The sequence below is a fragment of the Diadema antillarum genome, unplaced genomic scaffold, assembly GCF_040938485.1.
Source record: "Diadema antillarum isolate AM-2024a unplaced genomic scaffold, OU_Dant_1.0 scf00000115, whole genome shotgun sequence".
Classification (NCBI taxonomy): domain Eukaryota; kingdom Metazoa; phylum Echinodermata; class Echinoidea; order Diadematoida; family Diadematidae; genus Diadema; species Diadema antillarum.
This window is the reverse complement of record NW_027271004.1, coordinates 2,896,487-2,966,177: the sequence shown is the minus strand read 5'-3', so window position 1 is coordinate 2,966,177 and position 69,691 is coordinate 2,896,487. Positions and strand designations below refer to the sequence as shown.

The window sequence follows — 69,691 nt, the reverse complement described above, 5'->3', positions numbered from 1 at the left end:
CCGCCAGGCGCGGTCCTGGCGGCTTCCCCGCAGTTTCGCTTATGTTAGTTCCTAAGTATTCTGTGCGCTTGTGCAAGTGATTGTGAATTCTGTGAACATCGGTGAGCTGCTTATAAGACATCATTTTGTGCATCACAGGCAATGAAATGCATCAAACAGTCGCCGATGATAGTCATTTAGGTTTCATCGACCCATGTAAGTATTCCTAGTAGTTTCTGTTGAAAAATTAAGGAAATATAGCGCCGCAAAGGCACCCGTTTGTTCAACATGAAGATCTTTTATGGGAGCACGGCGCAGCCGCCACACGCAGTGGCGGCTGTCGCAGTTAACACTACAGATGATACCACTCACGGCTGTGTCCGTGAATTTACATCGTGAAGAAAAGTATCCCGCAGAAATACGAGACAAACCAGAATCCGTGGAAAAGTTATTTATTTTGTAGATACATCCATTTAATAATTCTACATTTGCTGGAAAAGCGCATTCATTTTCTCTGCAAAATAGAATGTATCGCCGTGACAGACCAGGGGATGGGGACCCTGGACAGCTACAAAACACGCACACTTTGCCGATATACGGTGCGGCACGGCCACTGCACTGGCACCAGGGAGGTGTGGACCTCCCTGCTGGCACCGTACCTTCCGACACTGCACACACATGCACATAGTCACAATGACATGAAAATGTATACAAACTCGATACCGTACAATCCTCACAAGCATTTGTACAGTACAATTCATCCGCTTAAAATATCAGAAACGGGGAAAAATACGAACAACGCGCGAAATATGCGTGGAATAACAGCGATTGTTCGCAAAAATGTTGCCGCTATCGCGTTCACGACGTACCGAGTGCGCTGTACATCACAGCCCAGTATAGGCCGGCCCGCCGCGCCGCCCATCCAACTACAGTGCAGTTCGACTGCTTTGTGGGTCATTCCTTCTTGCCGATCGGCCGAGCTCGCAGTGTGAAGTGCATGCGTTATTACATACGCACTACACACAGAAGCTACAGCTGTACTATATACAGTCTACAGCTAAGTAGAGGACGCAAGGCGTAAAAATTAGAAATGAGACGTCACGATTGGTAGGTGAATTGTCGATCTTTTTTTTTTCGGCGGCAGAAAAAATAGTAAATATCAAAAAAGTCGATGCGGCAACTGAAAATCGATGCGGGCGGGGAGCGGGCTGGGACGAGAATTATGAATTTCTTGGTATTTTCAGCGCCATTTTGAAAATAGTAAATAGTAAAAAAATCGATGCGGCGGCCAAAATCGATGCGCGCGAGGACGAGAAACTGGTTTCTTTTTTTACTTGGCCTTACAGATACTAGAGTAATTTGTTGGAACTGTTCTCATGGGCAAAATACCCTGGTAATATTGTACATACACATGTACCATGGTAATTCACTTGGTACTGTTTCCATTTATGAAATACTGTGGTATTTCTGGTTTAACAAGTATTGCGCACGCACATACAATGTACATGTGTACCTCTAATGGGAAAAGACATGGAGAGTGTCAAGTCACAAAAGATATGTACATCACTGTATAATCTGTGGTATTTCATAACACGCTTCACACGAAAATCTTGCATACGTGTAATCTTCCCTGCATATTGTGCATTACCACCCTATACCAAGGTATTTCATAAATTAGGTGATCTGAGTATCCTCTCGTTCTATGTGCATAAGTTACTTCACCATCAATGTGCATGCACCTAGTAACATGTTACTATCAAATGGAAATCATGTAGGCCAAGGCGAGCGTTATTTCAGTTGTTCTGCATCCCCCTGCAAGCACTTTTTTTTACTCTTTGGTGGATGAATGGACAGCGATACTCCACTTATATTTGGAGTTATGTCGCTTCAGGTCCGGGATTGAAAACAAATTTAGCCTGAGCTAAAGTTAGCCCGCTCTCGGAAGTACTGTAAAAGTGGACATTTTTGCGTTGTTGACATTTTCGCGCATTTCGCGCAATCCGAAACCAGCGTGAAAATAAAAGCACACAAATATTTTTGCTTGCCAAATATTCCAGTAGTTGATGTCTGGATTCCGCGGAATTAAAAACATGCGAAACTCTGCTTACCCAGCCAAGCGCAAAAAAATTAGTCGCACGAAAATATCCACTTTCACAGTCGTTCAAGTCCCCTTCAGGCTAACAACAGTATAAATGGTGTCTCAATTTTAACTTGGACTAAAATTCAGTGACCCATGAACCAAATTTCACACAGAACTGAACTTGTAAGTAAAGTGTACATGCTTTTGCAGGAAGCACAGCTGAGGGGTGGGTGATAAGACAACTACTCTGATCTCACATGCGACTCAGGTGGTAAAAAAATAGTACAAAATTACTTATTTCATTTCAGAAGTGAGCAATTCAAAGTCACACACAGTATAAAAGGGGTATCGCACACACACACACACACAAACACATAATCTCTCTCTCTCTCTCTTCTTTTCCTTCACTACTCCCAACACTATTCTTGTAAAGGAGTGCTTAACATCATAACTTGCTCAGAAGAGAGAGAGCTGAGCAGGTTCTGAATTCATAATCCCAAGTCCCTCTGCCTCACTAATCACCGAGAGGCTCAAAAACTAATCACTGAGAGGTTCAAAAACTGTACAACTGTTTGGAAGAAAAACTGTCATCAGGCGTAAGTAACAAGATCTGCCATGGCATGCAAGATGACATAAAAGTAAAAAAAAAAAAAAATGTAACAAAAATGCATGCTGGGATTCTAGAAGATTTCCCCTGACTTGCTAGCTTGTAGAGGTCTCATCCAGTCTACGTCAAGCTAGCTTTACTCCCTGAAATCAGGGAGGTGAGGGGAGCTGAAATGAACAGTTGACGTTACACTTTTGTATGAGATCGCACAAATTGATTGTGCATTCTAAATTGCATAGAGGGGGTGATTTAGGGGTGACGATATGATCCAGGTACCTGAATACAAGCAAAAGGGCAAGGCCAGCTACTGGTGCTTCGGGAGCTGTAAGGTGAAATGAAGAAGAAATTGCAATCATTGCATTCGCAAGCTAATATGAATAATAACATCCACAGCCTTGTGTGCTAGGACTACAAGCCCAAGCAAAAGGGGGGCGGTGGATCTTTACCATAACCAAAACCTTTTCGGCCACAATTGACAAAATTTAAGCTTAGAGGCCACTGGGCAAAGAAGCTTTCTGAAGGAATATAAAAGGGAAAACATTTGTGGTTTGAGGTGTACCGAGCACCAGGATATGTACAGGATCGAGGATGATGTAGTGAAAATAGCTGATGTTATGTTCCAAATTTGAAGGGTACAGGGCTCTCCATGTGAGTGTCAACAAACTCAATCATTTCATCCCCCTGCCCCTCATTGTGATGGCAATCTTCAACTGTTACTTTGTGTTTCCCGTGCTTTGCAGGCATCTGGAATCAACTTCCATGGCAACCACAGCAATCAATTACACCGGAGTGTCGGGAGAGTCCTCCTTTTTCATTTTCTGGTACTCTACCTAACTGCAAACCTACGTAACACTGACCTAACATGCCAAGGTTGGCACACATCTTATTCTGGATCTTAATGCCAAGGTTGCTATTAGTGTTGAAGCAGATTGTGAGCTAGAAACACTCTAATATAATTTACAATATATTCTATAAACTTTCACAATGATTTGTTGGAAACATCATTCTAAAATGAAAACAAGGTTAAATTTAGGCACCATTTACAGAAAGACATGCCAACCATCTCTCTTATTTTAATTTGTTTTTTTTTTTTTTTTGCCTTTTTTTTGGGGGGGGGGGAAGGAAAGGGATAAAACAGTAGGAAACCAAAATAAAAATATGAAATTAGCTCTTTCAATATTAAGCCTCAAAGCAACATTTTATATTGTGTGTAATTTATATTATTAATCCAATTGCTTCAGCTACTCTAACTACACTGAGTAGATTTTGATACATTCTACAGATACAGATGCAGAGGATTCCCGTTATAACGAAGTCCTTGGGACCGGCAGTTTTCTTTCATTACAATGTATATCAAAATTTTATTACAAACAAACAAATACACAGCAAAAATACGAGTAGATAATGTTGCAGCCTGAATTTTCACTTCATTGTAACCAGAATTTTGTTATAACCGTGTTCATTTTAACGGGAGTGCACTGAACATGGAGAAAAAATATCCACACAAAGACAACTCATCTCACATCCTTTACAGTACTGCATTATGGGTTTGTTTGAATACATTCCTGATACCACAGCCTGGGTATGCACAATGGGAACTACATTGTATGGGTTGTATACCAAGTCATTAACATTTGATTACTAAATTGGACTTGTCTTGCACTCAAATGTCATTCCACAGGCTGTGACGATGACCTGTGTAATGAGCAATATACTTTCCCCCATTTATGTTTACTGCAAACAGACAGGGTTAGGGACACATTTATCACAAAATATATGGGCAATTTAATAATTAATTTGTTGTTTCTATCAGGACTGTCATTCCACATTCCTACATGTGTTATTTTCTCTGGAAATATGCTCAGACTATACCGATGTAGAAGACGCTCTTTATCACGGATCTTGCAATGGAAGGACTTCAATTGCAAAGGCTTTACAAGTATAAACAGCACCAACAATATAAAATTGGGAAGGGTTTGCTTGTTGTTGCTTTTTGTCCAATATCCTTTCTCATACGGTCCTTTCCTGTAAGCAATGTTCAGCATTTAATTATGCTCAACGTTGGATACAAGAAACCTTGGGTATTTGTACAGCCACAGTTGATTTAGTGCAGGCCTGTGTCAGCTAATGAAATGCTTATGGTTGCCACAGCAACCACGGGGCTGTGCGAAGGGGAATGAACAGGGGCTGATGAATAGGCCTGCCCAGCAATAGGCAGGTACTCACAACATCACATGCCATAGATTCAATAGTGGAGCCCTGTGTTTGCATTTCGTATGGAACCTCGATACGCACCACGGTAGAGTGGCAAAGGGCTAGTTCTGTTTATGTGTGCACAGCAAAAAAAAAGAAATCATTACCCCAGGGTACACGAAAGAATGTGAGATACATTGTACCTTAAAATTGATCAAATATACCATAATATCACAAAAAGCCTACAGAATTGATTGAGATTACATAATAATACAATTGCATGTAATCAAGACACATGAAATACTACATGTGTATGATTTAGAAAAAAAAAAACAAAATAGTTCATGCTAAAAATCTACAACTTTCTATTTGAGATAAATGATTCATTGAAAAACTCACTTGGTTGATAGCCTTTGGCCTTGCAATGTGCACTACCCAATGATTAAAAGAACAAATGCACAAGCTGCAGAAAATATTTGTACATAATTGTACATTTAAAAAGTTGCATAAACACTACAGTGTACATTGTATGTGTAAAAAAATGCATGCTTGGCTGTTTACTGTAAATTTCACAATGTACAAAAGTACACTGTGTAGATCAATATCATCTTGCAAAACATTCACAATGCATAATTTTCATTAGGCTACACTCTGTATTCAACATCAGCGTTGCATCAATGGTGTGTTTATCAAACTTGATCTCATGTGACAATACAATCTTCCTTTTTCCATGAAAGAGAGAAAAGTGAGAGAAATGGGATATGAAACATGTTTATTCTGCAACAGCACTTTGGCACTTGTGTATCAGGCAATGGATTGTGAACAGCACCAAACTTGTAGTTTAAATGTGAATCATTCATTTTTGTTGTCAAAGAAAGCAAGTTAAAGGGACATATCAGGGGAAAAAAATCCATCATGAATATTCTGCAATGTTTACAACTGACTTTTCAAATGTGGACAGAGAAATACAAGGAAAATAAGAGTGGAGAACTTGGTGTTTCTCAACAATTTCTGTTCACATTTCAGAAGTGATCTGTCTGCATGTTTATTGCCAGTGCAAACAGTAGTGCTGGAGAACATACAAAATTCAATCACAGGCTAATTTTATTCCCCAAACTCACTAAATTGTTATTAAAAAGGTAAAAATGATGAGTCATGTCAGAGTAAATAATGAAAAACAAAGTCAAACAAATGTTTCGAAAATTCAAATGATTAGAGATCAACTTGGTATTTCATGGATTTAGATCACTGAGACAATGCCATCAGTATGAATTAAAATCACCTCGAATAGGCCCCATACATTGTAAGATAACAATTATTATCATCTACATAGGACGTTTTTAGTCGCGCATTAACATGTGTATTCTTGTCCGCTCAATTTTCACTGCGCAATACGAGAGCATATTTGAGCAAAATGCAATGGGGGTAGGCCAATGTATTAATTCCCCATTACAAGCAGGGCTGCACACTAACTCATTTTTTTCAACTGGTGTGACCTGTCCCTGTTGGACCACTGTCCAGTAGGTACCCAATTTTTCAATTTTTTACTGGTCAGAACCTAAAATCTACAAATAAAAAAAAAAGGGGGGGGGAAGACTTGTCAGCTTGATGATGACACAACCATGGTCCTTACCATCTACATCTAGAGCAACGTACAAAATAATGTGTACATGAGTACATACACATGAATATGTCTCAATGAACAGTCGATATACACATGACATACAATGCATTGCAGAGTAATCCTTGTGCAGGCATTCGTGCTTGTCCCATGGTTTGTGTTACAACCTGGAATGGCTTCTACATGACTCCATGGGCTGCAAATTCAGATACGCCCCAAGTTGCACATCCATGGATGTGCCTGATGTCTTTACATGGTGATGATCGATGATACATGGATGTACAGATAGATATTGTGATAGATAGATGGGATAGATCAAGTTTAATTTTCTTTCCCTGAAGCTACGTGAAATGTACAGTATATCCCAATTTGCAGCATGAAAGTACATGTATGAAAGTGAAACACTCTCAGTGAAAAAGAGATCATATAGGGTAGAGCACAGCCAGTAGACTGTGTCTAAAAACACTGTTCTGATATATATCCTTGAACTATGGAAAGTATGCATTTTTTAAAAACAATGACAGTAATGGCTAAATGCTAATGATGGCTTTGGTTGTTTCTTAAGGCCCCCTCACACCTGAGCGAATTGCCTGAAATATGACTTGCGATGGCTGGCGAAAGGCATTTTTGGAAAAATCGTTTTCAATGGTAATTGATAGTAAGTCATCTTTACCCTTCGTGTTTGGGTTCGTACACCTTCTGAACTAACAGTTGCGATTATTCAAATTCGCACTGGATTTTTGAACATGTTTAAAATTTCCCGACGAATTGAAAAATCGTCTGTCATTCGCATCTCTTATTTAGTCTACGGTAATCATTCGTTTATCGTTCGTGTGCTATTGTCACGCATAGTCCCTTATCGCGCTTTTGCCAAGGTGGACCGATCTCGAAAGAACCCTAAACGAAGCAACACAATGACTAAATATGACTTGCGCATAGAAACGAAAATACTATGACAAACGTATTTTCGCTTGCCATCTTCTATGCGAAGGGAAACTAAGATTAACTTTTACTAAATTTGAAAGGCGATGCATAAACGAAGGCAAGTCTAAGAGATACTGTGACAAACTATGGATTGCGAAATGATACGAATACGAGCGAATGACCTGACGAAAAAATTGGCGAATGCTGAGCTGCTCTATGTGACCAGCCACTCACCACGCTACTCATGATATTTTTATAAACATTCCACCTGAAAGTTTCAAAGTTTCTTCAGAAAAATGGAAGATGCAGCCCGCCTCAGAGTCCAGTATTTACTGGCAATGGCTCAGAATGATATTATACATCAGCAGCTGAACCTACACCAGTTCATCAGAGGCCGCTTCAGATGGAGACGAGGCTTCAGACGACGTATCTGGAGAAGGACGTGGCTGAACCCTGCCAGAAGAAGGGCTTTTGGAATCTACGACCAGCTGTTGGTTGAGCTCCGAAGAGAAGACCCTTCGACCTTCAAAAAATTTCTCTGCATGCCCCCTGAACTCTACGATGAAATCCTGGAGAGGGTCAGAGGAAGAATCAGGAGGCAGTACACCTGGTACAGGGAGCCGCTGGAAGAAGGTCTCAAGTTGGCAGCTACTCTCCGTCATCTTGTGTCTGGCACCAAGTACTCCGACATGCAGTATGGGTGGAGGGTGCCTGAAAACGCCCTATCTGTAGTGGCCAGGGAAGTGTGTCAGGCCATATGTGACGAGTATGCAGATGAAGTCATGACAGCCCCTTTAACCACTGATGGATGGAGACAACTTGCTGGTGGATTCTACAAGCGGTGGAATTTTCCCCACTGTGTGGCAGCTATTGATGGCAAGCATGTGGCCATCAAAAAGCCTCCTCTGTCCGGCTCGCTATGCTGCAATGCTGCAACTACAAGGGCTTTTTTGTATAATCCTGTTGGCTATAGTGGACAGTGAGTACAAATTTATCTGGTGCGATGTTGATGGTAGGTATGATACAATAGGGGAAAGGGGGTAGGTCGAGTCAATTTAGGGGTACGTCAGATTTGTCATCACCTCACCTGCATTGTTACTGTTTCAATATTTATTTTTTTGCTAAAATGATAGCAATTGGGGCAATTCATTTCAGTTGTTGCTTGATACCCTTTTTCTTCTTCAAAAACGTGCTTTAAAAATGATTAATAATATTGGATATTTATTTCACACAAATGATCTTTTGTGTAGAAGCAAAAATCTGAAATGGATTGATTGATTTGTTTCATTATAATGTTGGTATTTTTATGTATAAATTTTCAATTGATGAGCTTCCTGACATTTTTGCCCTTATGTTCATAAGAAATAACTCCCTTCATATCTACCCAACTCGTCATCGTGATGACTATCACCTTCCACGTACTCGCACAATTTTTGCGAAAAAAAAAACACATTAATGTTTACAGTGCCAAAAATACTAAAATCTTCCGGCTGATTTTACTGTTTATCTTTGACGTCCTTTAAATGTAAATGTTGCGTAGATGATTTCTCTGGCCGCATTGAAATCTGGACTGACCTGGTCGCTTTCATACTCCCCGAGGAGCGCACACACACGGACGAGAACGCCTGATCTATATTCTTTCGTCTTCGTGTCCAATCGCACGCCATATCAAACCATTGCTCATTGTTCGTTCGTGTTATCGGGTCATATCAACCCTTCGCTTGCCTTCGGCCACAATTTACTCAAAGAAGTGAACCGATAAATCGTTATCTCTCGCATGTCATATTTATCCTTCGCTTACCGTTCGTTAATCATATTTGACTTTAGTTTATAATCGGATGATTTGAAGGCAATTTTATTTGAAATCGTTGAATTCGCGCGCATTTCGTGCGTTTTTCCCATTCGTCCCCCTTCATCCCCCTGCATTCGCTCAGGTGTGAGGGGGCTTTTAACATCACACTTTTTTTTTTCTTCCCGACTGTGATCAAACTTTCTTCATCGCTATACGGTGTATACTTCAATTAAACTGTACCAAAGTATTTATTTACCAGACAGACCTCTTCTTAGAAATCGCTCCCTGACATGACAATGTAATATTTCAAGGGCAACTGATTAGGAAGTTTCTGGATTCTTCCTGGCTACATAGAACGGAGGTTCCACAAATGAGGTCACGATGACATCATGGACAGGGTGCCTATCAGATTTATTAGATTAGATTCAACAATTCCCAAAAGGACCAGGAAAAAAAAAAGATCAAAGTTTTATCCATCAGTCATGTCAAACATATGTTGCTGGTGTGGAATTGTTGTTTCATAAAAATAATGAAGGTTATAAGGGAATATGCACTGACCTAATATAATGGACACTTCACACTGACTCTACAGACTAGTTTTATTAATGCCACACTGACACATTCTCATTTCCTCTCCTATAGTAAAGCACCAAGAATGTTGGTAGAGAAAGTGTACAGGGGCCCACAACCAAACTTCATATAATTAGATCCCAATTTTTTTTTTCCTTTTACATTCAATGCATTGCTTCCCTTTTCTTTTTCAGTTTTTCTGTATGATAATTAGGCTCTTTATCCACAATCATTTTGCATTTTAATTACTGGTCCTCTGTGCTTCAATACTTGAGGATAATGTATTTTCTTGCTCTCTCACATGTGCCACAGGCATTTCATCATGAGTGTCATGTTCCTATAATCACATGTGTCTTTGTCTTTCTATCCCTTCTTCTTCGTCCTTGCTTTCAAACCAGGAGTTAGAACATTGTACAACTATCACGCATTTCATTCAATGTTCTCTAACGGGTACTGTCACCGCAAGCAAGCTTTCAATCAATCTACTGTACGAGCTGAAATTTTCGCGGTGGTTTTATTTTCGCGAATTTCGCAAATCGCCTTTGAACCGCGAAAATAACAACACGTGAAAATAACAACGCGCGAATAACTAAGGTCAGTTTGACCCTCGCAACCGCGAAATAACAACACGCGAAAATGTCCTCGAAGTAGCAATTCGCAAAAATATCTGCACGCGAAAATTTCAGCTCGTACAGTATATGCATGTTCTTCTGTTGACCTCATTTGCATGCTTATTGTTTGATGGAATTACATCTCTAAAAATCTCTAACAGCTCCCCGCCATATCAATATGGATTTACAATAAATCACAAATTTATATTGGTTAAAATTGGACAGCCTGTTGTATTATCACTGAAAGACTGATCAGTAAAACTTGCACCCAGTTGCATAATTGCATAACCAAAGCAAATTTGTACAATTGCCATTTTGAACCTACAGATCGCATTCTGGTTTTAGTTCACATGGCAAGTGTAGTCTGTTTGCTTGTTTTTGTTGTTGTTGTTGTTTTTTTTTTCCCCTGACTAGCATTAACAATGTGGCTAATATATTAGGATGTACATAACTAATGGTCAAAATTAATTATGTTATCAATTGGTACATCATAATAGTTTCTGGGCAATAGCAATTATGTTTTGGACATTCAAAAGGGAAAAGAAGAAGAGGAACATGAAGTTGGAAAATGTGGTCATTTTTGTTGTGTACAGTACAATGAATATGTCGCAAGAGCCATCATTCCTCACTGGATTGGATAGTATACAGTTTGAGCCAAGGAGAACGGCAGCAGATCACTCATTTTTATAATCACGCCAGCAGTAGTGGGAAAGAAATCTGGGTCATGGGTCCCAGAAGGATCTGGCCTAAGGTACAGACTTCCTCTCGTCTAGGACAGGAGGAAGTGCATTTACGTGGGCCGTCTGTCAGATTTAGCCTGCATGAGAAGTGAGCCTGGGGAGGATGCGAATCCATTTTGTTCTCTTTCTTCAACTCCCTTCCAGCAAAAGGTTGAGAGCCCTTTGTTAGGTCAGGAGTAAATGCTCATCAAACTTTTGTGCAAAGGTGGCATTGGGAACGACAATTAAAAGCAGGTGCCAAAGCTTCAGTATGACTTACATTGTATCTATTCAGGAATTTAGCTGCCAAGACTGAATTTATCTTGTTCCTTTCATGATTTTATCTCCCAATGGATGTGTTACGTGAAATGTCATTCTTTATCAAAATTGGTTTTTCCAGATATGATATAACAACAGAGAATAAGTAGCAGTTACATCGAAATTAGGTTGAAATTAAAGAGAAAATATTATAGAAAATTACGTTTTCATGGTTACAGTTACAACATTGTTTTCAACCACATAATATGTGCACTTTAAATATATCATCAAATTGCCTTGAGGTATACAGGCAAGTTGCCTTCGGATATATATACCAGTATATAACTTTAGGCTTAATGAGGTTGATGTTTCATTGGCATTGTGTGTGGATCAATACTGTACTACACTACACATTACATTGTACCTCCACTATTTCTATACTGAAGTTACCTAATCTGAAATTTCAGACCACAATGAGCTTCAAAGATAAAATACACATTTAGCATCCCTGCCAGCTCCGGTTTTGAAGCCACCTGCTTCTTTTTTTTCTACAGGAAAAATGAAAAAAAAAATTAACAAAAATAAAGAAAAATTATGGCTTTTTCAAAACAAAAGAGAAATATTATTACTATTCTTTTTTTCTTTTCTTTCTTTCTTTCTTTTTTTTTTTTTTTTTGGGGGGGGGGGGGGGGGAGATTGACTTTATATACAGCATCAGAAATATCACACCATACATTTCCAATGCCTACATCAACTTTTTCATTTGTGTGGCCCACTCACAAACAGAAAAAAAAAACAAAAACAAAAACAAAAACAAGAACAAAAACAAACTAGCAGCAGGTTTTTTTTTTTAATGTGTCAGGCAGTCATTTTGAAGAAAAAAAAATTAAAAAGGGCCTAATCCTTCCTTCTTTCAGCAGATGCAGGACAGTCGCAGCGGACGACTATAATTACATATAACTCCCCCGAAACTCACGAAATGTTGTCCATGCAACTGTCACTATTTGTCCCTTTCCTGCTGCAATTATTTCTTGTGTATGATTCTTGTTTACATCAAGAGAAAAGTAAAAAGATACATCCTTCTGCCAAAGTGAAAAATCTATACATACCGTGGGCGGTAGTGTGCTCATGCCACAGGTTGAATCTCAAGTATGTAATCCCAATCGCGGTGATAGATATGTACAAATTTTCCTTTTTTTTGCCCGAGCTGTTAGAACCTGGAACCATCTAGTGTACAAGTTTTACTTGGACCTGTGGTCAAGATTGCCAACCCATTAACATTCAGATAGGCTGCTCTTTCAGTCATCCAAGTGATGCAGCCTCCTGTTGCATCACACATGCTCTAAGCAAAGAGGTATGGTTTTTTTTTACTTGTACTATGCACAGTCACTTTTATTGTCCATTAGTGACATTTAAAATCATCCTTTTCACTATGTCACCTCTCACTAATGCACAACACTCCTACCATCGCAGGATAGTTCAAAGGAGCTGCTGAAAAGGATTAATACTTTAAGGATCAAGGTTCAAGGTTCACATACACCTTGAACTTTGGCATGTACATGTACAGCATTGGGTTGAACCAAAATGACGGGTATGTGTTGAATTTTTTATATGAGAGAAAATAAGGGCGGCAGACCGGAAGGCACCTACTGGTGCTCAATCCAAAAATGGATACCTGCTGGTCCGACACAAAGGTCAGACCAGTAGGTATCCAGTTTTCCCATTTTTTACTAGTCCATTTCTGAAAAAGTTACTGCCCATTTTACTGGTCAGGGACCATAGGACCAGTGCAAGTGTGCAGCGTTGCCTAAGGCATGCATGCAAGGGGGTCTGAGGAAGGTGTATGATGAACACATGCAATTTCATGCTCAAGCTGCATGCTGGCGACTTGACGGTGGTACTCTCGTCGGGTCGCCAGATGAGATGGAAAATACCATGGCAAATGGCAAAACCATATGGTTTTTCCCTATGCATTTCTGAGTTGTTTCTATCACAAACTGCATGGAAGAAAAAGGTGAGAATTGTAATTTCTACAAGGCAAGATCATTAAAACTAAATAAAAGATGAATTACCAGTTTTATCTGTTAACTCTAATAATTAGAAAAAGTAGTGACTTCGTGGTAAGTAACATTGCCACTTTTCTTCCATAGAAGTGTAACATTACAGGATACCATACCATACGCTAAATTGCCCCGCCAGTACACGTGAACAGTTGGGTTTTAAAACTTAAGTTTTTATATCCCATCATTCAATGCACAAATCACAACAGCGAGGGCTCCGCGAAGAGGCGCACCACAACAAAAGCGTGCGAACCACATTGCTTGTGATGCGCAAAAAACAGTGGGTAAAGAGAAGTGCAGCGCGCAGGCAGTGAAACACGCTGTGTGACCCAGTTTGCAAGTTTGGCTGAATATCTCGATCGGCAATTAGCAGGTTATTTTTTTCTGAATATGTCTGAACAGTTGCAAAAAATATGAGCGGGTTACCAAGTGCGCTCAGAATCCAGCTAATTTTGAGCATCTGAATTCAAATGGTTGCAAAAAAGAGTTTCTGAGCGCACTCGGTTACCCGCTATTTTGTACGTGTGAATGCGGCTATTTATTCATCAGCCGAAATTGCTAGATAATCACATTTGTTGAGTTGGAAAATTATTCCCTGGAAAAGGTCTGATCTAACAAAGATAAGGGCAAAATCGTGAAATAGGCCCCACCGCAGTGCGCGTGCACCCGTGCGATGCTATGCTGTGGAAATCGGCCCCACCGCCGTATGCATCTCGCGTAAACGCCGTTTGGTGGGGCCGTATTCACGAGTATTATACTGTGGAAGAAAGCCCCACCGCCGTGCTTATCTACCGATGAACGCCACACGGTGGGGCTGAATTCACGAGTATAAACAGGCGAGCCGCCGTAGTATTTGTACGGATACGCAGTGGTGGGGCCTATTTCACGAGTATGCCAAGATAAGAAAGTTAGATTCTCACTCAGGAAACGTTTAACCGTACGTTAACAGTTAACATGCTAGACATTTTATTAGTGTAGATTTTACAACTAAAGTTTAACCTTAGGGTTTCTATAAAACATTTCTATGTTTAGATCATGATGATCAGTAGGGGTGCTGGTCCGAGAATGAGGATCGTATTTGTATACGAGGGTCGTCTTCGTATACGGTGACGACGTCGCAAGCTGCCGACCTCTCGGCGAACGGCGTCCCGATAAATGAGGACGCGTCCTTAAAAACCGATATAAGCTTAGAAAACTATGATTGTCCCCAAAAGTAAGGACGCAAAAGCGCGACTGTTGATTGCTTCTTGCTTTGACCCTCGTAAATAAGGACGATGTGCAATAAACAGAGATCACTGCTTTCCCCGTTTTCTGTGTGCCCATGCATAGAAGTCTATGTTTTGTTGTAAGTTGAAGCTGACATACATGTAATACATGTATGAGACTCTATAATACACTGTACAAACGTACAATGTACCTTGTACCGCTGCATGCTGCCCATTGCGATATCAACAAGTCGAGCAAATTTTGTGTTTCTAGGACCAATATGGATCGAGTGTTATAAGTGAAATGCTCTTCAACCTAAATGTGAGTATCGATGTCCTACTATCATTGTGATCTATGTAAAATTTAGAAGATCTCTAGATCTAGATGAGCTTGGATTCATGGACGTTTCAGTATGTAAATTGTGAATAATTCTTGCAAGCGGCCTATTGTAGCATGTTGACTTGTATGTGAAAGGCAGATGAGTTTCACGTCAGTTTACGTCTATCATTTAATTACTACAATTACAACTACGCATTTAGTATTTTCTGTTCAATGTTATTATTATTGACGAAACCTGCATGTATTAGAAGTCTTGTGTGGGTATGCATGTGTAAATGTGGGTGTTTGAGAGTAGTCTGTTTACCCAAATGCCAGGAAATTGTTATCATACATCAAGAACAAACAAACAAAACAAGCGCCAAGAAATCAGGTACCGGTACCAATTAATCACAAACACACACACACACACACACAAATCTTCACATTTTATTGCCAATTCTAAGGACAAAAAATCAGCTTTTAAACAAAAATAGGCACAGGTATCACAGTACACGATACATGCATGTATCCTTTCTGTGCTGACAATAATGCTATAGACTAGAATTATAATACACACAAAAAAAAAACTAAAAGCCTAATTACATTGTACGCCTAGAATAATGAAACATTCACACAGCAGTAAGATAACGTACTGGAAAGCAAAAAAAAAAAAAAAAAAAGAGAGAGAAACAAATAGATAAGTGACAATTTAAGCATAACAGACATAATAAACTTAGTAAATTGTTAAAGATTTTCGAGTATTGAACGTGAAATTGCACTTTAATTGTTATTAAACAGTTACCAAACGGTTTGGCACAGACAGAGCTTGACCTTGGAGTTGCCGAGGAGGGCACAAACAAAAGTATGACTTTATTGTAGGAGCTGATGTCAAGACTTTTTATCTTTTGTCCTCGGAAGAAGATAGTTTGGTGACTTTTTTTTTTTCAGTTACAAACAGAATGGGCAGATGCTAAGCACATAGCTGTTCATACACAGCAACATATCAGGAAGGAATGTCCCTTAACATTATAAACAGCACCGTTGGTCAAGCACACAATATTTTAACATTATGCGTACACTTTATGATCTTAATACTTTGATATCCCCGTTTTCCCCGTTTCGAAATAAAATGTCATTTTCTTTTTCTACAGAATTAATTCATGAGAAGTTAAGGTTACAGCATCATTCCCATCAAGAACAAGCAGAAGGAAAGTCATTGAGCAGTAATTCTGGATGTTAATTGCATGACAACAGGTGCAAGCTATTCTTCATGACGCCGTGACACTGGTACTGAGAGCCGCCGGGAAAGCCGACATTCGTGAGGAGCAAGCCGAACATGCGAACATGAATTGAGAGTAGCCCAACTTGCATGAACATGTGCCCTTCAACATCAATTTCTAGAACTGCTGTCGTGTTCTGTCCACCAAGATCATTCCCTATTAGAGAAGAACAAATACTATAATTAATGTGTACAACATACATATAAGTAACTCGGCAGTTTGGAGTGTAGTGGGCAGAATTATACATGAAATAAACACATCTGCACACTAAAAGGTATCTTGCCGAAGTACAGTGTACTGACGTTAGAACAAAGTCTTTGGGATCGGCAGTTTTGTTTCGTTGTATCAAAATTTTGTGAACAACAACACAAACAAAAAAACCAACACTCAAATATGTGATTATCGACTACTCATAATACGCTAAAAAGCAATATTAAATGCAATGCTATCACTTTAATTTCATTGATATTGTACATTTAATAGAGAAAGTTGTTTGTACTTCATGCTTAGTTTGAAATCACATCAAAGTAGTTGAGGATTCGAGTACTATTCTAAAGGTTCGTTGTTCCTAATGTCCGTTGTACTATAAAAGGTTTGCCGTTTCGACGGGTAGTCGGTTTTACGGCTCGCTATTCCCAAGGTTCGTAAGAGTTGTTCAAAAGGTTCTTTTTTAAATGAAAGGAAATTTATGGTTTGTTATTCTCAAAGCCCATTAATCCGAAATGAAGTATCATTCGATTTTTCCGAAGGTTTGTTCATCTTCAATGAAAGGTTCTTTTTATATGAAAAGGAAATTTAAGGTTTGCTATGCTGAAAGTCCATTAATCCGAAATGAAGTACCGGTATCATTCGTTTTTTCCGAAGGTTTGTTCATCCTTCAATGAGAAAATGTTAGTTATTTCATTTCGTTTATCATAAAATGGAAATAAGGTTAATTGTTCATAAAAAAGATCGTTCATCCTTAAATGAAAACGGTTCATTATCCGAAGACTTGTTGATCTAAAACGATGATGTATGTTTTTGTTAGCAGTCCTATAATCACCTCTTCATTTTCGGATTAACAAACGATTTTCATTTCCGATTAATGAACCTTGAAGCATAAAGATTCCAAACATTTTTAGGTTAATGAACATTCGTAATAGTGAACCTTATTTCATTTTCGGATTACTGAACGCAAGAAAAAATGAATCTTCGCAGTAACGTCATATGCCATACAAACAATGTCGCAATGACGGACAGTAGTTTATTTCGGATTTGCAACGAACATCTAGGTATACACTGCAAACAAAATTTGTGTGTTTTGGAATTACGAACCTTCGGAAAAAACGATCGTTATTTCATTTCGGATTATCTTATAATATGTCCTAATGCAAGTTCCCTGAAACGCAGAGCGATTTCTATTTAAACCCATGAATGTGATGCGTTCTTCAACAAAGAGACGCTCGCTAAATTTTTCTTATGCTGAAGTCATACTGTATATCGTAAGCGTCCCGCATTTTGTTATAGGGCCTTATAGAATAAATTTCGTTCATTTTTCTTTTTCAATGTCGCCCGGAAATTACTTCGTTCAATCGAAAATTTAGCTATAAAGTTTTACTTTTGAGCGACTCAATGATGATATTTTTAGATCTTAATTTTTGCATGTGCTTCGACGTTGTAACAATATGTCGTTCGTGGTAAACGCAAGTGCACCATACCAGCTCCTCTTGCCAACGCATGTACATGCAGAATCATTGTTGAGCGTTAATAATGATTCAGGGAAGAGTGGAGAGCCTATTTCAGGGCTACCATTATCCTACATATCGTACGATCTTACCTTGCTCAACTTCGACTGTGCTGTTGGGATCTGTGCCATAAGACAAGGAAAGAAAATATATCAAAAACTGTTAAGAAATGTTCCAGTTTCACAGAGAGAAATACAAATATGCAGTGTGATATTGATACTGAATCAGATTGGTAGCAATATAGCAATGTTACTTTTATGTGTAACGTTGCTTACCTTGTTCGTTTTGGCCTTCATTTCCTGAATGTGAACATCCATCAGTTCTTGGAGGTCATCTTTATGAAATTAACAGATGTAGTTTGGTTAGTATACTTGCATCTAGATTCAAACAGAATTGATGTGGCACACGTGTAACACTTCTAAAGAAGTACGCATGTAATCTGTTTCTGCTTATGATGCGCTTATGATGCAATAACCAATAAAACAAATGTGATATCATCATTCACCGACCAATTAATGAAGCATGCGTGTGGGCCATCATGTGAGAAGTTCTGGTAACTTTTCTTACCATAGCACTGGCCTCTCCCCTCACTTGACTCCACGATGACGGGCGTGCTACCGCCGGACCTACAGGTGAGAGCTCACCCTCATAGATACAATGATTCATAAAATCAAACACAGTTTGGTTAAACTATCAGCACTGCATACTCTATAACTGTAGCGAGACCAGTCTTTAAAATTGCTGCAGTACTCGCTTACGGGAGCCATTTTCAAGTTTATTTTATAAATCATTCGATTACAAGGATTTTAAAAATGGGAATATCATTTAGATGCGATCGAAAGAAGTATCTTTGATAATTTCGTTTCCACTGTTTCACAATAATTTTTTTCGTTTGTTTTTGTTTTGTTTTGTTTATAGAGTTTGTTGTTAGTTTTATTCAACCGTTCCTTGAATATTAAAGCACTTCCCGTTTTGTTTTTGAACATTTAAATGCCCATGTGCATGCATACATTATACATGGGAAACTAGCGTCGGCAGCTGCGCTGCGCACGTGCAGTCGGACATACATTTCACTAGTAAGTAGTTTTCAACACAACGATGTGTTCACAACGGGATTTGTAGGTACCGGCATGCAGTCGCTAAACCAGACAATCGGAAATCGGAATATTAGTTAACAATAATTAGAATTAATATTTTATCCATAAGAAATATTCATACCGTTCAAATTTGCCATAACTCCACTGCAAAGTGCATTGGTGACTTCGTAGGTGTGTTAAGTTGCTCCATGATGCGTGTACATATTGCCATTGACAGCACAGCGACTTTCACATTTCGCGCGATAAATCCACGGGAAGACGGACAACCCACAAAAGTAGACGGTGAACTAGGGGTATTTGTACACGAGGAATCCGTTTATCGCATGTAGAACGTGCGGTTCGGTACCCCTAAGCCCGCAAAGCCCCGAGGAAAAAGATCGTCCGCGAAAAAGCTACCGATCCCGATTTTCGCGGACGCAATTTGTCCGCGTTTACGAAGATACCCTCGTTTGTGCGGACGATCCGCATTCTCGGACCAGCACCCCTACTGATGATGATTGATGAGCAAGGCAAACTGACTTACACGCACAGCCACAGGCACAGGGCAGAGTTTCAATATCGGGCTCGGAACGGGCAGAAGTGTCCGTGTCGAAATCTAATAATTTTGTCACCTGCTATCGAACAGGTGCTCTGTGAAGTGGGCCGCTGATTGGGATCGACCTCGTAGTCGTACAGTACAGAAAGATGTGACGGATGCCTCTCCTCTGATAGTGATATCGTCTGTGCAGTGGTAGCGAAGCTGGATTCAGCAGACAGCAGCGGCGGCAGACGGGTGGTGGGATGGTGGGATCTGGCTTGCAGATAACATCTGAAGGGAGTGAATCTGAGCCCTAATTGACAGCTAGCTCCCAAGCTCCGCAAAAGACTCGTGACAAATTTAACGTTAGGTCGGTCGGCCTTGCCGAACTTTGCTTGTTTTTATGTCACTACCACAGGCTGCTTCAGACATATCTCCTCCGGCGGCGTCCCAGTGTACGTTCGTTTGAGTAGCACACGCACACAGTTGGTACATACAACACAGCGCAGCGCTGGCATCGCCACTCACGCTAATTATGTACAGTATAGGCAGTCTCCGAGCTCCGAGAACAAGCGTCAGGCGCGCGCGCTATGAATCTCCGCCACAGGTTGCTGTGTGTCTTGGCCGGTTGACCCACCGTGGATGTGTTTGCGAGTGCGTCGGACATCAGCTGGGTCAAAAGTCATGAAGAAACTGCACATGCGTGGAGTAATGGTCCTGACAACACTATCAACAACCGGCTATCTTCATCGTCTAAATACGAAGACGTGACACAAAGTGCAAAAAAAGTACTTTAATTTTTATATTTGATCCGTCGAAAGAACTCAGTTGAAGGGAAATGGAGTACACGGGTAGCAGTTACGATGGGGATTATACTAATGGACGGTAAGCAACGGGTAGAGTAGAATTATTCGGTTTTAGGCAGTCACGTACTACAGACTCCATCCATTGCTCAACGCAAAACGATAAAACCTAGTCCCATACGTACAACTTTGCGTTGCTCGTAGCTCGTAGAGGGAGGAAGAGAAAGAGAGAGATTAGTTGTGAGCTTATTTATAGCTAGCCCTTGGGCCTAACGGTTACTTGTCTTGGATGTACATGTGTTCATGCACAAATTCAATTTTCTCCTTATTCTGGCCATAGAATCTAGTGTCTAGTTCTACTTCTAGCTCAGTTCGGGAAACCCACTCACAAGGGGGGCCCCTCCTTATAAGTAACCCGTCCCCCTTATAAGTAACCCCGTCCCCCTTATAAGTAACCCCCGGGGCACCCCATATAAGGAGTCTCCACGCTTTTTTGCAATGCAACGCGAAAATGAAAGGACTGCGGTAATTCGCTTGATTATGTCCATAAAGCTTCACAAGTTTCCTAGTTACTCACGAAATTTGAGCAAAATCGGTTTGAGGCATCATATCTAAAATCATGGATTTAAATGCGATGTCAAACGACCCATGCGAATGCTGAAATGCGAGCGATTACTGGCGTGAGTGTCGCCAGGCGCGGCGGCGCAGCAATGCTTGAGTGCAGACGTGGCGACTGAGTACGAAAGTCTCCGTACTCATTTCGTACTCGGTCGCCACGTCTGCACTCAAGCATTGCCGCGCCGCCGCGCCTGGCGACACTCGCGCCAGTAATCGCTCGCATTTCAGCATTCGCATGGGTCATTTGACATCGCATTTAAATCCATGATTTTAGATATGATGCCTCAAACCGATTTTGCTCAAATTTCGTGAGTAACTAGGAAACTTGTGAAGCTTTATGGACATAATCAAGCGAATTACCGCAGTCCTTTCATTTTCGCGTTGCATTGCAAAAAAGCGTGGAGACTCCTTATAAGGGGTGCCCCGGGGGTTACTTATAAGGGGGACGGGGTTACTTATAAGGGGGACGGGTTACTTATAAGGAGGGGCCCCCCTTGTGAGTGGGTTTCCCGAACTGAGCTTCTAGACCTAAATTTTAACCAACGTCAGAGTAAAACCCGCCAGTTTTCGGCTGACCTCGGCTCTCCTAACTAGACTCCAGTCCAGAATCCATCCTGTCAATCCGGACACTGCACTACACAAGCCAGCAAGTCAGTACACGCATGTCAGTATTGTTTCACATACTGGCACACTTCTTCACCACAGGAAAGTGCCTGAGTTACCTCAAAAAATAAATCCCATATTTTGCGGTCAAAAACGCAGAATCGGCGCAACTTTTCCAAAGTGCGCACGAATTACACTCACAGCCAGGTCCTGAGCTGACTCCTGTGTTAAGAATCGAATCAGGGTCGCTGAAAAAGTGCTAGAGCTCAAAGAATTGAAAAATTTACGCCGTTGTGTTGCCACATTTTTCACTCATCGCAAGCTCAGTGTGATGGTATCCTCTAGAACACACAAAATCTTCATATGTGCCGATGCAGTGAATACATGTGATGTAAGTAAATGTACAGGAGCTGAGTGCAAGTGCCAAGTCACCAGAATTTGGACATGAATAGGTGCTGCAACATCCCTGATGAAACTTTGCGCCAACAAGGTATGACGCGCGCTCATTTTTCAGTGGCCTTGTATGGGTATTGACAATCTGTCTAAAATCCCAAGTTTCTCTGTCAAAAATGCAGAATCGGCACAACTTTTCCAAAGTGTGTGCGAATTTTGTCCCGTGTTAAGAATCGGGGTCACCGAAAAAAATGCTAATAATTGAGAAGTACGCCGATCTCTTGCAAGATTTTTCACTTATCGCAAGCTCAGAGTGTGATGGTATCCTGAAAAATAGAACCACAAAAGAAAAAAACATCTCTGTACGTGCTGATGCAGTGACTAAATGTACAATGTACAGGGGTTGAATGCAAGTGCTGACTTGACAGAATTCGGACACCAAGGGGCACCACAACTGATGTGCCCGATGCAACTTTGCGCCAGCAAGGTATGACGCGGCACATTTTTTAGTGGCCTTGTACAGGCGTTGACATTGAATACGCATAGCGCGCGTCCAAATTCTGGAGAGGCCAGCCAGCCAGATATTTGGGGATTTTGTGAATTATACAAATGTGTTTAATAAAAATCAACATTAAGAAAAAGTAGTTTGATATATGTAATATACATTGTGGTAGATATGATTTTGTACAAGTGTGTGTATTATTTGAGTTGAACAAATATTGCAGAAAAGCTTAAGTGTCCAAAAACTGGTGGTTTTTCAATACTAAACTTGGCAAAATTGCAAAATGGGCCCAACCATGCACCACCGCCACCGGCATCGCACTGGTCACTGCAGCAGTGCAGTGTGTGCATGTGAATCTGTGTGTGTTCAATGGTGTAGTAAGCAAGCAAGACCAAGGTTGAAATTTAGGGTAGTGTTGGGTTGTGTATATGCCGACTATGGTAAAATTAGCTAGTGGAGGAACATTAGAAAGTCTTTCCAAGAATGAAAAGAAGAAAGAAATTAAAGATCAATGGAAAGAAAAGAAAAAGAAGGAAGGAACAGAACAGAAGGAAGCAACAGATTTGAAGAAATCATGGACTAGAAATGTATTGTGGTACATCCACACTGCTGAGTATTCACAAACAATGTGTTTATACCCCAGGGCAATGCAGAGAAATGTAACGTAAAGCAAATGTTAGCTTTCATAAAATGTAGCTTTTATCGAATGTACTGAATCAGGAATATTTTGAGGTGTATAATTAGTTTGGAATGCACTGTTTTTGTGCAGTTTTGGTCACAAGCAAACAAGAACAAAAAATACTGACTCTTTGTTTAAGTTTGTTTTGGTGTTGATACCATCAAACCATTAAAAAATTCTATCCTTGTTCAGTAGCATCAATGAAAAGCATGGATTTACCGAGCAGTAAGTATGATATGTATCAAAATGCATTTATGCTATGTCAGTGGTAAAGGCAACAGGTTGATTGGCACTAGCTTCATGTCTGCAATATGTGTGCAATGTATCTTTATTTAACAATGTCAAGGGCCAACTGGCAACACGCAGTTTCAGGAAACCATTCCAGAATATCTTTTTAAAAAAACAGCAACAAACAAACCAAAGAACATCTGGCTGTACACTTTAACTTACATAATATGTGTCTTTAATTCTGTACCCTGTGAAGTCGTTGTTAATGTCGGCCAATATCTTCATTGTGAATCAGCAATGGAAATTTGAGTTCTTTCTGCCAGTGACCATCATCATATCTAGGTCTGTCTGTGGCATTGAGTTATTTCATCACATTATTTTTCACTCTCCGAAATTTAGTCTCATTTAATCCATTTAACACACCACCACCTCCATGCGTGTATTCAGAGACATGACGTCTGACAGGGGAGAGAGCTGCCATTCTCTTTATTTTTTTTTTCAGGGCTCTAATGTCACTCAAGTGCTCATAATTGTATCAATTGAGTGTTTTATAAGAATGCCACCCAAATTGTCTTTCCAGTATGTGGCAGCCCCACTGCTAGTGTTATGCTTGGTGATGTTGTACTGTACAGCACAAGCTCTTAGCCTTGTACCAAAGTTTGCTTCAGCAGCGCTTTGTGTGATATCTATATGGTAGCGCATGTCTTCCCTCCCCCTTCTTTTTCTTCAGACCTTCCATACTATCTGTCAAATTTCATTCATCACTGTAGCAACGTTTCTGACAATTGTAAATGCATTGATTTCTGAATCAATCTGCTCACTGGTTAGACAGTCTGAGATTTAAAAAAAAAGAAAATCCTTGGAACTGTGTTTATTTTCCTGTGTGTACGTTTGATGTTTAAGGCATGGTCATCTTCAACATGCTGTATTATCCCTTTTCTCTCCCTATTTTTCTTCTTTCCCTCCCTCATGTACATGGTAGACTGTAGAATGAGTTGTATACAATGTAGTTCCTTGGTAGGTCTGTATTCTGTACTGCAGTGACCAAATCACCAAAGGAACTGTCTGAGGCACTTTGTTAGTAACAAGTCCGCTTTTTATACACATCCCTTCCTTTTACTCAATGCACCCTTGTAAAATGATGAAAGATTGAGACAAATACAGAAATCAATAAGTGTGATTAAACCCTTAAACTTTCATATTTTCTTTGATTGAAAATTAAGCTTTAATGGCAGTGAAACCATATCCACTTCAAAAAAATTCTGCCACTGAGAGCAACTGTATTCAAGATCAAATGAACATTGTTGAATAAATCAGTCAGAACAAATCTTAGATACAGTTTCCTGCAAAACAAATTACTTTTGAATGAAGTGCTGGTATGAAAATAGAAAATTTATGACAGCAGCTCTTTTGAGATGCTTTTAAGTAGTCGGGTCAACGGAATAAAATTTATAGTTATATTTACTGTGCCTGGGGAGATTGAATTCTTATTACTTCCATCCATATTTTTTTATTTCCAGATAAATTTACAGTCAGAAAAAAATGTGACAAAGAACTCTGAATACATCAAGCTGAAAACTTGGATGTGTAAATCCTTGTTATCAGTACATCTCATCAGTGTTTCCCCCTCTGTTCTTTGGAAACACTCAAATACCGTATGTCCCCAAAAAAATTACAACGGAATCCTCCACAACGATAACTTCAAATATAGTGAATCAATCCAAATACAATTTCAGGGTATGAAACTATAACTCATTGCCCACATCTTACAGAAACCCCCATTCAATTTGTTTCAGTGGTCAAAGAGAAATGAGGATTTTTGTAGAGCATATCAGGAATCCCTTCTCTCCAAATGCTGTCTATTGTGTTTACACATTGATATGCAGTTCCAAGAGCATCCAAGTGCTAAACGTGGAAGAATCAGACTCATGACATGCTTTGCAACAATACGCATTTCTCTGTGACTGCTCAACCAAATTGAATGGGGTTTACTTCAAAATAGAGCTAATATGTTATATTTCAAGACCCTGAAGTAGCATTTAGATGGTTTAATCATATTGGGTATTATCAATGCAAAAATCTGATTGTTTTTTTTTTTTTTGGGGGGGGGGCATACTGTACAGATGGGAGGAAATTATTTGTATGCTGTATTTCACTCACTGTGCCTCTTCTCCTTTTCACTCTCTGTCCATCCAAATTGAGACGCGTCATTCCTCTTTATTTTTTCTTCTTCTTCCCCCGTGTCAGAATGGAAGGCAAAGGCAAGTACACCTTTCCCACGGACACCAAATACGAAGGGGACATGAAGGACGGCATGTTCCACGGCAAAGGGACCCTCTTCTTTCCCAATGGAAGCAAGTACGAGGCGACTTGGGAGAATGGTGTCGCTGTGGAGGTGAACACGTACTTTTGCTATTGATACTCAGAATACCATCCTTTGTTTTTGTGTTTTTTGCCACATATCATTAGTGAATATATATATATATATATATATATATATATACATAGTATATATGTATATGTATATATATATATATATATATATATATATATATATATATATGTATATATACATATGTAAAATGTAGATAGTCATCTTGTGCCAGCTGTAATTAATGATGGGTAATGGAGTATGCACCTGAAATACATTGGTTAGAAGTAGAAGTACATACGTGCAATGTTGTCATGTGTGATAGTTTGATAGTCTGAAAGACTTTGCGAGCGTTCAAAAATTTGTTTCAGTTCTTAGATTTCAAATCATCTCACAACCAAAAGTGATCGCTAACAGTTGATCTAATATTCTTTTAGGCAGAATAGAGTTATTTATTTTTTCCACAAAGGAAGGTCATAGGGCAAACAGCAATGACAAGCATGTATTTGTTTTGAAATTAATGTCTACATGTAGGGTGATATCTTGGGCTTTATTTGATAGGCTTTGGCCCTGCTAACAAAGGCTGGTACAGAGCTACTGAAATTGAGTCTGTAGCTGAGTCAGTCCTATGTTTTTTATGTTTCTGTCATGCTTATATGTTAGTATATGATTATATTTATATGCCTGTCTGTTTCTAGGGAAAATATACTTTTGCTGATGGCCTGGAGTATGATGAACCTGAATGGCTCTACTGCGACGGCTATGACAGAAGGTTCTACACCGAGATTTGCAATGGTCTCAAGCCAGCAGGTACAAATCCGACACAGTATTTCACGCTTCTATGAACAGTTTTATTGTAGCTGACAGTGCAATCTCCTACCAGTGTTACGCTGTGTTTACAATAGTTGCTAGGTGTAGCACAGGGTTTAGACTCCTGTTTGTGATATGATCAGATTAGCATGTTGACTATGCCCTGTATTCTAGCGATGGTTACTTATTTTTTACAAGTTCACTGATATAACAATACCGGTATGCCAAATATCTATTGATAATTTTGCTTTTGAAAGGTATTATACTCATTTTCAATTCCATTGCTATGGTCCTCTGTCGCAAATTTAGCCACTTGTGAGATTCATCCAGATTCGCAAAACAGTATGCTTGCGAAATATTTGGCATACAGTGTACACCATACTGTGGTTGATTTGTGCCTGGACCAGCGCAGGGTTTTGTAGGTTGTGCAATATCAATAATATACAATATGTGGGTATGCCATGTCAGATCTGGCAGGCTTGCATGCTTTCTGTTGTCTCTTGTAATGAGTAGGCCTGTGTTATCCATGATGGTGTATTGGTATTCAAGATGGGGAAAAATCAATGATGTTTCTTACTCCCTTGGATTACCTCAAACTTTGTTGCCCATGAGTTGGAAGGTCGAGCTCACACCAGACACATTTGTCCTGTTTATCTCCCTCCATGGCCTTTCAGGACGATCACAGCTGACAAACCGCATCCCGCCGCGAGACATCCCAGAGGGTTGCTACGATACAGGAGACGGGTTCTACAATCCAACATCCAGGGTCATTGTGGACTACAACCACAAGTTCCTTAGGAATGCCGGTGAGTGTCCACAATGTCACCAAGTTTTGTCCATTGGAACACAAATTTAAATTGAATTTGTCATATAATGTCAATGTCATTTGGACAATAGTAACCCTATTTTTTTTTCTTTTTTCTTTTTTAAAAAAAAACCAGCAAATGAGAACAATCTCCAATAGAACGAGACTTACTACTTGTTTGGATAATTTCTCATGGTGGGCATATTTTACCAGTGGATTCATGGTTAGGATATATTATTTGATTATCCAGAAAGATGTTATTCTTCCCCAGAACACCTTGATGGAACTTTAGCTGTGCAACATGAGATAAAAATGTACATGGATAAATTCTTGCAATTAGTACTAATGTCATGCATAGGAATGATGTAACTTGTACACTGACTGTACTGTAGTGTAATTACTCTAACTGCATATATTGTGCTTGTGATGTATCAATTATAGATAAGGAAATTATGTGAAACTAAGTCAGACCAACCAACAACAACAAAAAAAAAAAGAGAGGGAAAAAAGACATGAAAACCTACATTAATATTGACCAGTTTAATGATCTGGAAATCATCTGCTACCATCGTCTCCACTACTCGTTGGACAGTCTAAATTGTGTTCATGTTATGATGTTACCTTTAAATTAGAACTTGACACAGTTACCACAAAGAACTTGTTACTTTGATCTCATACCAGCCCATTGTTTCTAAAATCCCTTTGCTCTCTTTCAAACAAGAGCTCCAATCCCCTCACGTCTTACAAACAACGGCTCCTAACCAAAAAGAAAAATTTCTCCAAACATATTTTCGGATTTGCCGAATGCAGAAAGATTAGTGAAACTGGTCTTGAAAGGAGGAAAATTTGAGGAGTTGTTCAAGAGTTGTGAAATTTCAAAGTTTTGTTTTATATCGTGTGTCTCACTCTTTAGATGAGAACTATTAAAAAATCAGTAATATAACAATACTGAGAGATCAAACAGAATTTCACCAAAATTTATTTTCCTGGGCATCAAGAGAGCACTTGACTTGGCTCCTTCAAGGGGCATGGGAAATAGAAACTTTAACAAACTGCAGGAATAAGTTGAGGGAATGTATACTGTTCATAAGATAAAAAAGGATCATTTGTGAGATTCTGTTTCACACTTTGTGTAATTTTACTCAAACTTTCACTGGTGTGTTACACTAGTCTTCTTGCATTTGCTGCAGTCACCCTTATGATTTTGAGAAAAAGTGTCCTTGAATGATGTGTAGCATTTTGCGTTGTCCTCTCCTGTGCATTCAGAATGTGCAATGTGTGCATCCAGAACTTTGGTTTCGTAATGTGCTGACCAGTTGTGTCACCATTGTTTGTTTATTTGTTTTTTTCTCTATCATCAGACGATGACGAGCATGAGTGGATCATCAAGACATGCCGGAAGGGATGGGACGAGATCGTGGGTTACCAGCCGAAGCCAGACTTATAGCGCCCTCTCGCACCTGAAACCACCACACACACACACACCCTGCCCTAGGCTTGGAGAGACTTTCTTATTCACTATCCTCCACAACATCACACCTTTACTATCGCACTTTGATGCTCCGATCCTGAAACAGAGATACATATCATCATGCAATTATTTTTTTCCCCAGTCTAGATAGGATTTGCATTAAATATAATTTGTGAACAGGGCAATACAAATTTTGTGCTTTCCCTTTATAAACCTGCACAAGCCCTGCAACAATACTTTATTTGGGTCACTATTTACAGAATAGGTCCCAAGTGCTGGTTGATATGAGACATTTTTTAAAGGTAACTACATTTCAGTCACTTCCTCAAGTTATACTTATTTTCTGGAGTTTCTATTTGTGTTTTTATTGGGTGGGTTTTTTTTTTTTTTTTTTGGGGGGGGGGGTTTCTCAGATAGCTGTCGTCTAACAAATGAGTGCCATTAATTATGCAGAAAATGTTGCTTCTGGATTAGTCAAGTGTAATTTCCATCTTTGCTAATCCATGCAAAATCAGATTTTGTTCAAACACTATTTGCTGATAAAAATTTAAAAGGTTATTTAAAAGAAAAAGAAAATTGACCTTGAATTTAGTGAGCACTCATGTGACATATGTACCAGCATATGCACTGAGAGATAGTATGGGAGGTCACATTAGGTTTAGTTTTAATATCAGTTGTCTTTGTCATACACACAAAATATTATTGAGGCTGTATGTTTTTGTATTCATAAGAAAATGATGAATGTGCCGTCTGGGAATAATTTGAGGGGATCTTTTCATGATTGAATGCTCCTTCTAACACTTCTAGAAATAGTCACCGACAAATGCTTTATTCTCATACAGATTCTGTCAGTGACATCAGTCATGACATAGAATGCACAGTGAACCACGCCTTTAATATTTGTACAAAGTAAGATTTATTTGTGATCCTGCTGTTGATGAATAATCTACATAGAAAATATACTGTGTAAATAGTGTATATTTATTGCAAAAGAAATAAAAGCATGTACCAGGTACGCCAAATTTGACTTGCGTCATCGATTTCTATAATCTGTTCTTGAGTTCAGGCATGCAGGATGCAGATTTGCTTATAATGGAATTTTGATATAATAGAAGTAATGCCAGTCCTGAGGACCTGAGTATAACAAGTGTCACCTTTTACCTGATTCGCATAGACAAATCAAAACATATCCACTGCTGTAAAAGTGGATATTTTCGCGTGACTAATTTTTCGCGCTTGACCGTGCCAGAAGACTTTCGCGTGTTTTTAATTCCGCGGAATCAAGACATCAAGTACTGGAACATACAATGTATGGCACGCAGAAATATTTGCATGCTTTTATTTTCGCGCTAGCTTCTCGTTGCGCGAAATGCGCAAAAATTTCAACACCGCGAAAATTTCCACTTTTACAGTATCTCTCCATGTAACCGTATAATATGTGCATTCATCACTCTGAAGAATATATACAGTGGCACCTCGTTATGTAACGAGGCAGGATATAAATAGCAAAGTACCATGGTACATTGTACCTTATACAATGAGGTGCCGTAATTTGTGCAGGTCCCACTTCCTTTATGTTTCTTTTGATTTCATCCCTGATATTACAAGATACCGGATATAACAAGGAAATTTCAGTGGTTCCCAGCAACTCGTTATAACGAGGTTTCCCTGTACTGTACAGTACAAAGACAATTTACACTAAAAAATAACAAATTAAAAAAAACTACAAGAAATGTGCATACATACAGTTTAACATGAAGTTTTGTTGATTACAGAGTACATAATCCACCTGTCGAGTTGTGCCCAGAATACTGGGTTGTTTTTTTTCCAGGTGGATTTTCATGGTAATACATGGTTGACAAGATTAGACTGAATGATACATAAAATGTTATGATTGATTTCCAAGAAATTGCTGCATGTTATTTTCCAGCGTGTATGCATAAATGCAAATATATGATGTCAATGCAAGAAGACTGGAGAAAGGGGCAGACTACCAAAATGTACCATGCAACTTTCTTTGTATTTTACACTAGCTGTTTCAGCAATCTATTTCAGGTATTGTTCATTAAAAGAACAAAAACAAATCATGTGGGGCAAATCCAATTTTGCATCATGTATACATTCAAGTCGACAATCCTATTTATTCATAATTGCATAAGGACCTTTTATCAACATGAATAAAATCTTAGAGGTGTTCTGCTTTATAGTGTGGGAAGAAATTTTGACAGGGGAAAGTTAACTCGCCAACTAGCTTGAAATGCATTTGCAGTGCTGGATTTTCTGATTCATTTGTATGATTGTTATTACTTTCACGATAGAGATTATTTCAAACTACAGTCAAACCTGTCTTAGCGACCACCTATCTACAGCGGCCACCTGTCTATAACTGCCACTTTTTGTCTCCCTTTGGGTGGCTGCTATAGACAGGTTTGACTGTAGTAACTTTATTTCTGGGGATGGGACCCGGTGGGGATGGGAGAAGGAAATGGAGAGGGAGACAAACTAATTTTGAACCAAAGTCTGCTGCTTTGTTGAGAGGCCGTTCAATTTCTCCACGTATTCCAGTCGCCATTTGAATTCGTCACGATCAGCCAGTAGGGCGCCCCCAGGCGTTCCAACCTGATGCGCAGGTACAGTGATAAGAAGCACCGTCGACCTACCCCGGACAGAAAAACAAAACGACAACGATATAGACTCATTAGGATAACCGTAGGTCCCCTTCCTTCCCCGTTCGCCCATTGACTTCCACTAAGGGATGGTATAGTTTGTTAGGGTGTGGAGATTCATATTCTAACTTTATGCGAGATGATTAGAAACCACCTATTAGATATTTAAAGAGCATACAATTCTAAGAGGAATTAAAAGTTTATTTGATAAAAATCGGTTTTTGAAACGGCTGAGATATTTAAAACAAGGTAAAACAAAGTAGTCCTAATTAATGGTGGGTCCCACCTTTTATTAGGACCTCTGCGTTTTAGGATATCTCAGCCATATTTCAAAACCAATTTTCAACAAATAAACTTTGAATTCCTCTTAGAAGCAGGCGCGCCGGAAGCAGTTTTGGATTGGGGGGGGGGGGGGGGGCCAAACATTGGAGGGGGCTCAAGATTAGACCATGCATATGTTACACAATATACACATACACACACACACACACACACACACACACGCACGCACACACATCTATTATATATATATATATATATATATATATATATATATATATATGTAAAGTGACGTACGGTGGGTCGAAACATGGGGGGAACCATAAAGTAATTTTGACGGTCTGTATGCTTGTGCGTGTGTGCGTGAGCAATAATGGGACTACAATACATTACGAAATGTGATACATTCAACAATCATTGTCATTGAGGAACATTGTAAGTTTTCCTTACATGGATTATGGAATGCCGGTGTGAAACGATCGACAAATTAAATACTGTCGGCAACATAAGGTGAATGGCATAACAATAAAATGTGAGCGAGCGAAGCGAGCGAGCTTGAAAATTTTGATATTCTACAGTTCCAAAATTGTAGCTATATTTTCGCTTTGGAAATAAATGGGGGCGCATCGGGCGCAACTGCTGGCAATTATTGGCAGCAACATTAGGAGAATGACATAGCGATTCAATGCGAGCGAGCGAAGCGAGCAAGCTTTAAAATTTTGACATTCTACAGTCCCAAAACTGGGGTTTGTAGCTATATCTTTCACTTTGGAAATTAATGGGGCGGTGCATAGGGCGCAACTGCTGGCAATTACTGGCAGCAACATTAGGAGAATGGCATAACGATTCAATGCGAGCGAGCAAAGCGAGCGAGCTTGAGAATTTTGACATGTTACAGTCCAAAAACTCCCGTTTGTAGCTATATCTTTCGCTTTGGAAATTAAGGGGGGGCATTGGGCGCAACTGCTGGCAATTACTGGCAGCAACGTTAGGAGAGTGGCATAACGATTCAATGCGAGCGATCGAAGCGAGCGAGCTTGAAAATTTTGACAGGTTACAGTTCAAAAACTCCCGTTTTTAACTATACCTTTCGCTTTGGAAATTAAGGGGGGGGGGGGCATCGGGCGAAACTACTGGCAATTACTGGCAGCAACATTAGGAGAGTGGCATAACGATTCAATGCGAGCGAGCGAAGCGAGCGAGCTTAAAAATTTTTGACATTTTACAGTCCCAAAACTCCCGTTTGTAGCTATATTTATCTTTCGCTTTGGAAATTAAGGGGTGGGGGCATCGGGCGCAACTACTGGCAATTACTGTCAGCAACATTAAGAGAATGGCATAACGATTCAATGCGAGCGAGCGAAGCGAGCGAGCTTGAAAATTTTGACATTCTAGAGTCCAACAACTGCCGTCGTAGCTATTGTCACAAATGTACACACTAGTAGTTATGTACATATATGTATGATGTACTGTATGCATGGTTGTTTTAATGTGTATGTACACAGGTTGACCAGATTAATGGAGAACATTCTATGTAGTATAGATATAGTACATACAGGCTGACCAGATCAGTGGAGAATTTTCTAGGTGAAATACAATGTGGCTATACAGTAAATGCATGTAACAGGAAATACATTATAGCTCACTCAATCTAGAATGATTTCACCCTTTCCAGAATTTTCTGGGAAGTGCTAACATATTTGGCTGAGTGAGGCACTGTCCCTGTATCCCAATGTGATTGGTAGTTATTCTTGGCAATGATGTTTTGTACATAGTTAGGCAGTGAGTCATCCAGGTTTCCTGGAACTTAGACTGGCTAGTAGGTTGGAGAGAGTTATAGAATGTGCTAGAAGGGGTGAATAGATAGTATATAAGCCAGAGAAATTCTGCAGTAGGCAGAGTACCCAACACCTCTGCTCTGAGAGTTACGTCACTTCTGGCTCTGAAGCGACTTGTTATAGTCAGTCCTGTGTTACCTGCTGACCTGTTATGTTTGTGGAGATAAGGCCTGGGAGACATTTTGCCTGCAGAGAATTAATGTGCCTTCATTGGACTCCATATTTTAATGTCAATGGACATTGCTACGGCAAAGCTGTGACGGGCTGGATTCCTCGCTGGACACTATAAAGTGAATCATCATTCAACGCATCGACTGGACGTGATCGTGGGATTCTGCACATTTCGCTGGGAACATTATACGGTGGATCTATTGTGGACATAATACCCTGGATTTATAACGCGGACTATTGTAACCTGTGCCTCTGGATTTACGTCGAAATAGTCATTCATCGGTGCATCGCGGATCATTCATTTGTGCATTGAACATCGTATTTGGACACTTTCAAAGGATTATTTAATACGTGTAAGTGATTCCACTACCGATTTATAATTGTTTTTATTGATCATTGTTGTATTGATGTGACGCCGATTACCAGTCTGTACCCACAATATCACTGTTAATAAACCGCCTGAACATCAGTTGATTGTTTCTTTTGTGCGATCATTTTCGGAGTGATTTTGGTCGTAACAAAATTGGGGGCTTGTGTCCGAGAAGTGAATTTAAGCCAAAACTTAGAATTTGGAACGTTCCAGAATCCAGAATATTGGTACAGACAAAATACCGGTTGACTTGATTGTTCAATTGTATATTGTGTGTATTACAGTGTGACAATGTCAATCAGTACAATGGATGTTCAGGCATTTGTTCAGAGGACAGATTTGTCCCTCAAAGATTTGCAAAGGTTACGCAAATGTGATTTGACTGCTATTGCACAGCATTTGAATGTTGATGTTCCACAAGGTGTAAGAAAAGCAGAAATTCTTGACTTAGTGGCTGGTCACATGGAGCTCAAAGAAGAAATTGACACTCCAGATCGAGCTCAAATTTCAGATCAAACACGGCTTGAGCTTGCTAAATTGGAAATGAAGGAGAGAGAAAGGGCAAGGGAATTAGAACTGGAGAAAGAGAAGATGAGATTAGAAATGGAAAGGGAGAGGGATAGAGAACGAAGAGAAGTGGAGAAAGAAATTGAAATGAAGAAACTTGAAGTGGAGCAACAACTGAAATTGCGTGAGATGGAATTGACTCATGCACACACTGTTGGAAATAGTGAAAGGGCTCCCTCTGAATTTGATTTGGCCAAGAACATTCGATTGGTGCCAAAGTTTGAAGAAAACAGAGTTGATGCATATTTTGTGTCATTTGAGAAGGTGGCTAACAGTTTGAACTGGCCACAGGAATTTTGGCCCTTGCTCCTTCAAAGTGTGTTTGTCGGCAAAGCAGCTGATGTGTACTCATCTCTCTCTGAAGAGCAATCACGTGACTATGCTACAGTCAAGAAAGCAGTGTTGAATGCTTATGAGTTGGTGCCAGAGGCGTACAGACACAAGTTCAGAAATTCGTACCGCAAACCAGGCCAGACACATGTTGAGTTTGCTCGTGAAAAAGAAATGATGTTCGATAGGTGGTACAGATCCCTGAAAGTGGATCAGGACTTTGATAACCTACGTGAGGTTGTTCTCTTGGAAGAATTCAAAAAGAGTGTTGCTTTCAGTGTGAGGTCACATTTGGATGATCACAAAGTGACAAGTTTGCATAAAGCAGCCTTGATGGCTGATGAGTATGAGCTGACCCACAGAAATGACAACAGACCACCTTTCAGGAATTTCTCTGGAAATAAGAGAGACAAAATTCAGTCGAGCAGTCCAAAGAATGCTGGTCCTGAAAAAGGCACGAGTTCTGAAACTTCATCGGCACCAAAGCCTCAATCTGACAAAGGGTCCAGTACAAGTGCAAATGTCATCAAATGTTTTCACTGTAACAAGACAGGGCATGTAAAGTCACAGTGTTGGAAGTTGCAAAACAAAACAAAGAAGGACTTGGGACTTGTTATGTCAAAAAGTGTCCTACCCGAAAACAGTGTCCCGTTCAGTGAAACACAGGCCATTGAAAGTCAATCTCCCAAATTCAAAGATAGGATGAAGCAGGTGGATGAGAGCTATCGTAGCTTTTTGTTTGATGGTGAGGTGACCCCATGTACTTCTGGTGAGGCAGGTAAGCCAGTGGTCATCCTGCGGGATACAGGGGCCTCTCAGTCGTTGATGGTGGATGGTGGTATGACTTTTCCACCAGATAGTGCAGTGAATGCAAAAGTCTTGATTCAGACTGTTGATGGCAGTTATATGTCAGTGCCACTGTATAGAGTGGATTTGAAGTGTGACCTAGTTTCTGGTCCTGTTACTGTTGGAGTTGTTCCTGAGTTGCCCATGGCAGGGATTGACTTCCTGTTGGGGAATGACTTGGCTGGGGACAAGGTGGTTGCGTCTCCAGTTGTTTCGGATAAACCAGTGGTGGTTGCTGAAACTGAGCAGTTGCAGGAGGAGTTTCCTGGGTTTTTCCCAGATTGTGTTGTGACTAGGTCTCAGGCTCGTAGAGCTGTTCAAGATGATGCGGATTCTGTTGATGTGGAGGAGAATTCCGGTGTTTGGTTGGCAGAAACCTTTTTCAAGGATTTGAATGATGGGGTTGCTGTATTAGGCTCCGAGGCTAACAGTGATGGGCTGTTTAGCAAGTCTTCCTTGGTTGAAGCACAGCAGGCAGACTCTGAGTTGAAAGGCTTGTCTCAGACGGCGTGTTCTGAGGCTGAGGCTGAAAAGGTCCCTGAGTGCTATTATGTCAAAGATGACATTTTGATGAGGAAGTGGAGACCTCCCCATAGGCCAGCTGATGAGGATTGGACAGTGGTCCGTCAAGTTGTTGTCCCTCCTAGCTACCGCGGTGAGATCTTGAGGATTGCTCACGAGTTACCTGTTGGCGGCCATTTAGGCGTCAGAAAGACAAAGGATCGGATCATGAGGCATTTCTATTGGCCAGGGTTGAATGTGGATGCGGCTGAGTTTTGCAAGACTTGTCACACATGTCAGGTGGCTGGTAAACCACAGCATTCAGTGAAGCCGGCGCCATTGATTCCGATACCTGCGTTTGAAGAACCATTCAGTCGGGTTCTAGTTGACTGTGTTGGACCTTTGCCTAGGACTAGGTCGGGTCATAAGTACCTCTTGACAATCATGGATATGTCTACACGGTTTCCAGAGGCTATCCCATTGAGAAATATCACTGCTAAGACTGTGGTAGATGCTCTAGTGCAGTTTTTCACTAGGTATGGGTTGCCCAAGGAAGTGCAGTCTGACCAAGGGTCAAATTTCATGTCAGGCATATTTCAAGAGGTGATGTATCGTTTGGGTGTGAAGCAGCTGAAGTCGTCAGCTTATCATCCCCAGTCCCAAGGTGCGTTGGAGCGCTACCACCAGACCCTAAAGACAATGATTAGGGCATTCTGTGAGGAGTATCCCGAGGATTGGGATAAAGGCATCCCTTTCCTGCTGTTCGCAACGAGGGACTCCCCAAATGAGTCGACGGGTTTCAGCCCATTTGAGTTGGTGTACGGTCATGAAGTTAGGGGCCCACTGAAGCTCATCAAAGAGAAATTCATGACTGAGGATGATGAGGTCCACCTACTTGACTATGTGTCAAAGTTTCGTGAAAGGCTTTCAAAGGCTTGTGAGGTAGCTAGGGAACACTTGAAAGTGTCACAAGACTCTATGAAGAGAAAGGCAGACAAAAATGCCAAAGCCCGAACTTTCAACCCAGGTGACAAAGTTCTTGTACTGCTGCCCATACAAGGTGAACCACTGAAAGCCAAGTTCAGTGGCCCATACTGTGTCAAAAAGAAACTCAATGATGTGAACTATGTGATCAGTACGCCAGACAGACGAAAAGATCAGAGGGTGTGTCACATAAACATGCTGAAAGAGTACTATGAGAGAAAGGCTAGTCAGCCGGTAGGTGTAACCCAGGTGGTAGAAGAAGAAGTAGATGAAGAGGGAGAAGCTCAAGATGAGAATGGAAGTGAGCCCTCTAGTGCCAGGTTGTCTAACTCAGAGATGTTAGGGAAAGTAGATGAGGCACTGAACTACCTACCTGAAAATCAGAGGAAAGATGTGACTAGTCTGTTACATGAGTACGAAGAATTGTGTAAGGACAAACCAGGCTGCACCCCTCTTGCTGTACATGATGTTGATGTAGGAGATGCTGACCCTATCAAGCAAAACCCTTACAGACTAAACCCAAGCAAACTGCAAAAAGTAAGGGAAGAGGTTCAATACATGCTAGACAATGACATAATAGAACCTAGTAAAAGCAGTTGGAGCTCCCCAATCGTCATGGTGCCCAAACCGGATGGGTCTCAAAGATTCTGTATTGATTACCGCAAGGTAAACGCCGTGACGAAAACAGATTCTTTCCCCATTCCCAGACTAGAAGACTGCATTGACAGGGTCGGAAATTCTGCATATGTCAGTAAAATAGACCTTCTAAAGGGATACTGGCAGGTGCCCTTGACCAACAAAGCCAGAGAGATTTCCGCCTTTGCTACACCAGATGGCTTGTTCCAATGCAAAGTAATGCCATTCGGCATGAAAAATGCTCCGGCCACCTTCCAACGGCTGACAAACCAAATCATTGCCGGACTTGACAATTGTGTAGTATACATTGATGACATCCTAGTGTACAGTGACACGTGGGAGGAGCACATTACACACTTGCGGCAACTTTTTGATCGACTCAAGGAGGCCGGACTGGTGATTAATCTGGCAAAGAGTGAATTTGCAAAGGCCAAAGTGGTGTATCTCGGGCATGTAGTCGGTCAGGGACAAGTATTGCCAAGAGAAGCCAAGGTAGAGGCTATACTAGGCTTTCCCATCCCCCAATCCAAGAAGGAGTTGCTCAGATTTCTGGGCATGGCTGGTTTCTACAGGAAGTTTGTACCGAATTTCAGCACTGTAGTCACCCCCCTAACAAACCTGCTGAAGGGCAAGGCAAAGTACACCTGGACTGATGAGTGTCAAAGAGCCTTCGAGAAACTAAAGGCAGTCCTTGCTAATGAGCCTGTTTTGGCAGCTCCTGACTTCTCAAAGCCATTCAAGGTGGCAATAGATGCTAGCGATGTAGGAGTGGGAGCGGTTTTGCTCCAAGAAGATGAAGAAGGCACTGAACGACCAGTTAGCTACTTCTCCAAAAAATTGAACACGTACCAGAAGAAGTACTCCACAATTGAGAAGGAGGCTCTCAGTCTCATCCTTGCCCTCCAGCAATACGAAGTGTACTTGACAAATAGCAAAGGGGAGATCACGGTCTATACTGACCACAACCCCTTGGTCTTTTTAGACCGGTTCAAAATGAAGAACAACAGGTTGTTCAGATGGAGCACGATGACGCAGCCATATGCACTCAAAATCAAACATGTGGCAGGCAAAAACAATGTAATTGCCGACGCTCTGTCAAGAGTGTAACATGAAGAGAGTATCAAAGGTGAAAAGTTTTCACCGCATATCATTTCCAGTGTATGTGTTTAGCATATTCATTAATGTGTGCAAAACAGTTTGATATGATTGTATAAGCTCCGAGAATCCAAGCAATATCATTGTAAATGGTATCCATGAAAAGAGAACATGGAATTAATACAGCTATCCAAAAGGCATGTGATAGTATGTGATTATTGTAGCTTGACTTGGATTTTACCTCACATTCATTGTAAATAATAATGAGAAATTGTGAAGGTAAAAGAAACCCTTGCTACGGCAAGGCTTTCTTTTTCCCATGGGGGATGGTGTCACAAATGTACACACTAGTAGTTATGTACATATATGTATGATGTACTGTATGCATGGTTGTTTTAATGTGTATGTACACAGGTTGACCAGATTAATGGAGAACATTCTATGTAGTATAGATATAGTACATACAGGCTGACCAGATCAGTGGAGAATTTTCTAGGTGAAATACAATGTGGCTATACAGTAAATGCATGTAACAGGAAATACATTATAGCTCACTCAATCTAGAATGATTTCACCCTTTCCAGAATTTTCTGGGAAGTGCTAACATATTTGGCTGAGTGAGGCACTGTCCCTGTAGCCCAATGTGATTGGTAGTTATTCTTGGCAATGATGTTTTGTACATAGTTAGGCAGTGAGTCATCCAGGTTTCCTGGAACTTAGACTGGCTAGTAGGTTGGAGAGAGTTATAGAATGTGCTAGAAGGGGTGAATAGATAGTATATAAGCCAGAGAAATTCTGCAGTAGGCAGAGTACCCAACACCTCTGCTCTGAGAGTTACGTCACTTCTGGCTCTGAAGCGACTTGTTATAGTCAGTCCTGTGTTACCTGCTGACCTGTTATGTTTGTGGAGATAAGGCCTGGGAGACATTTTGCCTGCAGAGAATTAATGTGCCTTCATTGGACTCCATATTTTAATGTCAATGGACATTGCTACGGCAAAGCTGTGACGGGCTGGATTCCTCGCTGGACACTATAAAGTGAATCATCATTCAACGCATCGACTGGACGTGATCGTGGGATTCTGCACATTTCGCTGGGAACATTATACGGTGGATCTATTGTGGACATAATACCCTGGATTTATAACGCGGACTATTGTAACCTGTGCCTCTGGATTTACGTCGAAATAGTCATTCATCGGTGCATCGCGGATCATTCATTTGTGCATTGAACATCGTATTTGGACACTTTCAAAGGATTATTTAATACGTGTAAGTGATTCCACTACCGATTTATAATTGTTTTTATTGATCATTGTTGTATTGATGTGACGCCGATTACCAGTCTGTACCCATAATATCACTGTTAATAAACCGCCTGAACATCAGTTGATTGTTTCTTTTGTGCGATCATTTTCGGAGTGATTTTGGTCGTAACAAAATGTTTTTCGCTTTAGAAATTAAGGGGGAGGCGCACCGGTCTCAACTGCTGGATGCGAAGCGAGCGAGCTTGAAAATTTTGACATTTTACAGTCCAAAAGCTGCCGTTTGTAGCCATATTTTTTCCCTTTTATTCATATATATACATATTTATTTTATTTTCTTTGTTTATTCATTTATTTTTATTATTATTATCAATTTTTTTTTTTTGGGGGGGGGGCTTTTTTTTTTGGGGGGGGGGGCAAAAATGCGTTTTGCCCCCCCACTTTTTGGATTGGGGGGGGGGGGCGGCCGCCCCCCCCCCCCCCCCACTTCCGGCGCCTATGCTTAGAAGTGTATGCTCTTTCTTATTTCATATACAGTGTATTGTGTAAGAGGTTTCTCACTATCTCACAGAGAAGAGTTGGAAACCTGAAACCCCATATCTCGACCCAAAACTATGCCATCCTTGACTTTGTGTGGTTAGAGTGCAGACTGGCTCAGCAAATCCCATAGCATTTTATCCACTCTGTTTAAGTCCCTGACGCAGAAAGGATTTATACCCCCTTCCTTCAATAACTAGCTATGACTTAGTAATCGGTCTACGTATCCTTTGCAAAGTAAGATAGGGTACAGTTTTTATCGGTCAAGGTGGTCAAGCGGTGGTGGTTTGAAAGGAAGGAGAGGGCTTGGAAGACACGGATGCCGTAAAATTTGCGCTCTCAATTCATGGGAATCCCCAACTAAGAAGGAGACTAATGGCTTCGATTCAAGTTTATGAAATTGATTCATGACTTCGTAAAATGTGAAGGTATGCTTACAACACAAACATGCCGACACTATAGTGATCAAAATATACGATGCACCGACACGTTCCAGTTTAAATTGTGAAATGACTGACATTGCACTATTTTCTGCGGGGCGCAGCCTCGAAGAAATAGTGCAATGACTGTCATCTCAGAATCCATAAGTTTACCTGGTACACATGTACCTCGAAAAAGTGCATGACATATTTGATTTGTAGCAGAGATGCCAAGTTCATAAAACTTTTATGAATGAGATTTTCATGACTCGGCGTTTCGGCGCTCGCGAACGAGGAGGGTGTCACCCCTCCCATGGTAGGGAGCTTCTTTGAATTATTAGCTCTTAATGATGCGATCTGGTGCATACTTAAGTGACTATTTTTTACTAATTTTGAAAGACAAAAGGGCAATATACCTTCAATTGCAACTATATCACTTGAATCCTTTGAGCTATGCTCCTTATTTTTGGCACAAATTGCAGACTTCACCCGATGCGTGAGAAAAATTGGTGCCCTGCGTGAGATCGTGAGACAGGCCCTAAATGCTTGAGTCTCACGCAGAATGCGTGAGACTTGGTAGCTCTGTTGTAGTCTACATCATGAAATTATCGAAGTCGATGAAAATGATAATAATAATATGTATTGCCTATTAATAGACACTTATACAGTGGTGCAATTAGTGGCTAAGCGGTCATTCTTTAATGGAGTGTAAATTACACACTCGTCCCCTAACCGTACATTGTACGTCATCAAACTTTCAACCAATCACCAATAGGACGAGAGAACTTCGACTGGTCCGCGCTCTCGTATCGTTTACCTCTCTGGTGGCAAGTCGAGCAGTCCCGTGATCTTAGCCGTGACTTTTTTGATGGCCTCGCGGTTGGCGTCGCGATCGAGCCAGGCCTCTGCATTGTAGATCTGGACCATCAACATGGGTTTGTGCAGGTCCGTTCCCGTGTGGATCCGCTGGTCCGTGTACAGGTTCAGGACCACACCCTGAAATTTTGAAGGTAATAAATGAAGGTACCAGGAATGTATATCATAATCAGGCATTGGTAACGCATTTTCCATTCCCTTCATTTTCCTCATGCCATCGACATGTACCATGTAAAAATGTCACAATTTGGGGTCGTTATCGGTAATATCGATTACGCTTTATGGACACCCTCCCCACACACATGTAAGCCTACATGTCTGCGCTCAAACACTTTGTGGAAGCACATTTATTAAAGGGGAGATGTTCCGTATTCTTGAGGTTCGTTAATCCAAAAAAATGAAATTAATTTCGTTGATCCGAAAACGAAAAGAAGGTACGTATTAACCAACCTTCGTAATTATGAACCTTATTTAATTAATTTTCGGATTGACGAACCTCCGCAAAGACGAACTTTATTTTGTGTTTGGATTAACGAACCACTGAAATAACGAACCTTATTTCATTTTCGGAATAACGAACCTTGTTCGAAGTACCGGACCATCGGAATAACGAAATGTAACCCATTTAAAGAGAGTGTGTGTGTGTGGGGGGGGGGGGGGGGGGTTCTGACCTGTAAAGTCTTAGAATGACAAGAAAGGAATTTCGAAAAAAGAAGGTTTGTGTCGTAAAATGAAGAAAAACACCGCACCTCGTAGTGTTGGAAGAATCTTTTTTAATCAATGGGCTGAGGGTACATTGCATATAATGCCTAAATTTCTCCCCTAATTTGTCAGTAGACTACTTGTGTCTTTTTTTTTACTCTGTCGCATTTCTTGCCGTTCAGCGAACGACCATGACACATTTAAGGCTACAAAAGTATACAACCTCCAGATGCTGGAGTTATTAGATTCCTTGTGCCATATCGTTCCATTTCTCGATGGACCCATAAAAATATAACACTCATGGCTGCTATATTTCATAGTTATGATTCGTGTATCTCTATGTAACCATTCGTGCTGTTTTTTTTTTGTTTTATTTAGAGGGGTGGGGGTGTTGTTGAAGGGGGGGGGGGGGGCTGGGGAGGGTGATAATCTTCGACTTCATTTCCGGATCTGAGATTTCGACTGGTATACCGTATGGTGAAAAAAAGAATTTCTAAGTTGTACAGCAACAAAACAACAACAAAAACCTGAACAATACACTAGTTACTGAATGATTACAAGTCTATATATATGTGATAAAAACCTAAAATGGCATTAGACTGAAAACGCTTTATCCTGGCGAGGAAAGCGCATGATTTAGAAACAAGACACCAAACAGGTTAGTCATCGCATTCTTCATCAGCGACCAGGATGCGATGTGATGTTAGATTAAAATCCGTTTCTGAAGCAGACATACACACAAGGGTATACGTCTGCTCCTGGTCGCATATATATATATTATATGTGTTATATATATATATATATATATATATATATATATATATATACTGTATATTTGTTTATTTATTTATTTATTTATTTATTTATTTATTTATTTATTCATGCAGGGTAGTCCTATTCAAAGCCACATAATATAAGCCTGCTTTACGAGGGAGCCCTGCGTCAGGGCTATATGAGAAAAATGTTGATAACCGGTATGGTGATGATGATGATAATAATGATTATGATGATAGTAGTAGTAGTAATAATGATGATAATGATAATAATAATCACAATCATAACAATAATTACAGCAATGATATTGGTGAGAACTATAATAACAATGGAAATAATGATGATAATGAAAATGATAATAAAACAAAGAAGAAAAAAAAGAAGAAACAGGTAGAAAAAGTAACATAGTAACATTGCATTCATGCCATTTCGCACTTTTTCGAAGCATTACGTGCTGTGGAAATTGTTTAATATATCTATGACAAAACATGAAAGAAGTATGAAAATTCTCGTTGGTTTTTATGATAAAGAATGCACACACTATTTGACCCTTGCCAAATTTACTGTAGAAACACAGATCGTTGTTAATTTTTCTTTTATATTTCATTGTTTAATTTTTTATCTTTTTATTCTTTTTTTTTTAGTACGCTTGATATCTATCTACTAATAAAAAAGTACTGTCTTGCATTGCTTCGATACTTCAAACAAGGAAACTTAACTAAATAATTTCACAGGACTTTCACACTCGATGTTGCTCCCGATGAGTATGCAGTATTAGAACCGAACATATTATGTATCATTTATCAGGGGCCGCGGAACGGTGCTCTAGCATACAATGCTTTAACATACACCCTGTCCTCCCGGCTCCCCTCCCCCTCCCCCTCCTCCTCCCCCTCCCGCTCCCCTCCCCTCCCCTTTGATTTTGACGAGATTATAAGTACAAGTATGCGAGTGTCGGGTCGGACCCACGTTAGTATTGCAGGCACCATTCAAATGTTCTGTCCTAGTCTTGAAACAGTGGACGCAAAGGCGGGTTTGAGGATGTTCAGAGCGAGTTCACTTAAGCTCTGATCTTCGCTCCTCGTCAATGTTGACCTTATCACCCCGTCAAGCTTTTTGTAATGTAATACATGTACACAGATTCTCGTCTAGTACACAAGTATCAATTCATTCTCTCACATTTTCTGTCACCTTTTTTTCGATGGGTACGATTCATTTACTAACAAAACAAAACGGGTCTTCTTGGTTTACTTGTACAGTGTATATATCATAAGTAAGCCAAGCTGATAACAACAGACTTAATAACAGCATATGAACAGCTTGCTTCCAAAAGGCGCTATGGATTTAGCGCCTTTTTGAAGCAAGCTCTTCATATATAATATATATATATATATATATATATATATATATATATATATATATATATATATTAATATATGATGAAAACAAAGGGAAACTGACCAGAAACGAATGGTAAATCACTCAAAGTTTTCACTATACCTCTGTTGAGTCATTCGTTGTCAGAAGAAAACTGTGTCTTATTCATTTTTTATACTGTATATATAAGGAATTGTGTTTAGATTGTGATGTGCTGACAAAAAAGCGCATCAGTATAATGTCCTAATCCAGTAATCACATCATGTGCTATATCTTCGTACAATTCTCGGTGAAATGGGCGGTCAGTTATCAAAGTAGGGCCTACTATGACGTGAAGTACTATAATGTGTAGGTGCTGATAGCCTTGCGGATACATGCCAGTTCATGAAACAATAACGTAATTCGCCATCTTACGGTGTTGAACCCATCAAAATACTCGTCTCCAAATTCGTCGAAAAGAAAAGAAAAATATCAGCTTTGCTGCTTCCTCTGTGCGCGCGCAGCATACAAGCCATTATTATAACAGAAATGTATTGGGGAATTAATGCGTTGATATCAAATGAAATACCAGAACTTCTTCACTATAGCCTATACATAGTGCAGAACTCAAAGAGTAAGTGGTATTGGTAAGCATGATAATATGATTACAAGTGGTTTTTTTTTTCATTCTTTAATCAATAACGCCTCGTGAATTCTCATCTCAGTGGATATAATTATAGGGCCTACATCTTATTGTCATTTCTTCTTCTTTTTTTTCTTTACGGGAACTTCAAAACTAGTGCGAGGTCTGCAACCAGATTGTCCGACATAGCAAAGTCTTCTTGAAAGACTTAAAAGTCTTCTATATATAAGATTAAGATATATCTTGTAAAGTTAATTGAACCTTTTTGCTGTTTCCTGCCTAAGGGAAATGTTAATAGAGCAATGTCAAATCTGTTATAAAAACATGCAACAAGAAATATATCTTGATGGAAGAAACATATGACTTTCATCCTGAAGCACATCAAATCATTGATTAAACAAACATGGCTTTGCGACATCGAATCTGAAGAAAACAAAATAAAACGTGAACAAGAGTCGATTTGCGTTTGTTACGAAAGATGCTATAAATATATCTTCAACATAATACATAGACTATAACGCTCAATAGAAATTATTCCTATATACCTACAAGAAAAATTCTAAGCGAATTAAATAGGGTGTATCCAAACAAGAAAGCGAATGGTCTGTTGTTCATTTTTTTTTTGACGCGAGATATCTATGAATAAGCGAAACTCTTTATTGGAAAAAGATACTATGACAAAATATTTAATGACGGTGCCAGGTAAAAATGGCAGAGGTAAAAATGGCAGGGGTAAAAATGGCAGAGGTAAAAATGGCAGAGGCAAAAATGGCAGAGGTAAAAATGGCAAGGGTAAAAATGGCAGAGGTAAAAATGGCAGAGGTAAAAATGGCAGAGGTAAAAATGGCAGAGGTAAAAATGGCAGGGGTAAAAATGGCAGAGGTAAACATGGCAGAGGTAAAAATGGAGGTAAAAATGGCAGGGGTAAAATGGCAGAGGTAAAAATGGCAGAGGTAGAAATGGCAGAGGTAAAAATGGCAGAGGTGAAAATGGCAGAGGTAAAATGTTAGAAGTAATGAGAGCGATTTCGTCAGAGATAAACGTATGAAGAGATTTTGAATGATAACCTCGCCAGAGCAAACTGTATTTATCGAATTATCAAATCCAAACTGCAGATTTGAAGAATGTTTATTGAATTATGTTTTAAAAAGATTAGAGCACTCTCATTATGCTGAGTTTGATTCAAGAGCAGTGGCGTAATCTGTCTGTTCAGAGGTATGATAAACTAGCTAAGAGCCTCGTAGGCCTGTGGGAAATTATTGTATTATTCAGTATTATTATTATTATCATTATTATTATTATTTTTTTTATTATTATTATTATCATTATTATTATCTATCATTATAAGGGGGTTCCAACAATGCTGCAACTCCCTTAAACAGTATAATCCTACGTTGTTTCGCCCAATGAAGTTATCACACACACACACACACACACACACACACACACACACACACGCACGAACCCACTTTTGGTATAAACATACGCAGATATGCATACTCTCACATACACACTCTTTAATACACAAACGAATTCCGCTCACGTCCAGGCTAGTATATTGTCATTATTTTTCTCTTTTTTTAACTGTTTAGTGTAAAGAAGTGAAAGAGACATAGTCGAAGCAAACCGCTAATTTTTCACCTGTTCTATGTTATTTTCTCACATCCAGGTTTCGTAGGAGCCTATTCATATATCTCACAAGGCCTGATCATGACATAATGTAGAAGTAAAAATACAAAGCGCAAAAAACAAACTACAGCAGATGTATCGGCAGACATAAGTAAGCTCTTGCAAAATATTTTATTACATTGTTCAAGTATCACATGGCGCAAAAACAAATATCTCGAAGTTTAATCAACCAACACTTTGTGGTCACTTTACAAACTTATGCCTATTAAAACTGGAGACGAACTTTAGCAAGAAACTGTTCTAGTGAGAGAAAAAACCGATAGTTTGCCATGGGATTTCTTTCAATCATTGTTGAACGAATCCGCAGACGAAAAAATGTAAATGTTTGATGCCTTTCAAACTTAGATGTTGTCCCAAAGCATGGGCGTAAATCCCCGAACACACCAGAATCAGGTCAATAGCACCATTAGACCCAGAGATAATCGCAACTGTAGATTTCAAATGGCGACCATTTTGAAATCCAATATGGCGGACATAAAGAGAGAATTCCAAGTGGCCCAATATCTGAAAATGTTTTTAATATGTTAATGTACATTTGTGCCAAATTTGGTGCTTGTATCACAAAATGCACGATAGGTTTGCTAAGCTGCCCCACTGAGTATTTAGTGATACCCCGTTATATAAAACATTTTCGTGTAATTAATGATTTGTTTAACCCCTAATTTGGGGGGAATGGGACATCAAGCGAGGAGAAATGAGACAACCTGGAGAGAAATTGGATAACCATCATGACCAAAGTATGATTTATATGTGCCGCTTGGAGAAATGTAACACTGCCCTATTAAATTTCTCCCAGTGGTAACGGAAACAGTAAAAGATCCCTGCCAATAAATTTTTCATACCTGCATGTCTGTTATCAAGCAATTTTATTTTCAGAAGTTTGCACACTTATTAAAATACCTATTAACATAGTATAGGACCTACCAGATCTATAGTAAGTTTGATATTTTACTGACAAAATACCTGTAGAGCTGTATAGTGGTTAATATGTCCATTTTCAGGTGTACCGAGGCTCATCTTTTTACTGATGTAATTGGATTGTTGACTGGCCGAGCATTTTTCAAGTTACATGAATGTCCCATATTTCTCCCCGTGTCACATTTCTCCCCGGTCTCCCCCGTGCTTTATTTCAGGAGAAGGGACGAAAAGAGCGTATTGCGACCACTGACAACTTTACCTCTGACATTTTTACCACATAATTATTTACCTCTGCCATTTTACCGCTGCCATTTTTACCTCTGCCATTTTTACCGCTGCCGTTCTTACCTCTGCCAATTTGACCTCTGCCATTTTTACCCCTGTCATTTTTACCCCTGCCATTTTTACCTCTGCCATTTTTACCTCTGCCATTTTACCTGTGCTATTTTTACCTCTGCCATTTTTACCTCTGCCATTTTAACCCCTGCCATTTTTACCCCTGCCATTTTTATCCCTGCCATTTTTACCTCTGCCATTTTTACCTCTGCCATTTTTACCCCTTGTTTTGCCATTTTTACCCCTGCCATTTTTACTCCTGCCATTTTTACCCCTGCCATTTTTACCCCTGCCATTTTTACCTCTGCCATTTTTACCTCTGCCATTTTTACCTCTGCCATTTTTACCCCTGCCATTTTTACCCCTGCCATTTTTACCTCTGCCATTTTTACCTCTGCCATTTTTACCCCTGCCATTTTTACCCCTGCCATTTTTACCCCTGCCATTTTTACCTCTGCCATTTTTACCTCTGCCATTTTTACACCGAACCCAAATGACAGGGTTCAAAAGCGAAATGATTAAAGGCAGCATGTTGAAAATACCCTAGCAATACATATAACATTCTTGCATGTATAGGCGTTTTGACTAACATCACTATTCATCATTTTAGCGTGTCTTTCATGATGAGGGGTATAGGACAGGTGTCGTAAGTCGTCAACGTCAGAGAAACTGTCAATTTTCAAATGTGGTTTTTGTCTGATATATCACTGTTGGTGAAAACGTACAATTTACGGAATTACACAGTCACTACCTTCTGATGGCCTAATTTAGTAGTACACTGTTTTACTGTTCGGTTCGTTACGATTTTGATCTAATAACAATAGTCAACCTGAATATGCGATTTTTTTTTTGTTTTTTGTTTTGTTTTTTTTTGTTGTTGTTGTTGTTGTTGTTGTTGTTGTTGTTTTTTTTGGGGGGGGGGGGCATGAATTCATGTATTTGTTTTTTGTCTTTGTAATCAAGTGTACTTACCCGGGGATTCTTGTTTAGCAGATCGCAGAAAAACTCGGTCAGTTCGTCAAAGAAATTGGGCGGCACCCTCTCTGCCGGAAGGTTGGTGTACATTTCGATGCACGGCATGGCGAGCTACCTTTGATGATTCCTAGCTGTCAAGTTGAAGAAGAAGGAAACGAAGAAGGAGAAAGAGAAGAAGAAGAGGAGGAAGAAGACTTTTTGACTTTTCAAAATCGTACACACTTACATCACACTTGCATACTATTCACATTGGTGCATATATAGTGCTTACATACAAATTATTAAAAAAAGGGTAAATATTAGCCCTCGACATTTTTCTCTTTTTTTGTACAACGTGTATTTAGTACATCACGGGTGGCTTGCCGTTTCTACATGCAGTAAATTCGAGGTTTCAGTCAATGGTAAGTACAAATGAACTGGCTCTATGTGGCCGTCAAATCAAACAATCGGTGACTGTGCTTACAGTCGGCATGAAGAAGAAGAAAACGAAGAAGAAGAATAAGAAGAAGAAGAAGAAGAAGAAGGAGAAGAAGAAGAAGAAGAAGAAGAAGAGATGATGATGAAAAAGAAGAATGAAAGAATAAGAAAAAATAAAGAAAAGGAGGAAAATAGAAAACGGAAGCAAGAGGAAAAGAAGAATAAGGAGAAGACAGAAAAGGAGGAGGAGGAAGTGGAGGAGGAGTGTGGAAAAAGGAAGCCGGAGGAAAAGAAGAATAAGAAGAAGAAAAAATAAGGAGGTACAGAAGAAGACGACAAAGAAAATCGAGGTTTGTCGACAGTTGATAGAACTTGTCAAGCTTGCGTTATATGATTGCCCATCGTGAAAGGATCGTTCCACAGTATATCCATATGAAGTGTATGATCATAATGGATACAGAGCGCTCAAGGTTTTGGAAGGTTGTGAGTTCAAAGCCCCAGCCATAGCATTAATGACGCTTTGTAGGCCTACCTTTTGGTTTAAATGATTATGGAGCGTCCTCCAATCCACAGTAGTCCTGAATTCTGGTGAAACTGTACATAAGGGACATGGGACGGATGTTGATTTGTACAGGCCCCCATTAAAAAGTATGCCAATAGATATGGAACATATTTTCACGTTACAAAAACAATGGCGCACACATTATCACGACGGTATGAAATCCCGATGTGTGATATCGTGAACGAAAAATAAAGCTTAAATAATTACACGTGTATGTACACAAAATCAATCTCGCTACATGTATTTCATAATTAGCTTTGATAACGAAACAAAATGTGAAAAAACAACAAAATAAAAGTACGCGCGTCGATTTAGAATTTAGAGGGAATGTGGAAAAATACTTTTACAAACTTGCAAATATCATACAGATGTGATAATGATAGATATATTGCTTATTTGCAAAATTACGGAGAATTCAAAAATACTTACTCACACGAGGAAAGCAGGAATTTTATGTTCGTAACGTGCGACCAGAGGCAGTGACGTAAAACAGCGATGCAGGGTATACCTCACTCCCAGTTGTTCTCTAAATGAATGCAGATTACAGGATTCTGTACTTTTAACTCGCCCACGTCCCGATCCTCCAGAAGATGCTGGCACGCGAAATAAAGGAAGGCAATCAATTTCATGCACACGCAGGCGTTCTTCAGTTTGGCCCCATAAAATGCGTGATATACAAAATTATACTGGTATTTTGTGATTAAAAGCGACAGTCGTTCCCGAGTCGTTCGTTCGGCAATTTCTGCTGTTTTCGTTGTTGTTTATCACCCTCCTTTGATCCTTTACTAAATCCCCTGACCTACCCGCGTGACGTGCCATAACACTAAATGGATGACTGCAAAGTGTTACGGAACTGCTGGCCTTTTTCATTCGCTGCCAACGAAGAACGGGTATTATAGACTCTTCAAGGAATGTTTTAGAAACTCACGAGACGATGACACCCTACTCTCTAACATGAATACATTCTCTTCTGCAGATTCTCACACGTTTTGACGTCTTAGAAGCAGTAGATTCAGTGAAGGAAGAAAAGTTGGGTGTTTCCCCAATGCCATACAAGGGGATTTAATGAATGCAGAAAAGTCAGTGAAACACTCCGTAAAAGTTTGAAGATATTGAAATAACGGTATCGTATTGATTGAGATGAGGATTGAACTTTTAACTTTTTGCGAGATACTAAAAAAAAACCACAATTATAAACTATCAAGTTTAGTTATGATATGTGGTGTAGTTTTGTTTGATATTTCTTTATGGTATGACATGCTTTTATGTAACCCATTACTTACAGTAATACACTGTTGAATGTTTTGCAATTGCTGAATATGTTGCCAAGTATGCTCTGAAGCTGAAGAAGACCCAGGGTAGAAAGCTTCCACCGGCCGGCATATATATATATATATATATATATATATATATATATATATATATATATATATATACATATATATCATGAACTTATATGGACTTTGCTAAAGACATGATATTTGGTTGATGTAATGGGGAAAATGTTGATACAAGTCAAACACAGCAAAAACTCATTTTATCACCTACGCCTAGCAAACTGTCGTATATTGTATCTGTAAGATTTTGCTAATATATACTTACTTGCAGCTCCAATTTGAACTCTGAGTACGATTTCACCTTTTTGTGTGTGTTCTTTATAAAGCAGGATCAAATAATGCACATCCGTGTATGCTTCAAAGTGGAGCTCTTACCTAAAACAAGATTTTTTGCTTAACAGTTGATAATTTAGGATCATGTATAATGTGGCATATATTTTATAAGTGGTTATCTTTGGCGCAACATCTTTGTGAGTCAACCATGATAATCTCAAAATTAATGACACCTCTGAGTACACTGCCTCCTGTAACCACACAAATGGAATGTACAGTATATCATCTTACAAGGTGAGAACACGGTCAAGATGCTCCTTAATCGGAAAGTAAGAACACTTCTCAATCAAAAATTTTACAACCCGTGAAATTGCATGCATGCATGATTAGGCCTATATAATGTCCTGCCTTAATACCCCTTCATGCTTATTAAAGATAGGACTTATACGGCATTCTTCAAAGGTGTGTCTCTGTATACGAACATGTGTGTGTGTGTGTGTGTGTGTGTGTGTGAATACTTTCCATGCCATCAGACAATTCAATGTTTATGACCGGTCACCTTCTGGGGGTGCCAGTAAATGTATAAGACTATCAATATAAATGCAGTGTTGGGTTACATGTATACGTACCTTTCCCTTTCCCATAAGTAGGTACTAGTGTAGTTGCATACTGAGCATCGTTGTTTGCAATTACAATAAGTGGCCAATGGGAAGAGAATCATTTTTGCATGTGGACACTCAGCAACTGTGAACATATATCCAGAAACATCTTCCAAAACATAATCACAAACAAATTATTGAGAAAAGTGTGAGCATGCTCATATAGTAAACAAAACTAAAACTAAAACTAGAAATGTCGCTATGGCGACTGGTATGCCTCCGCCATAATGCATGGTTCTCATAATAGGTCTATAGTACATTGCCCTGACAATATGTGATGTCAGTTTCACATAACTGGCAAACTATTAAAGTGACAGGTCCGTCACAAATGTGTTGAATGTTTACTTTTCTTGAACTAGGTTTAATTGGATGAACAGCTATACTGTCTAAGTGCAGGTATTTTGGGATTTGAGGATTTTTACTTGACTTTTGACCCTTTTATAAGTTTATGCATTGAGTGATTTTCAAGGTTTAGAGAAAAAGGGCAATTGCAGTTTTGAATAGTAAAATTTTAGCATCTTAACCTGGCCTTTGACCCTTGACCTTTGACCCTATGGCCTTAAAATTCCAAAGAGAATCGCTATCGGGTAGAACATGCATAAATATGTACTCTAAGTTCATGATGATACCTTAAGTCACTTTCGAGATATGGAGGAAGAAGTGAAATTAGCACTTTCACTTGACCTTTGACCTTTAGCCAAGAAACCTCCCGGGTCAGAGAATCTTTATTGTGTAATATATGTACATCTTACGTTTCAAGAAAAATCCTGCAGGCATTGCATAGGCCTAATTATGAGGGGAAAAGTAAAATTTTGAGGAGTTGACCTTAACCTTTGAACCCCTGACCTTTGACCAATGATACCCAAATTCCCTCGATAATTACTACCAGTCAGTAAGATACCTTGAACAATTTGCGAGATATAAAGAAAAAAATTGAATTTTGACATTTTTATTTGACCCTTGACCTCATGACCCCAAACTCTCTTTGGAGAATCTTTATCATTACACAAGGAAACCAAAGATCAAGAAACAATCACCGGATATGGGAAATGAGAGAGAGAGAGAGAGAGAGAGAGAGAGAACAATAATAGTGAAAACAAAAGGAAGATGGACAAAGAAGTTCAAGAGAAAAAACAATAAAGGACAAGGAAAAGAAGAAGAAATAGAAGATGAATACGTTACACATAAAGTACTCATAAGTGGAACCTCACAATGTCTATGACAAAGCCCTCTTATAACAAGCCGATTTTGCAGGCTCCGACTCTTTACATTTTTTTTTTTTTTTGCGGTTGTACGCTGAGATACTCAGTATTGAAAAACCTGATTTAACAAGGACACTTTATTGTCATAGTTTTAAGGTTCTCATTACAACGAGGCTCTGCTGAACGAGGAAAGAATGCATGGATTGATGTGTGAGACTGAAGAGCTAAGGACTCTTATATGTGAAAGGAACTAACTGGAAAGAAAAAGAGAGATTGAGCGAAATATCTAATTGCTGCACAAGATTAAGATCTTGTTAATATCATTACAGAATCACGAACAGCGAAATAACCCATGAAATCAAGGCAATTATGAAAAGAAAGTTGAAAACGAAATACAAACTAATCAACATGGTGATGCACAAGGCACATATTATTTAAACATAATTATTTGTACCGCAAATGGAAAATCGGGGCACCTCTTATTATAACGAAAATCACTCGCGTTGATATACCATCCAAATCACAAATTTGCAACAATGCACAATCAAAGCGTATCCGGGCAATTACCCCCAGAGGGCAATTACCCCCGGGTAAATACTGGTTAGTGGTAAGGTTAGAGTAATGATTAAGGTTAGGGTTAGGTTTAGGGTTTGGAGTTTGGGTTTACCGTAGGGTTAGGATTAGGTTCAGGATTCGGATTAGGATTAGGGCCAGGGGAAGGGTCCGGGGTAATTGCCCAGTTGGGTAATTGCCCTAGACCCCTATTAAAGTGTACAGATCACAGATTTCTCACCATAAATGTTGAGCACTCAGAGGACATGGTCAGGTAAAACCAGACAGGATTCATCAGGGAAATCAGACAAGTAATATTTCAATTTCAATTTCAATTTATTTTCATATTTCTCGATGAAAAATTACATCAAATATAACAAAATTAAATGAAATACATGACATACATAGAATATTGCAAATATGTAAAACATAATAGTGGTCGATCTGTTCAGTTTGGAATCTATGAATGAATGCTAAAGAAATATGAAGGAACCTACTTAAAAAGCGAGCTTGTTGAGCGTAGGTCCCGGTTAATATGGTCCGTGGTTTGTGTCCGATTGGTCCCAACCAATCCTCAGATAACTCAAAACGCATCGCTGACCACAAGAAAACGGACCCTATACTTCTAATGATCACATCTGAATTAAGGCAGTCTGGCAACACAAACAAACAAACAAATAAACAAACAAACAAACAAACAAACAAACAAACAAAAAACACCAAAAGTGACTTGCAAGATAACACGAGGCATGGAGAAACATGCAGGTAGTACATGGGCACGCAAATTGATCATTTTCTAACCGTGGGTGTATTTGTTGGTTCTACGTTGTCATAATCTACACAATACTTAATAGCGTATCATGAGTATCAACCCTCGATTTTCCAACACCTCAAGGTTTCAGGTAGCTCTGCTAACCTTCACTCACGTTTATGGGAAGCGAAAAAGAAAAAAAAAGTCACACTACATTAATAACAGGGCTCTGATGAATTAACTTAGTATTCACAAACAGATCAATTTTCATTGTATATCATACCGTGCAGTGGATACACGGATGATATGAACCAGACAAAGGCACGCCTATATTGACATAAAAATCATACTGCATGTAATCCACACACATACACATACAGGGGCACACCTAATGCCCACCAGAATTCCTGGACAGTTGTTCTGAAGTGATGTGCCAACCCATCAACGCTGCTCCTCTCCAACTGAAATAAGCGACTGAAATGTCATCTGTAGGACGATAATTAGTATACAGTTGAGAAAAGGGAGCTTTGATGTCTATAGGATCTATCACAGGGCACCTTGGGGTCATCCCACAAGACCGACACCCATGAGTCATACAGCCCACAAGTTCGACACTAGGCAAATAAAGCCCATGAGACCGACACTAGGTAAAAACAGCCCATGAGTTCGACAGATAAGCACGGGGTTTACTGTGTCGGTCTCGTAGGCCTTGTTTGCTCACACATCGCCGGTTTAGATGGCGGTTCTCAAACCGCCGTGAACCGTGTCCCAACGATGGCGGAAAACACTCAAACCGCGATGTGACTTTATACGTTCTCAGCACGTTTTGAACACGTCGCTAACGCGGACTGGCGCGGTATAGTAACACGAATCTCCCCGAAAGGCGGAGGAGGCCATACTAAGCCCCTGTAGTTGGATGCAATCAGAGCTCTTTCACTCTGGAAGAGGTTCATCTGATTGGTAAATCTCTAATAAAAGCGAATTTCATTAGTTCACAAAAAAAAAAAAACACCAATAAAGAACTCGTCTCAATGGGTCACAAGAAAGTGCGTATTGCTTTGTTAGGTATAACACAATTTAAAAGAAACTGCGAAACGTTGTAACCCCCTGTGTATTTACAGATTGAGATAAATGATGCGAATAAGCTATTATCTTCAATTTCAACATACTTTTTCCTCTCTCTCTCTCTCTCTCTCTCTCTCTCTCTCTTAACTTTTAAAACATCGGTATTAACTGTCATTAAAAAGACATACATGTCAAAGCAGAATCCATCATGGTTTACAAAGTTTTCTGTTCATTTGTAGGTTTATATATCAAGTGATTTACAAGTACTTGCTTGTTTCAACATCTCTTTTTTTTTCTTTCTTAATTAAGTTTCCACATATCTCTAACAACAGTCAATAAAAAGACATAAATATCAAAAAAGAATACAGAAGTTTTGTGTTTATTCACAGGTTTTTCAATATAATATGTTGAAACTTTAGAGATATTGGATGTACCAGCATGCAGTCTTACAAAAAGGCATACGTATTCACGAAAGCAGAACCCATCATATTTACCTAAATCTTCTGTGTATAACTCACAGGTTCACGTCGCTGGCCATCTTTTAAAGCTGTTAAGCTTTAACAAAATTATGAACACACCTTTTAATGTAACTAATGCACTATTCAACATACCTACAAACTTTTTGAACATTAAACTTTGTTACTCTATGTGTGGAAATAAAAAAAAATAATGAAACTTTAGCATTCATTTTACCCAATCTTGTTTTATGGGTTCATCTTTGCTCTTTTCCCCCATTCTTTTTATTGCTCCGCCACGAAGTGTCGCCGGGGGCATTATTCCGTTTTAAGTTCAACATTTGTTTTAGCATGAAAAGATAATGACGGTGTTAACACGGTATATATCACGGATCTTGCGATGCAAACACGGAGGATTCCGTTCTTTACACGGTCCATTTCAAACCGCCAAGACCGCCACGAAAAATTAAACACGTTTAATTTTTCTGGCGGTTCCCTGCGGTTCTCGGGGTTTATGGCGGATGAGTGACGGATGACCAGGGTTTGTGTACGATGTGAACACTGTCTTTGGCGGAGCACGGCGAATTACCGAACCGCCATGAACCGCCATCTTCACACCGGCAATGTGTGATCGCCCCTTAAAGGTGCAATCACACATCGCCGGTTTAGATGGCGGTTCATGGCGGTTCAGCAAATCGCCGTGCTCCGCCAAAGACCGTGTTTACACCGTACACAAACCGTGGACATCCGTCACTCATCCGCCATGAACCCCGAGAATCGCGGGGAACCGCGGGGAACCGCCAGAAAAATTAAACATGTTTAATTTTTCGTACCGGTCTTGGCGGTTTGAAATGAACCGTGTTCACATCGCCGTTCACCGTGTAAAGAACGGCATCCTCCGTGTTTGCACTGCAAGATCCGTGATAATACCGTGTTAACACCGCCGTAATTTTCAAGAGAAAAGAAACAATGAACTTAAAAGAGAATAATATAGCTCCGGCGACACTTCGTGGCGGAGCAATAAAGAATGGAGAAAAAAAGCAAAGATGAACCCATAATACAAGATCGGATAGATATATTGAATGCTATAGTTTCCTTACTTCTTTAACGTGTCATATACAGTAACAAATAAAGTTTAATGTTCAAAAAGTTGTTAGGTATGTTGAATAGTACATCATTTACATTAAAAGGTAAGTTCATAATTTTATTAAAGCTTAACAGCTTTTAAGATGGCCAGCAACGTGAACCTGGTAAGTGATACACAGAAGACTTATGTAAATATGTTGGGTTCTGCTTTCGTGATTATGTATGACTTTTTGTAAGACTGCATGTTGATACAGATACATGTTGAAACTTAAGAGAGTAGAGGGAAAAGCAATGTTGAAACTTGAAAAAAAACACACCATTATTATGTTACGTGAACCTGTAAGTAAAGAGGGAACTATGCACACATACTGTATGCTTCTTTTATAATGTATAATGTACATATGTCTTTTTATTGACTGTTGTTAAAGATATCATTATTATATTATTATATCATCATTGCCGTTCTTATAGCGCATAATACCTTTGGCAAGGTCTCTATGAGCTTTAGAGGGGGAACAAAAAGATAAACAGGAAAAGGTAATTTCAGAAACAGCAACATGCTGCATAAATCATTATCTACAATCACTACGTTACTATTTTAACAGATAAGTTTTTAAAAACATTTTGGACTTATTGATGGAACTTGCATGTTTTATCACTTGGGGTTCTGTTCCACAGTTCTGGGGCGGCATAAACTACGCTTGCCATAGTAGTTTGTTGTAATGGATCGAGGATATCACATACAGATCCCCCTTACGATTTAGACACTCTCATAGGCTCATATTTCACAAGGAGTTCTGAAAGGTAAGAAGGAGCAATTTTGTGAAAACGTGGATAAACAAGCAACAAGAGCTTAAATTCAGTACGCGAAACGATAATGTGAAAACTTAGTAAAAAATAAAGAGATGTTGAAACAAGCAAGTACTTGTACATCACTTGATAGATAAACCTGCAAATGAACAGGAAACTTTGGAAACTATGTTAGATTCTGCTTCGATATGTATGCCTTTTTAATGACAGTTAATACAGATATTTAAAAAATTAAGAGAAAGAGAAAAAGCACGTTGAAACTTGAAGATATTTGCTTGTTGCATCACTTATATCAATCTGTAAAACACAGGGGGCTACAACGTTTCATAATTTCTTTAAAATTGTGTTTACCAAACAAAGCAAAACGCTCCTTGTTGAAACTCATTGAGGACAAGTGAAAGGGCTCTGATTGCATCCAACTACATGGGGTTGTATGGACTCCTCCACCTTCCAGGGAGATCCGTGTTACTACCGCGTCAATCTGCGTTTGCTCCGTGTTCAAAACGTGTTGAGAACGTAGTCACATCGCGTTTAAGTGCTTTCCGCCATCATTGGGACACGGTTCACGGCGGTTTGAGAACCGCCATGAACCGCCATCTAAACCGGCGATGTGTGATCGCACCTTAGTGTCGAACTCATGGGCTGTATGACTCGTGGGCTATAACTTGTAGGCTGTAAGACCCCGTTACAGTGCGGGGTTGGGCCGAGCCGCCCAGCCTCGATTGCGAGGCCGAGCCCCGCAATTTTGTCCGTTTACACTGCCGGGCTGCGTTTTTTTTTAAGACGGCACAGATTGGGGCATGGCGCGTGTTAAACCTATGGGAAAAATGTTGGGTTAGGGTTTTTGGTTATGGTAAGGGTTAGGGTTAGGGTTAGGGTTGGGGTTAGGGTTAGGGTTAGGGCTAGGGTTAGGGTTTGATGGTTAGGGTTAGGAATAGGATTAGGGTTAGGCTTAGGGATAGGGTCCCCGATAGATTTTTAGTTTCCCCAATCTGCGCCGTCTAAAAAAAACACGCTGCCGGGCTCGGCCGCGCTTTTGATTCAAACCTTTCAATATTTTGTCATAGTGGCGCTCTGCTTGGAAGCAAACGCAATTTGGTATTGTCTGGTTTTCAGACCCTTTGCCAACTGAATTCCCTGGCGACGAAGTCGCCGTTCGGGCAAAGGCCTTTGCCGAAGGAAAAAAATCCTTTGCAGGACAAAACTACCTTAAACTTTACTAGTTTTCGACGTTGAGGGGGTTAATATCCTGAATAGGGCAAAACGCAAAAGGCCAAATGCGAGGCCCAAATTGGCCTCACGCATTTGGCCACGCTCTGGAGGTGGTCTCGGCCTTTTCTCAGTGTAAACGCAAACTGGGCCAAATGCGCGGCCAATTTTAGTCCGGCTTCCAAACCCTTTGCCTGTACTATTTCGCTATTCAGGATATTAACCCCCTCAACGTCGAAAACTAGTATACTTTAAGGTGGTTTTGTCCTGCAAAGGATTTTCCCTTCGGCAAAGGCCTTTGGCCGAACGGCGACTTCGTCGCCACGGAATTCAGTTGGCAAAGGGTCTGAAAACCAGACAATACCAAAGTGCGTTTGTTTACAAGTAGATCGCCACTACGACAAAATATTGAAAGGTTTGAATCAAAAGCGCGGCCGAGCCCGGCAGTGTTAACGGACAAAATTGCGGGGCTTGGCCTCGCAACCAAGGTTGGGCTCGGCCGCGGCTCGGCCCAGCCCCGCTTCAGTGTAAACGCGCAAAAGGCCAAATGCGGGGCCAAAATTGGCCTCACATTTGGCCTCGCTCTGGAGGTGGTCTCGGCCGCGGCCGAGCCGCGGCCGAGCCCGGCCTTTTCTCAGTGTAAACGTAAACTGGGCCAAATGCGCGGCCAATTTTAGTCTGGCTTCCAAACCCTCTGCCTGTACTATTTCGCTGTTCAAGATACTAACCCCCTCAACGTCGAAAACTAGTTTAGTTTAAGGTGGCTTTGTCCTGCAAAGGATTTTTTCCTTTGGCAAAGGCATTTGCCCGAACGGCGACTTCGTCGCCACGGAATTCATTTGGCAAAGGGTCTGAAAATCAGACAATACCAAATTGCATTTGTTTACAAGCAGAGCGCCACTCGACAAAATATTGAAAGGTTTGAATCAAAAGCGCGGCCGAGCCCGGCAATGTAAACGGACAAAATTGCGGGGCTCGGTCTCGCAATTGAGGCTGGGCTCGGCCGCGGCTCGGCCGCGGCTCGGCCCAGCCCCGCACTGTAAACGGGGTCTTAACTCGTGGGTGTCGGTCTCGTGACGTGCACCCCTCACTTTTTGCTGTGATATGTACACACACACACACACACGCTCACACACACACACACACACACACACACACACATACAAACTTTAAACTCTGTGGCAACAGCTGCATCGAAGGAATTTAGATGGTTGTTCTAAATTTTTGCATACTCCTTTCAAAAGAATTAAGTGTTATACATAGGTACTGCTGACTGTATTATAAAGTTGTTGCCTTTTTTGGGGTGGGTGGGGGTGGGGGTGGGGGAGGAATTTAAGCATATACACTCATACTTTATTGCCTCATACACAAAAGAGGGGGGAATTCATTGACCAAAACAATATGGGTCTTCCAAAACGGTAAAACCGAAAAACAACAGTATAGTTTTTAGACTTCCAAAATTAAGATTCAGACTGACAAAGGATCTTCTTTCAGGAAACACTTGCCACGTATTGGAAATTCACATTATTTTGACCCCCGAGAGAACATACGGCAAGGTTTGTCAAGGATGAGCCTGTGTGAGAAAACGATTCTGAGGATTCCATGTATTGTCACATGTTCTGCCTCTATTTTTGGCTGATACGACGGCATGGGACCCACCGGTATCATGGAAGGTTCATATAAATTTTCTGCTGGCATGAACGTGCTATCCAAATAAGCTAGTTCTGCTTGGCTGTTTTTTGTTTTGTTTTTTTCCTGCTCTTCTTATTGAAAGATTAACAAATGTTTTGAAAAGTCTGAAGGTTCAAAGTCAGTGCAGACCACTGCATGGCTGATTGCGCCATCAAATCAAAAACTATGTTCGATCTGATTACAGGAAGTTTGTGAGCATGTCGATGACATAAAATTGGGGTGAAGTTCAGGGAAGTGGAGAGGAAGGACTTCTGGCAAGTCAATTGGGATGTCCCTCTGCCTTCTTCAGAGTCACTTAAAGGACAAGCTCACCTTTATAAATACATGTGGACTGAGTGAATGCAGCAATGTTAGTAGAATACATCAGTGAAAGTTTGAGGAAAATCAGACAATCTGTTCAAAAGTTATTAATCTCTTTAGTTTCTGCACAGTCATTGCTGGATGAGAAGACTACTACAATTGATGATGTCACATGCAGTGAATTATATAATGAAAATGTAAAGAGAATTTCACAAAATTTATTTTCTTTTTTTTTTTGGAAAGAAGTACACATTCCCTTGACTTGCCACTGACATAAGTTAAAGGTAATATTATCTCCCCTGCCTTCTACATAAGGCGTGTCAAGTGTTCTTTTATTATGCCAGAAAAGTGAAAATATGTTGAATTTTCTATGTTTTCTTTATGTTGTTCTGCACATGTGACATATCACAAGCTGTAGTAGTCTTCTCACCATCCAGTGATGGCGGCACTGAAACTTCAAAAATGCATAACTTTTTAATGGATTGTCTAATTATCCTCAAACTTTCAGTGATGTGTTCTATCAACATTGCTACATTTTCTCAATTCACATGTCTATGAAGGTGAAATTGTCCTTTAACCCATTGAGGGCGAGCTTATGTTGCTGTAGCACACATTTCCCAAAGACGCCTGTCTGACTATACTCGGGAATGGTTAACAAATGGTAAACATTCACACATCAAAATCAAGGAGAGTCAAGAGAGGAATCTGGAAAATGCTCGTGTCTTTATGTGTGGATCTCTACATGCACAAATAATTCCTGTCAGGAATGTTTTTTAAAGGACAAGTCCACCTTCATAGACATGTGGATTGAGTGAACGCAGCAATATTAGTAGAACACATCAGTAAGGGTTTGAGGAAAATTGGACATCCCGTTCAAAAGTTATGAATTTATGAAGTTTCTGCTCAGTCACTGCTGGACGAGAAGACTACTACAGCTTGTGATGTCATATGTGTACAACGACATAGAGAAAACATAAAGGAAATTCAACATATTTTCAATTTTCACTTTTCTTGCATAATAAAAGAATGCTTGACTTGCCTCTTTCAGAAGGCAGGGAGGATATTACCCTTAATATACTTCAGCGACAAGTCAAGTTTTTAAAAAAATTAAAAATTTGGGAAATTCTCTTTATATTTTCCTTATATTGTTGTATGCATGTGACATCATACACTTTAGTAGTCTTCTCATCCAGCAGTGACTTTGCAGACACTTTAAAAATTCATAACTTGTGAATTGATTGTCCGATTTTCCCTAAACTTTCACTGATGTGTTCTAATACTATTGCTGCGTTCACTAATTTCACATGCATATGAAGGTAGACGTGTCCTTTAATATTTGTTTTTGTTTTTTAATTACCTTGTCAGGATAATGAGATATGTAAACTTCAAGTCATTCCTATAGAATTCCAGGAAACTTGGCACTCCTTTCTCACCCAGGTGCTATATTCTGCCACAGGTAACGGACCTTAACGGGTTTGTATAGTTTCGGTTGAGACCGAACTTCAAGTTTCCATCATTTTTAGTGAGGTAATGAGAGAAACCTCTTATGAAATATGAAAGAGTATGTAAATCCAAGAGAGATTCAATGTTTATTTGATGAAAATTGGTTTTGAAAAATGGCTGAGATATCCAAAATAGTGTAATTCTACCATAAAGGTGGGAACCACCTTATATTAGGATCGCTTTGTTTTACTTAGTTTTCAGATGTCTCAGTCACTCCAAAAGCAATTTTCCTCAAATAAAATTTGAATTCCCCTTAGAATGGTATGCTCTGTATTACAGTACAGTACTTTATTAGTGGTTTCTTGGTATCTCGCAAAAAGTCTAAAGCCCTATCCTCATTTCCACCAACACTATACTATCCCTTTCATTTACGTAATGCTGAAATTTTGTTGATCTTGACCACTGACCTGACAGATTGACCTTTTGATTCACTTTCCATAAAAAATGAATGCACAATAAAAATTGGTCTGTTTATTTGTTTGTTTCCCAGTCTATTTTCCTCACACCAAATCACATTCCCACTGGACTTCCACTGCTGAAGTTATGGCTTTGCACTCACAGTTTTAGCTTAGCTTCAGTGACTACAGACACTGACCTCTGACCTTTGACCTTTCATCCTTTTATTAAGATAATTGTTAATTCATTTCTCTTTGTCCTCGGACAGGTGGAAATCCTTATTGAAGTTAACACCCAAATGCAAAATGACAAGCCAAAGTACAGTGACATTTGACCTTTGACCTTGACCTGTGTCATTTCATGCAAATATTTACCTAAATACACCTATCCTTCTCGGAATATTGTACTACCATTTGACAGGTCTTGCTGGAGTTACAGCAGTAGAATTGAACTTGTACCCAGTTTAAAGACACTGCCCTTTGACCTTTGACCTTGAGGGCTTATTGCCCAAATCTGATTGACGCATCTACATCTTGTATGCCAAACTGGACCTCATACTAAGAAACTCCTCTGAAGGGTCTTCTGAAACAACCAGATCTTGGGCAAACAGACAAACACACCATCTGTAGAACATATCGTCTGACACCATTTAGAGCTGATGGAATAAAAACAAACAAAGAAACAAGCACACAGCCCTCTCTCCCTTACTTTTATCCCCCTCAAAGAAAAAGAAAGAATAAAAGATAAAGAAAAAGAGGTGAAGGGAAGAGAAATATTTCTGTTTGACCTCATAACCGACCGACACAAGACAATAAAGAACACTTGTAAGAGACTAAAATTCACAGAACTGTTTCAAGATTCAGTTCAGTCATCAAATCAATTTTTATTAATTCATGAAAAAAAAAGGCATCCATCACAATACACTGTCCAGCATACTCATATCTGCATAAGGAGATTTTAGTGCCAATATTCTTATTTAACAACGTCCAGAGGTCATCATTCAACATTTTATTGAATACACTAACTTACAATACAGCGATTACAGTCAGTTTTTGTCCAAATAAAATACTCTCCTCTCGACGCAATCTGAGGCAATGTAAAGCACCACAAGAGAGTATTTGAGTTAATTTGCAGCCTTATTATTATCATTTTTTTGTGTACAATCATACTCTGACTTCAAAGCAGAACAAAAGTGAGCTACATTCATAGCCTACAAGAAAATTTGGCAAAGCAGCTGCTTAATATGATATGTAATGTCTAACTGATCTTCCCTGGATATGCTCTTACTCTCAACAATAATCATAAATAATCTTTTTTTTTTTTCACAGGCTAGGTTGGATCTTCATTTGCCCCCCTCGCCCTCTCCATCCCACATTCACAATTGGTTGGGCACACATGCACAATTATGATAAGTGATTGCCATTGCTGGAGGATGAGTACTGAGCAAATGGTATGCACATCGCAACTGAAAATGATACATGTAAGAGTGTATCACATGGCACATTCATCAATCTCAATCATAGTAGTACTGATTTTCACTGGTATTCTGTTTCTATGTTGTCATATATTTAGTCTTTTAGTGTCAAGTTTTGCATAAGGAAACGATATTTAAAGGGCCAGTCCAGACAAGATAACTACTGTTTAAAGAGGTTTGGGATTCTTCCACTGACAAATGTATCAGTGTCTGCACAAGTACTGTAAAAGTGGATATTTTTAAGTGAGTTCGCGCTCGGCCAGGTAAGATGACTTTCACATGTTTTTAATTCCGTGAAATCAAGACATCAACTGATGGTACATATGGCAAGCAAAAATATTTGCGTGTTTTTATTTTCGTGCTTGTTTCTGTTTGTGCGAAATGGGCGAAAATTCAACACCGCAAAAATTTCCACTTTTACAGTATGCACATTCAGCCATTCACCGATGACAAGAATACATCCAATAGGAATAGCACAAGGACACTTCTCAAACAGTTGCTGATTATGCGTCATATCATAACTTGAGTGCATCATAAGGACATACTATAAGATATATCACACAGTGCTATCAGCAGAAATTAAATCAACTGTTTAAGCGACTATTCTCAAACAATCTGCGCCCGGGACACAGTGATTTGCAGATATAAAATAAGCCCTGAAGGTCTGATTATGTGTGATCAAAAGACAAATGCGACTGCATACAATAGGGTTTCTCTAATAGATGTCAGAGAGTTAGATTTGGAAAAGCAAAAAAAAAAAAAAAGACAACTACAGATTATATGCACTTTTCGAAAGATCATACAGTGTATAATTCTCTCAACTGGAGAGTTTACCCTGTTATGACTACTCAAGTCATAAATATCTTAATCATTGTCATGAATATTTTAATCGTTGCCACAGAAAATACCACTACAGTCAAACTCGGATACCTCGAATTCGTCGGGACTGAAGAAAATGGTTCAACGTACGCGAATTTCGAGGAACGCGTACGTCGAATTTTCTTCGACTTATCCGATGTTTATCGATGTTCAACATGTGTGTATGGTGTCTGTTATAGTTCCTACTGATTGTTTGCATGCTTGTCAAGTGGAATTGAATCAACCTTTATATGAATGAATTGAGTGAAAATCGGAAATGATATCAAAATTTCAGAAATAAAGACTTTGGTGGCCCGATCGCGCCACCAAAAAAAAAAAAAAAGTAGGATGTTTGCCTTTACTTTTGAAAATGAACAGCGGTAACAATCGGCTCCGTAAGATGCTTGAATAAATGTCAGAGGTTTGCGTTTAATTGTGGAAATGAATGAACGGTAATATTCTACTCGGTATGATACTAAAATTAATGTCGGAAGTTTGCTAATACTTTTGGAAATGAATAACGATAAGACTCAGCTCCGTATGGTGCTAAAACTAATGTCAGATATTTGATTTTGCGTTTGGAAATGAATAAGGATAACATTCGGCTCCGGAAGACGCTGAAATAAATGTCGAATTTTTGCTATGACGTTCGGAAATGAAAAACAATAACATTCAACTCCGTACGATGGATAAATAAATGTCGGATGTTTCCTTATACTTTCGAAAGGAAATAGCAATAGCTTTCGGCTCCGGAAGATGCTAAAATAGATGTCAGATGATCGTTTTTATGTTCGGAAGTGAATAGCAGTAATATTCTGCTCCATCATGTCCATACGATGCTAAAACAACTGTCTGATGTTTGCTTTTATATTTCGAAATGAATAACAGTAACATTCAGCTGCGTTTAATGGTAAAATTAATGTTTGATGTTTGCTTTGACGTTCGGAAAAGAGTAACAATAATATTCAACTCCTTGCGATGATAAAACAAATGCTGGATGTTTGCTTTTAAGTTCGAAAGTAAATTGCAATAACAGTTAGCTCCTGAAGATGCTAAAATGTCAAATGTTTGCTTTGATGTTCTGAAATGAATAACAATAATATTCAACTCCGTACGCTGACAGAATAAATGCCGGATGTGTGCTCACCTGACGTTCAAAAGTAAATGTCAATAACATTCAGCTCCGGAAGATGCTGAAATACATGTCGAATGATTACTTTTACGTTTGGCATGTTTGGAAGTGAATAGCAGTAACATTCTGCCCCATACCATGATAAAAAAATATTGGATATTTGCTATGGTACATTTCGAAATAAATATCAGTAACATTCAGCTATACATTTGAAGGTCCAAAAATGTCTGATGTCTGCCTTGACGTTCAAAAATGAAAAACAGTAACATTCGGCTCCGTACGATGATAAAATAATAATAGTCAGATGATTCATTTCACTTTCGGAAGTGGACAGCAGTAACATTCGGCTCCGTTTGATAATAGAATAAATGTCGGATGTTTGAAATGAAATATTAAACGGTAATATTCTGCTCCGTACGATGCAAAAATAAACAACAGATTGTTGCTTTAACATTTGGAAATGATAAATGGTATTAATCCGCTCAGTTCGATGCTAAAACAAATAGCTGATATTTGCTTTCACGTTTGGAAATGGATTAGGATAGCATTCAGCTCCGTAAGATTCTAAAATGAATGTCGCTTGTTTGCTTTTACATTTAAAAATGAATAACGGTAACTTTCGGCTTTTAACAATGCTAAAACAAACGTCGGATGCTAACAAATGTCAGCAAATGCTCCCATTTTCTCATTTCAAACGTAAGTTTTGACCTCCCAAATATATAGGCATCAACTTTTATAATAATCTCTACGCCTATTTGCCAAGTCTTAAAACACAGAGTAAGATGATTGAATTTTCTATTCATTTGTTTTAGACATGGGCATCTGTATCACTTCAATAATGCTTTCAATATTAATTAATCTATGTTTAGTAGGACCGATTTAGTTTTTCTAATGTTTTTCCTGATTTTTTTTTGTGTCACCAGATTTACTTTCGACCAACAGAAAATAAAAATCAATGATATTGGTGGCCCAATAAAGTTAGTGTGGAGCTCTGTCTATTTTATTCTTCATTGTGATCGGCCTAAACTTCCAGATTTTCATTATCGCATTGATGGAAAAAAAAGTTTCAGTGCTTGCGTTCTCGGGGAAGAATAAATGAAACAAACTTCGTGAAAAGGAAAAAAAAAGTAAAAAAAGGCACTACGCAGGAGATTGATGCTTTGACAGTGGAGCGTGATTAATGGTAAAGATGGGGTACCTATAACTGTCAACGTAAGCAGGTGCGCCACGACGTTTGAGAAATCTACGCGCACGGTATGACTATCTGGATCAAAAATCAGAACACAGTGGTTAAAGAAAAGCAGATGATGGGCAGCGCGTAGTGCTATCGTAAGTACAACTCCATTGGCACGGGTGCTATGTGCATACCATGTACGTGTGTTAGTAGGTGTTGGGGATTTTTCTTGTCAGCTGTGTATCGGGTATTTCTTAATTGGGCGCGCGATTGTTCTGGTCTCAGAATATTTACAATCGAGTGTGAAAACATTTGTGACATGTCTTCGCTGTCCACGCGCGCTTAATCGGAGATGCTGAGTGATGTTTGCAATTTCGATTCGAGCAACATGCTGGGAAAAACAATAAGTTAATTAAGATCGGGATATTAGATTTCCCTTCGAGGTAACCGAAATTCGAGTTATCTTTTTCGAGCTACGCGAATTTTAATACACGGAAACTCCATAGGAACAATCGGGACTTTCATTTTGCCCCCGAGGTAGGGGCCTAAGTGATATTCGGCTTATCCGACGTCGAGGTATCCGAGTTTGACTGTATTTGCAATTTGCAATAAATGCAAACAGCTTGCTTAACAAGAGCAGTCCCCATATCCGTTGCTATGGAATCTAGGGCGTGACTACACTTTATTGCAAACAACATAATGCCACACCGCCACAATAAGGCTTTGTATCCATGACATATATGCTGTAGACATACACACACTGTCGAGGAGGTGATGTACAATGTAGATTAGTGGATAAGACCACTGATTATCAATCATCACGTATCTGGTTTGTATCCCATGGTTGCAACAGTTGTGCCCCTATGCAAGGTACTCTATTCTCAACGCCTAGTGCTTCTGATGGGACTCAAAGTCGTCAGTCCCACAATTGCTTGCTTATAAGTAGCAGTCAAGCAAAACAAAATTTATTCTCAATTCTAAACTTTGGTCTGCATTCAGTAGGGTATCACCACGAAACATGTCCATCTCTTTCTAACAATTTGGCAATCTCACAAGGCTACCGGTTGGGAAAGGTTGATGTAGCGAGAGCATGGCATCAGGGTGCGAGAAAGTTTGGTAAGTAGCAATTTCATTTTCTTGGCCCTCATCTACCATCACGCAAATCACGTTCCG

The 69,691-nt window shown here is 39.6% G+C and overlaps 2 protein-coding genes across 2 annotated transcripts; one reads left to right on the top strand and one right to left on the bottom strand.

Annotated features, from left to right (window-relative positions):
- The first annotated feature begins 20,379 nt into the window (after nucleotides 1-20,379).
- Nucleotides 20,380-28,815, top strand: LOC139719813 (MORN repeat-containing protein 5-like). The gene is made up of 5 exons (XM_071631200.1): nucleotides 20,380-20,441; nucleotides 25,630-25,777; nucleotides 26,452-26,563; nucleotides 27,238-27,369; nucleotides 28,730-28,815. Exons 1-5 carry the CDS (start codon nucleotides 20,395-20,397, stop codon nucleotides 28,813-28,815), a joined length of 525 nt encoding a protein of 174 aa, XP_071487301.1. The 5' UTR covers nucleotides 20,380-20,394.
- Nucleotides 28,816-31,341: 2,526 nt separating this feature from the next.
- On the bottom strand, nucleotides 31,342-49,716 carry LOC139719842 (uncharacterized). The gene is made up of 3 exons (XM_071631226.1): nucleotides 49,609-49,716; nucleotides 42,160-42,338; nucleotides 31,342-31,495 (listed from the first exon to the last, which is right to left on the bottom strand). The coding sequence occupies exons 1-3, from the start codon at nucleotides 49,714-49,716 to the stop codon at nucleotides 31,342-31,344; spliced, it is 441 nt and encodes a 146-aa protein (XP_071487327.1).
- Nucleotides 49,717-69,691: the final 19,975 nt, after the last annotated feature.

What these genes read in the sequence shown, in the direction of transcription:
- LOC139719842 (XM_071631226.1), bottom strand. Translation starts at nt 49,716, where the DNA reads ATGCCGTGCATCGAAATGTACACCAACCTTCCGGCAGAGAGGGTGCCG. An exon ending in TGCTAAACAAGAATCCCCGG is followed by an intron (nt 42,339 to 49,608) that starts GTAAGTACACTT and finishes TCAAAATTTCAG; the next exon opens with GGTGTGGTCCTGAACCTGTA. An exon ending in CTCGACTTGCCACCAGAGAG is followed by an intron (nt 31,496 to 42,159) that starts GTAAACGATACG and finishes TGTCCGGGGTAG; the next exon opens with GTCGACGGTGCTTCTTATCA.
- LOC139719813 (XM_071631200.1), top strand. Translation starts at nt 20,395, where the DNA reads ATGGAGTACACGGGTAGCAGTTACGATGGGGATTATACTAATGGACG. An exon ending in GGGGATTATACTAATGGACG is followed by an intron (nt 20,442 to 25,629) that starts GTAAGCAACGGG and finishes CCCCCGTGTCAG; the next exon opens with AATGGAAGGCAAAGGCAAGT. An exon ending in CAATGGTCTCAAGCCAGCAG is followed by an intron (nt 26,564 to 27,237) that starts GTACAAATCCGA and finishes ATGGCCTTTCAG; the next exon opens with GACGATCACAGCTGACAAAC.